Consider the following 72089-nt stretch of genomic DNA (forward strand, 5'->3'; position numbering starts at 1 on the left):
TTCGGGGTGTTACATAAACTGGTCAAAGTAGAATGTCAAACACTGTTTCACTTTCATGCTTGAAATGCATAAAAAGCATGAAAGAAGCTTACAAGAGGTCCAAAGCTTGATCAAGAACAAAGAAAACTAGAAGATTTGAAGCCTTCAACCAAAGTGATAGCTTCAATGATTAGATTTGAAAGGAAATGAGCAAGTTGAGAAATGAAATTGTTGGGTTTATATAGATTTTCAAGAACCGTTAAGATCGTTCATCGAGTTTTGAGCTTTGATCTTGGCCATCCAAGTGTTACCCATAGTTTTGAATACCATGGGACCTCAAAAACTAGCCCATGGTGTGAGAAAACCATGTCCAAAAACCCAGATTCAGCTGCTGTTTGAGAAAAACCAGTTTTTGAAGTTCTGGGGGTCTGTCGCGCCCCACGTAAGACTCAAGGTGAGTCTACGCGCCCCGCGAGCGAGCTTCAGAACAGAAACAGTTTGAAAAATTACAGAAATGGTCCCTGCATGTTATAAAGCCCTTTTTGACACATTTAAGCCCCCTTAAGCCATTTTCAAGGCTCTACAATGATGCCAAAGTATAGAGAACATGCAATATGCTTGAAAACATCTCGGATGTCGGTTCGTTTGGTCGTACGGTCACGTTATTCGGTTAATTACGACAAAACACGAATGGACGCGAAAAACGATCCAAATTACACGACGAATGAAATTTAAGCATTCCAAACACTAAAATATAATATTTTAATGATTACTAAATTTTTGGATGCCCGGATATGTTCAGAACGTAAGATATGCGCGTAAATGCAAACTTATGCACTTTTTGGCGCTTTTAGTCCCTGATTGACCAAATAAGTTTATTTTAGCATACCGAACCCCCCCCCCCCCAAAGCCTATTTCTAAGCTATGTAAAGGATATTTAGGGTATGTTTAACTTATGATCATGTTCCGAATTGTATGTTTCTATACGAATCGGCAGACTTTCGCAGTTTGTCGCAAATAGTCCCTGCGATCAAAAAACTTGATTTTGCCATACCAAACCCTTTAAAACCTATTTCTAAGTTATGTAAAGGTTATTTAAGGTATGTTAAGTATATGTTGACGTTCCGGAGTGTTTTTCACGTTAAACTGATTACGTTACGCATCAGTTTGCGTATAACTTTCCAGAAAGCGATATAGGGTTTAAAATCGAACAAAAATCAAAACATGCAAAATGTCAAACATAAATAAACAAATATTGGGATCAAATAACATTGTTTTATTGATAATTGAACTGTTTAAAGTTTATACAATGATTTACAAGCACAAATGTCACAGTCTCCCCTACTTTAGGAAATTTCGTCCCGAAATTTATTTAGAGGAAACTTGTGAGAATAGATGTGTATATTTCGCTTTCATTTAATCTTCACATTCCTAAGTAAATTATGGTCCACATTTAGATTCCCAGCAAACTTTGACAATAGGTATGCGCTTGCGTTTGAGTTTCTTGACTTCACGGTCCATTATTTCCACAGGCTTCTCAACAAAGTGCATCGTGTCATCAACACGAATTTCATCAAGTGGTATATGGAGGTTCTCATTAGCTAAACCATTATTGAGATTGGACACGTGGAAGGTTGGATGAACATTTCTAAGTTCAGGAGGTAATTCTAGCCTATAAGCCACCTTTCCGATTCTTTCGACGATCTTGAATGGTCCAACATATCTAGGTGCAAGTTTTCCTTTCTTTCCAAATCTAATCACACCTTTCCAAGGTGAAACCTTGAGTAGAACGCGATCACTGACTTGAAATTCTAAGGGCTTGCGTCGTCTATCAACGTAACTCTTTTGACGGCTTCTAGCTGTCTGAAGGTTATCGCGAACTTTCTTAACCTTATCTGTAGTCTCTAGAATAAGCTCAGGTCCAGTAAGCTGAGCTTCACTGATCTCATTCCAGCAGACTGGTGAATGACATTTTCGACCGTATAAAGCCTCGAAAGGAGCCATGTTGATGCTGGAGTGATAACTATTGTTGTAGGAGAATTCAATCAACAGTAGATACGAATCCCAACTACCACCAAAATCGATCACACAAGCTCTAAGCATATCCTCCAATGTTTGGATTGTTCTTTCAGATTGACCATCCATTTGAGGATGATAAGCTGTGCTCAAATTAAGTTGGGTTCCCATTGCAGATTGCATGGTTCTCCAAAAGTGAGACGAAAATCGAGCATTTCTGTCAGATACAATGTTCATAGGAACACCATGTCGAGATACAATCTCATCCACATAGATTTTAGCAAGTTTGTCAGCAGATAGATCCTCACGGATCGACAAGAAATGTGCTGATTTTGTAAGACGATCAACAATTACCCAAATGGCATCATGACCTTTCTTAGTGCATGGAAGTTTGGTAATAAGATCCATAGCAATGTTTTCCCATTTCCAAACTGGAATCTCTGGTTGCACCAATAATCCAGAGGGATGTTGATGTTCAGCCTTACCCTTAAGACAAGTAAGGCATTTGGACACATATAAGGCAATGTCTTTCTTCATACCCGTCCATCAATACTGAGTTCGAAGATCCTTATACATTTTATCTGCACCAGGATGAATAGAATATCGGGACTTGTGAGCTTCATCCATTAGCAAGGTGCGAAGATTGTCTTGTCTTGGGACCCACAAACGATCCATGAAATAATACAATCCATTGTCCTTCAGTTCAAGATCAGGCTTAATATGATACGGTAATTCCTTACCCATCAAATCTTGTGTAACACAAGCATGTTGAGCCTGAGAAATGCGGGTTTGAATATCAGATCGAACTTGTACACTGTGAAGCTTGACACACTCTTTACGACTCAAAGCGTCAGCCACAACATTTGCCTTACCAGGATGGTAGCGAATTTCGCAGTCGTAGTCGTTTAGAAGTTCAACCCAACGTCGTTGCCTCATGTTAAGTTCTTTCTGATTGAAAATATGCTGAAGAGTTTTGTGGTTAGTGAAAACCACACATTTAGTACCATACAGATAATGTCTCCAAATTTTGAGAGCAAATACTACAGTACCTCACTCAAGATCATGAGTCGTGTAGTTCTTCTCGTGTATCTTCAGCTGTCTCGATGCATAAGCTATGACTTTGTTTCTTTGCATAAGAACACAACCAAGACCCAAATTCGATGCATCACAAAACACGACAAAATCATCGTTGCCCTCATGTAAAGATAGAATAGGTGCATCGCAGAGTTTCTGTTTCAAGGTCTGAAATGCTTCTTCCTGTTTGGATCCCCACTCAAAAGGTTTATTCTTCTGAGTTAGTGCAGTGAGAGGAACTGCAATCTTGGAGAAGTTTTCGATAAAGCGGCAGTAATAACCTGCGAGACCAAGAAATGAACGAACCTCAGTAGGAGTAGTAGGTACATCCCAATCGCACTGATTTTAGCGGGATCTACATGAATACCTTGTTCGTTGACGATATGTCCCAAAAATTGAACTTCCTTAAGCCAAAATTCACACTTGGAGAATTTGGAGAAAAGTTGTTCTTTCTTTAGGAGTTCCATAGTAAGACGGAGATGTTGTTCATGATCAGCTCGTGTCTTAGAATAAATCAAGATGTCATCGATGAAAATGTCACACCCTCAAAATTCACACGCGGAGTATTACCGCAAGGCGTGTGACGACCAGGATCTTAGCCGCTAATTATATTGAACGAATTAGATTGTGTTCATAAACATTAGCATAATTAGTGACCTAACTTAAATTTTTCAAAACATAGTTTTAAGTTCACAGCGGAAAGGGGAAGAAAACGCATCATAATTGAAACCACAAGTTTATTAACATGTTACTTACGAACCACGCACTCCATCCGATTGCAAGGTCCGTCCAAAGCTGTATCGAGCAACCTGCAAAGCATGCAGTAGAGTGTCAACATAACGTTGGCGAGTTCACGTGTTTGCAGTTTTCCAGTTTTAATTCCAAAAACTTGTTTTAACCAGTAATTCATCCGTTTATACATGCCATGCGGAGCTACCCCATAAGTAAGCGACTAAACTGTTTTTCCAATACCAAATACTTCATGTGACCGTACGTTTCCGTAAAGTGCCCCGTTTGTCAATGTTCTATCATCATTGACGAATTTTCCAGAGTCTATTAGTTCACTCCCGATCCCATACACGGGCACGGTGTGAGGCTGGTAAGACCTAAATAGCACTATCAACTAATAACCCGTTCGCCTGGCCCCGGCGACTAATCGGTATTAAGTAGTAGGGACTTGAGTGATAGAGTTTCGTTTAGTGTTGCTCGTTCCATTTCCGTATAAACAGTAATTAACTAAGAGTCCCGCACAAGGGGAGAAAAGTAGGTTTGTATCCCTCACAGGGGATAGTGTTGTTACCCGTATCCCATACAAGGAGATAGAAATACCGCATCCCGCACAAGGAGATAGTAAGCAATTCCAAACCAGGAAAAGTTGTTTCGTTCCGTTTCCCAACCACCGGGAACGCATGCTTTAAGTAAAAAATAGTGAACTCACCTTTGCTTTGCTCGGTAGTCAATTTACTTGTGTTACGTAGGTCAACCATACCCTATTGTGGTTATTAAATATTTATTAGGTTCTCATGCAAGAAAATGTCACGCACAAACTACACGTATCTAACACATAGCACGTAAGTCATACTGACATATATGCTATTGGGCTTATCCTAACATATGAGCAGTTAAACAGTTAACAATAACACATAGTCCAAAACATGACATCACATTGTGTAGCCCAATAACGAATTTAGTAGCCCAGTCGAAACCGGATAGTCTCGACTCGAGACTATGATGTCTCGAGTCGCAGCCACTAGATTCTAAGTCGCAACAGTTGGTCTCGAGTGGTGAATATTGGAGTCGCAACCGTAGAGGTCTCGAGTCAGGCTTGAGTCGAGATCATGAGATCTCGAGTCGCAACCGTGCCGATCTCGAGTCCTTACATGTGAAGTGCCTTGTTTCGAATCATAACGGTCTCGAGTCGCAACCCTACGGTCTCGACTCGCAACCACCACCGATGCTTCTAGACCCCTTATCCAATTTGGTACTATCCAATCAGATTTCATTAACATGTTTTATCCTACTGTACACTACAAAAATGGATTAGAATTGCATAATTCAAATGTTCATAGCATCTTCAAATAGTTCATCAGGTTTCTATCATGAAAGCAGGTCTAACCCTCTATATTGTAACACCACATCATGATTCCATCAACTCAATCCAGCATTTAAATTCTTGATATCACAAAACATGTCTAATCATATTATTCTACATCACCAATCATCGATTTACATCTAACATCAAAATGTCATTATAAATCTTTACAATAAGCATGAATCAGTCAAACCCTCGTACCACCATCAGACTATCTATGCTACTCATGTAGTTTGAAAACATCCTTATCAATTTTCATATAGCAAAAGTCCACCTTAGCATGTTAAATCACTAGATGTTATATAAATGAAGCCCTAAATTAAACAAATGACCCTAACCAATTTTTGTGAGTCTAAACAAACAGTCAGTCACTCGATCTCTAAATGTTTTACAAAGGAATGCAGCCATTTATCACAAAACTCAACCATTTACCCACCTAAACGAACTTGATGAACTATTTATGCACCAATCTTCAACTCTGTATGTGCAACACTTCCTTAACAGTAAATTAGTTAACACAAAATCACCAAAAGAAAGAAATGCAAGACTCACCCTGACTGAGGGGTTGTGAACCTCTGTTGTCGCCACCACGAGAGTGAACCATAACTCCGGCTCCTGCCGTTGCCACTGCGTCGCTGCCCTGTCGTCATTCCGCCTGGGCTGAACCACAGTCACTACTACCGGAGCTTTGTCAGCAATCCGGTCGTCGGAGCAGCGGCTTCGCCTCCCATGTCACCGCTGGTTCTCCTCTCTAACTCTCCAGGTCGTCTCTCTCTCTCAACTGTGCAACAAGCCGTAGTGGGGTGTGTGAGCCGAGGGGATTTCAAATGGGGTTGGGGTTTCACGTGTGCGATCAAACAGTATGAGAATGAGGGGGGGGGGGTAGGGAGTGTGGGTGCGCGGTCAGAGCAGGAGCCGGAGCTCGCCGGAATATCCATCTCTGGTGACCGGAGTTTTAGAGAGGGAGAAGACAGGGAATTTGTGTGGCTGAGTTCTTTGTTAGGGTTTTTAAAATGAGAGGTAGGGGAGGATAAGTAGTTTATATAGTGTAGGGGTTTAGGGGGGGTTTAGGTAAGTGGGCTTGGGCCTAACCCAAGTGTGCGTGGATCCGTTTTTGCACCGCATCTCGCATAAACGGACTGGTCCGGTCTTGTTAACTAATACGTAAATAATAGGGTCCCTCGTCATGGATTATTATTTTCGAAATAATAATAGTAATAACAAATATAATACTAATAATAATAATAATGACAATAATAATAGTAATTATTAGGCGCACGTTTTTACCAAAATGCCCTTCTCTTGACAACGAGAGTGCGGGGTGTTACATTCTCCCCATGTTACAGGAATTTCGTCCTCGAAATTTTAGAAAAATTCATACGATTCGCTCTATTTGTATACATAGACTCCATTACCATACGTAAATACAAACAGTTTCCCAAAAGTCCACAAAACGAACATGCAAACCACATAGTACATACAGTCAAATAGCGCGTAAAATCACATAGCATTAGATTCACAGAGTCCTACGTATCTCAAATAGTACAGATTTTCACAAACTTAAATAGCTTCCAAGAAACGTACAGGAAAACCCGAAGTGTCACATTATCCCCAAGTTTCAGAAATTTCGTCCCGAAATTTAGCGCGCAACCACTGACAAGCTAGTGTGTTTAAATGTTTTCATAGGGCGTCACATAACCCCCTGTTGACTTGAAATTTCTTCCCGAAATTTAGCGGTAGCTTCAGTGCTGGAAGTAGTTTTTGTAAACAACTGGGGATACATGCGCATCATCTGGTGTTAGTGCAATATCTATCTATCGCCTCTGTCAATCTATTCCGTAGCAGAAATCGAAGAAACCGAAGGTTTTTAAGCATTTTAGGTTACAACTAGTTAAAAAGGGCAAGGTGGCAAACTTGTAAATAAGGAGAAATCCTTATAATCCTTGTGCCTATAAATAGCTCATTTAGTTGTAAAGGTTAAGACTTTTGGAAGACTTGGAGCTCATTTGGAGAATTACAGATCTAGTTGTAGAGAGAGAAAGTCTAGAGAGAGAAAGTCTCTCCAAGTGATTCTCGGCATTGTACAAGACGTCATCTTAATCGAATCACGTTTTCTTGTACGTTATTGTGTGTTCGATCACATACGTTCACGGATTCCGCACGTCGAACGTACGTTACGCAATCGAACGGTCGCAAAACCGGTCCTAACAAGTGGTATCAGAGCTAGGAGCTCGATTGCTTGATCAAACACATCGTTTTCGTACCAGATTTGAGCCGATTCAGATCCGATTTCACTTATATCTTCATCTTCTACTCATTTTTCACGTTTTTTTTCTGAAAAACGTCAAATTGAACAGGTTTTCATGGTCCGTTTCGTCTGATTTTTGGATATGATGTGCGTTTAGACTCGATCTACAACCCTACCAAGTTTCAGCTCGAAACTCCAAGCCGTTTTGTAGATATCGCGATTTTTCGGTCCGAATTCGCGTCAACTTTCAGCTGTGGATCGCTTATGTGGCACTATTGTTGATCGCTTATTTGAAATTAGCATGGATCGCTCATAGGGAAATCAGTTTGAATCGCTTTTAAGGAGAGTATATGAATCGCTCATGTATCACCTTTTGAACCGCTCATAGGGCAATAGTTGAGAACCGCTTTTGTGAACTACTTGGCTCGCTCTTAAATCAATATACTGAACCGCTCATTGTGACACGTGTGGACCGCTCCAAAAGTGGGTCGCTTTTTAGTCTGTTTGTGGTCCGCTCAAAAGGCTTGGGGGTCGCTCATTAGTCATCGTCTTCACGTGAGGTTCTGAAAAAAAAAGCCCATATAAAGAAGTTTACGGATGAATCAGTGAAGGCCCAGTTCATCTTTTGTCCGTATTTTGTGAATTGTTTTTGTTCAGGATTATTCGTGTTCTTACGTCATCAACATTGGAACGTGTTCACGAATCTTTGACAACGAGTCTTAGATTGGTTTCATCAACATACGGTTACATATTCAGTTCAGTTTAAACTGATTGTTTGATTATTGATTTGTAGGTAACACGAGGGAATTTACAAGGTAATTCACAAATATAAGCTCATGGCGAAAGATGAACCCATTCCGTGGAAGGATGATCATACGGAGGAACAGAAGTATAAATATCGGAAGATGGTTGCTGAAGCCAAAATCATCAGACTGTCTAGTGTCTATCTGGAAGCTAAAAGAGCAAATAGATAGGATCCAAACAGAGAATGCTATCTTGATAGATATGGGCACATCGCAGTTGATGACAAAACGATAGATATCGAAGCCATCATTCAGGAGTACAAAGAAGAGGATGATTATTGGCAGAAGAAATGGTGGGGAGATGAAGAAGAGAAAAAGAAAAAGAAAGAGTTAATAGATGAAATAGAAAGAAACTCAGAAAATATAAGTTTGGATGAGTTTATTGAATTAATCAACAGGGTTAGAGAAGGAATAACAAAGATTGAAGAATCTAAGAAGGATGAAACTTCAAAATGTGAACTTGTATGCTCGAAATGCGAAAAATCAGAAGCAGACAGTGTGAAACTCTTGAAGGATGTGGAGAGTTTGACATTGGAAAACAATACTCTGAAAAACGAGAAGAAAGCTGATGACGAACATATTCAGGGTTTACGTTCAAACTGCAAAAAATTGAGATCTGAAAATGACGAATTTTTAAAGATTGTTGAGAGTTTAACAACAGAAAACAAAATTTTGAAAGAAAATGAAAAAGATTTTGAAAGCAAAAGAAAATCTTCAGAAGATGAAGATCTCTGGATAAAATTGGAAAACAAAAATCTGAAAGAAAATGAAACAAGATTTCAAGAACAGTTAAAAGTCTTGGAAAATGAAAAATCTGTTCTTGAAAATCTTAAAATTGAAAATGAAAAATCAATTAAGTCTCATCTTGAGAGAATATCTCAGCTTGAAAATGAAGCTGAGAATTCAAGGATCAAAATTGAAGAACTTGAAACGAAATTGAAAGGTTTTGTGACTTCATCAGACAGATTGAATTTTCCTTGTCCAAAACCGATCAATTCTGTTCCAATAAGTGACAAGGTCACAAATTTTGACAAAGTCAAAATTGAAGATTGTGATGATGTATCTGATGATGAAAAAGAAAAAGAAAAAGAAAAAGAAAAGAAAAATATTTTTAGATTTAAAAGAAAAATTTAAAAATACTGTTTTGCAATCTACTGAGAAAGGTGAATGCTCAAAGCAAAAACCTGTAAAGAAGATTGTGGAACAGAAACAAAAAGATAAAAATTTGAAAAACCCTAAAACAGAAAATAAAAGCTCATCAGATAAGTCATCCAATCATTTTAAAAAATCAGAAAAATTTAAAAATGAAAACTTACAAAGTGTTGGTAATAAGTGGTGCAGGTTTGACCACAGTGCTCAAATGCCAAATCAAGGATACAAGAAGAGAAATGACTACCACAAGGCAACTCAATGCTATGATTTAAGTGTGTGGTATGAAAATGGTATACGATATGAAAGAGAGAAGAGGTATGATAACAGAATGTGTTACTCTTGTGGCTATCAAGGACACATTGCTGTTAACTGCCAAAGTCAGAGATTTGAAACGCGAAGATGCTTTAACTGCAATATCAGAGGTCACATTGCCAGAGATTGCCCAAGGAGATCAATGGGAAGATCGAGGGCTGAATCTCAAAGAATGGCAAAGAAACCAGTCAACGTCAAGCCCAAGGAACAGAAGGTTCAGGAACCTAAAGTTCAGGAAACGAAAGTAAAACTTTCTCAGGGGCAAAAAGACAGACTGCGGAAGAAGAGGAAGAAGGCGAGAGAGTATCTCGAAAGGATTTTGTCCTCGGGTTCACCCGACAAATCGAATAATAGTGCTGATGAAACGATTCACTCGACAACAAAGTCAAGTAAACCGAATTCGTCAGATGCAAATCTGAGGATGAAAAAGGACGAGAAAAAGGTCGGCGATGAATCTGATATGTCGAAGTCAGACAAGCCACCTTCAGGCGATGAATCTGACATATCAAAGTCAGACAAGCCACATTCAGGCAATGATTCTGGTTCGTCAAAACCAGAAGAGCTAGTTGTTGAGGTAAAAACTATCAAAACCCAAGGCTGGTCAGGTTTGGGTGGATCTTTTCAAATGAAAAATCCTGACTTGCCGGAGTTCCCAGGTTGGTAAGCGTGGAACAGGAATCGGCATATTTCTTGATAAATTTCACTCTAGTGATTTTTCGTCTTACATGTGGTAAATCAGGGACATTAAGTTGTACTTGATTTTCTACAAGTGATGTTTGTGATTAAAGGAAAACAATGTGATGAAATAACCCCGAATTTGTGACATGACACACAAAACTAATTTTCCGGAAAAACCATTTTGATTAAAACAAACTTAAGTGTTTTGAAATCATAATGGGAAAATAGTTTGTTGTGAGGGGGAGTTCTGATTGTTTATGCCAAGTGGATGGAGAATTGAAGTGATTCGATATCAGTTTGTCATTTTATTTGTACAGTTTTAAAATTTTCCTTGAAAATCAAAATTGAAACATATTTTGATTTTAGGGGGAGAAAAATTTAAAAATTAGAAAATTTGAAAATACCAAAAACATTGAAAAATTTAAAAAATGAGTTTTGTTGTGAAAAAGAGGAAATGATAGTAAATCAGTGGACTATCACAGCACGCTAAAGAAATGTAATGTCAAAGGTGATAAACGGTCTCACTGATGATGTGACGATAGGTTTTCGCACATTTAGTAGATTTATTCGGGATATAAACCTAAAATTTCAAACTTGCGAAATTCGTGGGGAACACTACTTGGATATATAGGTAACCCCTGAAATCTCATTTGAAATGTCTCGTATTCTGATATACTAGGTGTTTATACTCTATGATGTCTGGGGTATTATTCCGGGACTTCTGCTGAACGGTAGTTCTGACCTAGTCCTTGGCTAATACTTTATCCAAAAATGCTTGAAATATAGCATAAAGCCCTCAGCTGATTAGACAATAAAATTGATAATCATCTGTTGTAGCTAAAAGATCCTCTAAAGGGGACACACTGCTAAGTCGAAGCTGATATCTCTCTGCTTAACGGAAGTTCTGACCTGAGATCCCTCAGTTCTCGCATTTTTCCCCTAATTTATGTACAGACATCATTGTAGTATTCTTGCCTGTAAGACTGAATATTGGGATTCTGGATACGGGAGTATATTCAAGAGGTGGGACACATGAATTGAGCTAAGTTCCTAAAAACATCTAAATCGTATCCTGAATAGATTGAAAATTGTGTGAAAATTTAAGAGGACAACTATATCGTCAATCGAGGTGAATCGTTTAGAACTTAAAATGATTAAAGCTTAACGGTGCTAGTGATTTGTCTCAAGAACTGATATGATCCTCTTACACAAACTCACAAAAATATTATTTGTATATATTTGTTTACTGCTTTTCATTCAAAAACAAAAATCCAAAAAGATTTTCGGAGTGTTTTAGCATTAATTTTTTGAAAAGTCAAAAAGATTTTCGACAACTGATTTTGAAGAGCTGATATTCAAAATTCGAGGGCTAATCATGATGAACAGGTTTGGGAGAATATGTTGAAAGTTTAAATGACATATATAAATGGTTTGAAAGATTGTGTATATTGGTTAATCAAGATCATTTATTTGAACTTGATGTAACTAATATGGTTGTTGAAAATGATTTCTACCGGTAAGTTTACGGGAATTAATTTGACATAAATTTGTGAAACTTATGATGAGGTAGAGAATATGCAGGTTAACCAGGTTTCAAGTCCTGAGCAGATGAAGAACAAAGCCAGGAATTGATCCTGAACTTGTGAAACGATGAAAGCCAGACTACGATCCCGACAGCTGAGTCTAAGGGGGAGTCTGAAGACGAGCTCAAGGCAAACGAAAGTGTGCAAAGAGCCAGGTATCATTCCTGGAGGAGCTTGTATACGGAAATCCAGGTGCCGATCCCAAAAGCACGGAAGCTTGACGAAAGGGGGAGCCTGAAGACAGATCCACGGGGATTCTGTTTGAGAGAGAGAAAGAGAAGGCGCTACGAGATTGACTACGGCAATATCCAAGGGGGAGTCTGTTAGTGCAATATCTGTCTATCGCCTCTGTCAATCTATTCCGTAGCAGAAATCGAAGAAACCGAAGGTTTTTAAGCATTTTAGGTTACAACTAGTTAAAAAGGGCAAGGTGGCAAACTTGTAAATAAGGAGAAATCCTTATAATCCTTGTGCCTATAAATAGCTCATTTAGTTGTAAAGGTTAAGACTTTTGGAAGACTTGGAGCTCATTTGGAGAATTAGAGATCTAGTTGTAGAGAGAGAAAGTCTAGAGAGAGAAAGTCTCTCCAAGTGATTCTCGGCATTGTACAAGACGTCATCTTAATCGAATCACGTTTTCTTGTACGTTATTGTGTGTTCGATCACATACGTTCACGGATTCCGCACGTCGAACGTACGTTACGCAATCGAACGGTCGCAAAACCGGTCCTAACATCTGGTTTTCCCATTACCAGGTAAACTCTGGGCCACGGCGTGAGTTCCATCGAACTCGGTCTATTGGTTACACTACGCTTGAGGGTTTTGATTTATCGATCCTTGATCTCAACTGGTTTCTCAACGGGGCGTAGTTTGTTGCTGATCACGAGTTCCTAAAAGGAACAACGAATGTTTCATCTGACAGACACTTCTTCAGATTAGGCACGTGAAAGACGTTGTGTACCGCATTCAGTTCTTCAGGCAGGTTTAGTCTGTAGGCAACCTTACCGATCCTTTCGGTAATTTCGAACGGTCCAACATATCACGGATTAAGTTCGTCCTGTTAGCCAAAACGTACCACACCCTTCCAGGATGAAACTTTAAGTAGAACCCAGTCTCCGACTAGGAATTCTAGAGGTTTCCTACGCTTATCCAATCTTGTTGGTTCCTTTGGTCGTGTGCCATTACTAGCAGACATTTCAGCAATGCCTTAGACAGGATAGAATAAGATAGAAGTGTCACATAGATTATCTTCCAATTGTTGGAGTTGCGGATCACTGAGCATCTCTGTAGTGTCAGGTGATACTCTTTCGTGTCTAAACCGTGAGGGGTTGCGTATGCTATCGAGAAATGCGGGCCTTCGCGCGTTGGAAACTTAACGCATGCGGTTTTTGTAGTAGCAGTACCAGAGTAGAGCGTAGGAGTCGTCCTGATTCCCACTGGTTTTCGGAATAGGTTTGGACGTCGTCGACAGAAACAAGTGTCTAATTTTGACAGGATGGAATAAATTCGAGTGTCGTAACGAGGTGTTGATCGTATCAAGTTCGAAGAACAATGCTTGCGATACCCGTTACCCCCAGGGTATCCTTGGCTCGTTGCTCCAACGAGTAACATTCGTAGGAAGTAATTCGTCCAAACGGAGATTTGTGCAGAGTAGTGTAGGATAAGGATCATGGAGTCCTTGAAACATAGCGCAAGTAGCGAGAACTTGCAAGAAGGAGAGTCAAAATTGATGCGTTCAACCTGAGACAATACACAAAAGGCTTTAAGGTCAGCAATAAGGATCTATCCGGCGTCGATGAGGTAGCGGGGCGTACAAAAGCCGTGGCGGTTAGAATAAAGAATGTCGCTGACCGATAGGGGATATTACGTCGATGGGGTTAGCACAAAAGTAGTTAGAGGGGGATGGTCGTCGTGCGGGTCTGTAGGCTTCAAGGTCTACTGAGACGTCTGGCCGGATGTGATTTCTCAAATTGGTAGGGAATCAAGTTCGAGTGGATTGGTCTGAGTCGTGCGAATGAGTTTGAAGTAGCGCTTGCGTCGTCGGGGTGGGGGGGCTTTGATGTGAAACTGCTGAAACAGGCTTTCGAAAAAGCATGATCGAGGTAATTGTTGCCAAATTTTCAGGGTTTACGAAATTTGTCGATAAAAGCTGATCTTGCTGAATTCACAAACTAGAGAGATATCTGGTCAAGGTTTCTATAAAGAAAAGATAGAAGCGGGGATACCATCTGAGCAACAAACACGAATTCGTACGAAAGCTAGCGAAAGGATTCACGGAATCAGAAAAGTCGTCAAAGGGTAACGGTTCTGAAGGATAAGGTAAGCATCTAGGTCATCATACTCATCAGTGGGTTGACGGGCTCGTATCTTCGTCTTGCCACGCCTTTAAATATGCCGGTTTGTAAGAAAGATATCACTTTGCTGGGTTTGGAGGCGTGCTAAGGTATAAGGTGGAACTTGAATAAGGATTAATCGTGTAACAAGGAATTAGGGGAAATAACTTCGTGGTCGAGGGAAAGGTGATACGACTGCTGGCACTGCAATGAAAAGCATCACCACGCATGCTTTTCGTGTTCGAGACGTGCAGACAGAAACCCAAAAAGTGCAGACCTACTAGAATGCCTCAAGAATCCAAGTGATCAGCCGGGTGAGGGAACAAGTCTCGCCGCTTAAGTCGGGAAAAGAAATATACGAGTAAAAAGAATGCGAATGGCGTCGTCGCCCCTTCTAATATCCCATGATATAGGGGTGGCTCCCCCTTGTCGATTCGTTCTCGTAACTTCCCTGTGCAGTCCGTGGCAGGCCTTTCCTGAGCGGGTCTGTCGAGTAAACGTCCTTCGCGTCGATTCGAAATCCATGGATGATATCAGGAAATACATGGACAAAGGCTTGGAATAACTGGTTCCTTGCCCTTAGTGTATAGTGGTTTCGAATCAGATTTAGGAGGACTCGCTTCTGTTTAACGCATAACATGCTAGCCTAGCCTTCGTATGATCCACTGTGTTAATTACTAAATATACGCACACGTACTAACATATACATATGCTAATGACACACATACACACATGTGGGTTTACACACATAAGTTATGCACAAGTAAATATCGTTAGCCTACCCATTACCAGGTGAGCATCTGAGGTTGACGAACCTTGCAATCCGGAGTGTGGTGTCGTTGTGGTTTTCATTAAAGAACGGTTATAGTCTGGTTTTCATAAAAAAATATTTTATTTTCCAAACCAAAAATATTTTATATTTAAAACCTAGTTCGCTATAACCAATGGCTCTGATACCAATCTGTCACAACCTCAAAATCCACACGCGGAGTATTAACGCAAGGCATGTGACGACCAGGATCTTAGCCACTAATTATATTGAACGGATTAGATTGTGTTCATAAACATTAGCATAATTAGTGACCTAACTTAAATTTTTCAAAACATAGTTTTAAGTTCACAGCGGAAAGGGGAAGAAAACGCATCATAATTGAAACCACAAGTTTATTAACATGTTACTTACGAACCACGCACTCCATCCGATTGCAACGTCCGTCCAAAGCTGTATCGAGCAACCTGCAAAGCATGCAGTAGAGTGTCAACATAACGTTGGCGAGTTCACGTGTTTGCAGTTTTCCAGTTTTAATTCCAAAAACTTGTTTTAACCAGTTAATTCATCCGTTTATACATGCCATGGGGAGCTACCCCATAAGTAAGCGACTAAACTGTTTTTCCAATACCGAATACTTCATGTGACCGTACGTTTCCGTAAAGTGCCCCGTTTGTCAATGTTCTATCATCATTGACGGATTTGCTAGAGTCTATTAGTTCACTCCCGATCCCATACACGGGCACGGTGTGAGGCTGGTAAGACCTAAATAGCGCTATCAACTAATAACCCGTTCGCCTGGCCCCGGCAACTAATCGGTATTAAGTAGTAGGGACTTGAGTGATAGAGTTTCGTTTAGTGTTGCTCGTTGCATTTCCGTATAAACAGTAATTAACTAAGAGTCCCGCACAAGGGGAGAAAAGTAGGTTTGTATCCCTCATAGGGGATAGTGTTGTTACCCGTATCCCACACAAGGAGATAGAAATACCGCATCTCGCACAAGGAGATAGTAAGCAATTCCAAACCAGGAAAAGTTGTTTCGCTCCGTTTCCCAACCACCGGGAACGCATGCTTTAAGTTAAAAGTAGTGAACTCACCTTTGCTTTGCTCGGTAGTCAATTTACTTGTGTTACGTAGGTCAACCATACCCTATTGTAGTTATTAAATATTTATTAGGTTCTCATGCAAGAAAATGTCATGCACAAACTACACGTATCTAACACATAGCACGTAAGTCATACTGGCATATATGTTATTGGGCCTATCCTAACATATGAGCAGTTAAACGGTTAACAATAACACATAGTCCAAAACATGACATCACATTGTGTAGCCCAATAACGAATTTAGTAGCTCAGTCGAAACCGGATAGTCTCGACTCGAGACTATGAGGTCTCGAGTCGCAGCCACTAGATTCTAAGTCCCAACTGTTGGTCTCGAGTGGTGAATATTGGAGTCGCAACCGTAGAGGTCTCGAGTCAGGCTTGAGTCGAGATCATGAGATCTCGAGTCGCAACCGTGCCGATCCCGAGTCCTTACATGTGAAGTGCCTTGTTTCGAGTTGTCATCATAACTGTCTCGAGTCGCAACCCTACGGTCTCGACTCGCAACCACCACCGATGCTTCTAGACCCCTTATCCAATTTGGTACTATCCAATCAGATTTCATTAACATGTTTTATCCTACTGTACACTATAAAAATGGATTAGAATTGCATTATTCAAATGTTCATAGCATCTTCAAATAGTTCATCAGGTTTCTATCTTGAAAGCAGGTCTAACCCTCTATATTGTAACACCACATCATGATTCCATTAACTCAATCCAGCATTTAAATTCTTGATATCACAAAACATGTCTAATCATATTATTCTACATCACCAATCATCGATTTACATCTAACATCAAAATGTCATTATAAATCTTTACAATAAGCATGAATCAGTCAAACCCTCGTACCACCATCAGACTATCTATGCTACTCATGTAGTTTGAAAACATCCTTATCAATTTTCATATAGCAAAAGTCCACCTTAGCATGTTAAATCACTAGATGTTATATAAATGAAGCCCTAAATTAAACAAATGACACTAACCAATTTTTGTGAGTCTAAACAAACAGTCAGTCACTCGATCTCTAAATGTTTACAAAGGAATGCAGCCATTTATCACAAAACTCAATCATTTACCCACCTAAATGAACATGATGAACTATTTATGCACCAATCTTCAACTCATGTATGTGCAACACTTCCTTAACGGTAAATTAGTTAACACAAAATCACCAAAAGAAAGAAATGCAAGACTCACCCTGACTGAGGGGTTGTGAACCTCTGTTGTCGCCACCACGAGAGTGAACCATAACTCCGGCTCCTGCCGTTGCCACTGCGTCGCTGCCCTGTCGTCATTCCGCCTGGGCTGAACCACAGTCACTACTACCGGAGCTTTGTCGGCAAACCGGTCGTCGGAGCAGCGGCTTCGCCTCCCATGTCACCGCTGGTTCTCCTCTCTAACTCTCAAGGTCTTCTCTCTCTCTCAACTGTGCAACAAGCCGTAATGGGGTGTGTGAGCCGAGGGGATTTGAAATGGAGTTGGGGTTTCACGTGTGCGGTCAAACAATATGAGAATGAGGGGGGTAGGGAGTGTGGGTGCGCGGTCAGAGCAGGAGCCGGAGCTCGTGTTAGAACTTTTGAGATCGTTGATACTTGTGCTAGATTAGTTTAGTCATAGTTTGTAGCTAATATGAATGTGCAAGGGCTTATTTTGTAATTCTCTAATAGTATTGTTCCTAACCTAGTGTAGATAAGATTCCAGCAAATTTATAAATTTGCTGGCTGATCAGGAACACTATATATAGCTCATGCCTTGTAACAAACTTAAGCTTTTGGCTCTTCAATGAATATTGGTGTTGTTGCATTCTTGTGTTGATCTTGTGCTCAAATCTGATATCCAAGGTGGTTTATTGTTATATCTTATTGTTTGGATTCAATACAACACTTGTTGTATTCATTAATCCATTAGCTTCACCTTCATCTTTGATCTTTCTTAACTTTTCATATCTCAAACACCTAATCAATAGGTGTTATGGGTTAAAACAACCAACCACTGTGATCCGGATACGTTTTGGGATCTACAATTTGGTATCAGAGCCTTAGTGCTCTTGGTTGTTGTGTTTTTGTTGAGATTTTTCATAGTTTTGAAGGTTTTTCAAAAGTTTCAAAGTTTTCAAATTTTTGGACTTCAAATGGATTGATTTGGTGTGTTTAATTGATAGGTTGTTGTTAATACATGATTAGGGAGTCATTTTGGACATTTTGATGTATCAAAACATGGTTTTTGAGCTGTTTTTGGGTGATTAGAGGGTTTTAGTTCGTGTTAAACCCTCTGTCCAGCGAAATTAGCTTGAGGTCAGGGAACAATTTTTGAATGTAGCGAAATTATTTTTTGAATATAGCGAAAATAGCTTTGAATACAGTGAATTAAATCAAATCGTTGGGAAACTCATCGCAAAATCACTAATTTCGCCGATCATCATTCGAGCGAAATTACTGATCTTTAGCGAAATAGTGTCCACTGTCCCTTGAGCGAACTTATAGAAGGCGACTTCGAGAACTGTGATACTGAACCACAGCGTTCTTATCACGGTTATCGGCGGAATTAACCTAACCATTGTCTATGTTGTGTTTTGTCAGCGAAATTACCGTGATCGCTCGTGCAGGACTGCCCAAAATACTAGCGAAGGTCGAGGATCTGTCAGCGAAGTTGTTCATGCGTCTTCAGTCATCGGTGAAATTAAGTTTATCACCGGCTTTCTGTGACTTGTCAGCGAATTTAACGTCTGATCAGCTCCAATTTGTCTAAATCAAGCTAAGATGTCGTTGAATCAACTAAGTCCAATCGCTCAAGCGGAACTTGAGACTGGAACCACCACTCGTCCACCAAAGTTGAAAGGTGCTGAAGACTTTAGCACTTGGAAAACTTGCATTCAATCGTTCTTCGAGTACACGGACTACAATCTGTGGCTCTCTGTCACCGCTGGACCCCACATTCCAACGGTCGTTCGAGGAGATGCAGTAGTTGCTAACAATGATGCAACTACCTTTACTGATGAAGACAAGGCTCTTATCCAACGTGATCGTCGTGCTCACGCTGCTTTAACCATGGCTCTATCAACCAACGACTGCAACATGTTGGAGGAACACCGAACTGCAAATGCACTCTGGAATGCATTGATTGAGTACTATGAAGGAAATGAAGAGTTGATCGAAAGCAAGAGAGATATGGTGCAGAAACAATATGGCATGTTTTGTGGAGTTCGTGGAGAAAGTCTTTCTGACCACATCAGTCGTTTTCTGAATATGATGACCAAAATGAAGAAGGCGGGAAATCCTGTCACAAATCGTGCTGCAATAAAGAAGCTGCTAGATTCACTTCCCAAGGAATGGAGCCTTCAATGCATGATGATCAAGAAAGATTTCCTTAACAATTCAAATCCTGTCACTTTGTCCGATCTGATCAATACCCTAAAAGCTTTTGAAATGGATGTAAACAAAAGAGAAATGAACACTGCTGGTTACCCACCAAAGTCAACTCAAACCTCCGCTGGATTGAAAAATGTGGCATTTCTTGCTTCAGGGGGCAGCATTCCACAAGCCTCCGACTTAATCTATGCGAGCGCTTCCGCAAGCGCATCAAAAGCTCCACAACTTGTTGAGAAGACTATCACTGTCGACACTCAAGCATTGAAAGTGTCCACTGAAAACGTGGCACTCTTCAACACGTTTTTGAGCAGCTATGAAGCCCTAATGTCTGGAGAACTGAAAAAGGAGATGTTCACTGCTGAAGATATGTATCAGGTTGATCCAGATGATATGGAGGAAATGGATCTGAAATGGCAAATGGCCATGATTACTTTGAGGCTAAAGAAATTTCAAGACAAGACAGGAAAGCGTTTGGGTCTTGGAAAAGCTGGCTTTGACAAATCCAAACTTAGGTGCTACAACTGCAAGAATTTAGGACACTTCAAGCGCGATTGTCCTCTGTTGAAAGAAGGAAACAGTGAAACCACCCCTGCTGTAAAGCAAATCACAGTTGAAGAGAATAAGAACAACGCGTCTCCTAGCACGCCAACTGAAAGCCTTAGTCGTCGAAGACTATGATTGGAGTGAAGAAATTACTGAAGCAAAGGAGCGAGTCAACAAAGCTCTGATGGCCAAGATCTCAGGTGAATCCTCATCAAGGCAGTTTGAGAAGCAGACAGCTGGAATTCTAAAGGGAGACAATACTGCTGACAAAGGTTTGAAAAGTATTCTGACTTCAGTGGAACCTGAAAAGGAAAAGAAATGTGGTCAAGCAGAGGAGCATGTTTCGAAAGAGGCATCTGAGAAGAGCAAGGAAAAGGTCCCAGCGGCCGCAATGAAAGCAGATTCATCAAAGGAGAAGGCTGACAAGGACTTGGTAAACCGTATTCCACTTAGTTTCAAAGAAAAATTATGCACACCTGCATGCGTTGATGTCGTGGCACATTATAAATTCTTAAATCTAGAATTTGAAAGACAAAAAGACAAAGCTTTAAAATTTAACAACGAGCTTAAACAGAACGAGGCTGCATATCAGAGAAAGTTGAACTCAACTTTAGCTGAAATGCAAACTCTTAAAGAATTTGTGTTTAGAAAAGATTTTATCATTAACGATCTTACAGAAAGATTAGAAAAAGCTTTGAACGAAAAGAATAAATTACAAATTATAATAGATAAATGGAATGTCAGTCAAAAGGCCTTTACTGACATTAAAAACTGCCAGCGACCAACGTTTATGAAGGATGGGATTGGGTATAAGGATAGGCACGGAAATGAAAGAAAACTTTTCTTTCCTCCACATAGCAAAAACTATGTGCCTATGCCGACTCCTCATCCCGAAAACAATCTTATCAATGAAAAGGCCTCTGTTGAACAGAATGATTTTTGTGAAAATGAGACAACCGCTAACTGTTCTAAAAGCAATGCAGATCCCATTGTGTGTAAAGAAGATGTGTGCGATGAGGATGGAGACTGCGGCGGGTCTAAAATAGGAATTGGATATTCAGGCGACAGTTATTCCACCGTTAACTGGTTCGCCTGGAACTGTTCTAGGAAAAACAATGTTAAGGATGATTGTAATAGTTTAAGTAGGATGGATGACTGTAATGGCCGAGTGCCTAAATTTAAATCTTCGGATGACTGTAAGGGCCATATGCCTACATTTGAGACCCGTGATCGTGAACATTGTGTGTCTGGATGTCATGATTTAAATTATGCATTTTGTGATGATAAAGTTGCCTGTGAATCTCCTGTATTTGTGCCAGAATTGAAAAAGAATAGTTTCGGAAAATTCCTCACAGAGGAAATTCCCGAATTTATTCCTTCTAGAACAGGTGTGACAGATTCAGAAAAGAGTGTCTCTGAAGATCATGGCAATGAAGATTTAAACATTACTGCCTCAGAAGACGAGCAAGGATCTGAAAGTTCAAGTGAAGACCAATCCACCAATGATGAAAGCTTCGAATGTTCAAGATCTGCCTTTGAAGACCAAGACTCAAATGAAGATCAACTCACCAGTGATGAATCTAGTTACGAAGACAGTGAAGAGCAAAGCTCAAGTGAAGAAAACATGTCTGAAAGTTTGTCCGATTCAGACAATGATGAAGAATACTCAGAAGATGAAAGCAGAGTGGACAAGAAAATGAAGAAAGCAGAAAGCTCAAGACTCTCATCACATACATCATCTTCTAACACCAAAAGACCCAGACATAAAAGATGCTTTCGTTGTGGTCATTTAGGACATACAGCGAAACATTGTAAAACCAAAAAGTTTTCCAAACCAGAACATGATTTTCTTACAAACGTCACATATCAATTAAATTATCTTAAGAAGTCTGTTAAAAATCTGGTTGAGTCGACTGCATATTTTTGGAAACAAAAAGAGGTCAATGTGGGTCAAAATCACGATAGAAGCCAGATGAAGCAAATTTGGGTTCCTAAATCTAGCTAATTTGTATATTTTTTTGTATATCAGAATAAACTGCAGAAATGGCTTCGGATGCTCATGGAATACATCTGGCATGTGGACAGCGGATGTTCGAGACACATGACTGGATTGAAGGAACTTCTGAAGAACTTTCGCTTCATTTATGGTGATTTCGTATCTTTCGCTGGAGATGAGAGATGAGAAAGGTGGAAAGATCATTGGAGTTGGAGATGTAGTGTCTGAAGCACTCACGTTGGAGAACGTCAACTACGTTCCAGAATTGTGTTACAATCTTATGAGTGTCTCACAAGTCTGTGATAAAGGAATATCAGTGCTTTTCAATGACATGGAATGCTTGTTTCTGAAGCCCGGCTATGTTGTTCCTGCCGAAATGATCATGCTCACTGCTCCAAGACAAGACAAAACAACACATACGTGCTCAACATGAAAAATGCCAAGACAATTGACAACCTGACCTGCTTAATCTCAAAGGCTTTAGAATCGGAATCACTGCTTTGGCATAGGCGATTGGGGCATGTTAATTTAAAAAATATGAATAAACTCTCTAAGTTAAACTTAGTAAGAGGTCTTCCGGTTAAAGAATTCCCATTTTCTAAAAAATGTATAGCATGCGCCCAGGGAAAGCAACACAAGAAATCGCACAAGTCCAAAGCAGTGAATACGATCATTGCGCTTCTTCAATTGATGCACATGGATCTTTTTGGTCCAATTAGTGTTAAAAGTCTTGCTAAAAGTTATTATTGTTTGGTGATCACAGATGATTTCTCTCGTTTCTCTTGGGTCTACTTTCTTGAAGCTAAAAGCGAGACAGCTGAAGTCCTCAAAACATTCATCCCGCTGATTGAAAATGTGACCAAATTGAAAGTGAAGTCGATCAGAAGCGACAATGGGTCCGAGTTCAAAAATCAGACCTTCATATCCTTCTGTGCTGAAAAGGGAATTCATCTCCAATACAGTGCGGCCAGAACTCCCCAACAAAATGGAGTTGCTGAACCCAAGAATAGAATGCTGATCGAAGCTGCCCGAACCATGCTGGTGGACTCAAAGCTTCCAATCATCTTCTGGGCTGAAGCAGTAAATACAACATGCTATGTTCTAAACAAAGTACTAATTGTAAAACCACATGGAAAGACTGCATACGAACTTCTCTTCAAAAGAAAGCCGCTCATTGACTTCTTCAGACCATTTGGCTGTTCGTGCACCCTTCTTAACACTCAGGAAAATCTCATCAAATTTGAAGCAGTGGGTGATATCTGCTACTTCATGGGGTATTCATCCGCACAGAAGGCCTACCGCGTTTACAACAAAAGAAAAAAAATGGTGATCGAATCCTACTATGTTGATTTTCAAGAAGGAAACTACACCAACACCGGAAGTACTCCTGATTGGTTCTATGATGTGGGTGTCATTTTTAACACCTTTGAAATTTCGGATGTAGTTCCAAAAACTGAGCCTGTTGAAGACACACATGTTGAACCACTGTTTGACTCAACTGACATTGGTTTAACTCCATTTACCACCCATCTATCTCCATCATCTGCTGAACCCATTCTGGCTGTGAATGAAGCAACTAGTGACACTTCGCCTGAGAACACCCAAGACAACGGTGCTTCTTCTTCACAGGCGAATGTGGATGAACCAACTCAAGAAGATGATCCACCAGTGATTTACGTGGATGAGCACTTCACCAACCTTCCACAGCAGATTGAATCTCTGACAAATGCCGGATACAAGACAAATAAAAATCATCCTCTTAAAAACGTCATAGGGGCTGTCGAAGAAGGAGTACGTACACGCGGGCAGTCGTCAAGCATCAACAAAGGTCTCTTCACAGCTTTCCTTTCGCAATCCGTTCCACGAGACATTGAAGATGCTATTCAAGACTCCAGTTGGGTCCAGGCAATGCAGGAAGAGCTATCTCAATTCAGGAAGCTTAAAGTTTGGGAACTAGTAGATTTACCTGAAGGAAAGTTTCCAATTGGCACTAAATGGGTCTTTCGAAACAAGATGGATGATCGTGGAGTGGTGATCAAGAACAAGGCCAGATTGGTAGTACAGGGTTTTCGTCAGGAAGAAGGAATTGACTACGAAGAAGTATTTGCTCCAGTTGCACAACTGGAAGCAATGAGAATATTCCTGGCGTATGCATCATATAGAAATTTCAAAGTCTTTCAAATGGATGTCAAGAGTGCTTTTCTTTATGGGAAAGTAAAGGAAGAAGTGTATGTATGTCAGCCTCCAGGGTTCGAAGACCCTCATTTTCCAGGACGATACTTCAAGTTGGACAAAGCGCTCTATGGTCTTCACCAAGCTCCACATGCTTGGTACGAGACTTTGTCCACATACCTGTTAGAGTGTGGATACACCAGAGGAAAGATCGACATGACTCTTTTTACCAAAAAGATCGGGGAGGATGTAATGCTGGTTCAAATCTATGTCGATGATATTATCTTCGGGTCAACTAACGAGGCGTTGTGCAGAGAATTCGAGACCGTCATGAAGGCAAAATTCGAAATGACCATGATGGGAGAGCTGATTTTCTTCTTAGGGCTAGAAGTGAAGTAAAAGGAGGATGGGATTCTCATTCATCAGGCAAAGTACATTCGGGATATTCTCACGAAGTACAACATGAACGATTGTAAAGTTGCAAGCACCCCGTTCGCCTCTCAGACAGAGCTCACTCTAGATCCTCAAGGAAAACCAGTAAACAAATCCTTTTATCGCTCGATGATCGGTTCTCTGATGTACTTGACGGCTAGCAGACCAGACATTATGTGGGCAGTCTGTCTTTGTGCTCGATTTCAGACAAATCCCAAGGAATCCCATGAAATTGCTGTAAAGCGCATCTTCCGCTATCTCAAAGGAACTCCAAAACTAGGTCTTTGGTATCCTAAAGATAGTAATTTTGATCTTATTGCATATTCTGACAGTGATCATGCAGGTTGTAAAGTAGATCGCAGGTCTGTATCAGGAGGATGTCAATTCTTGGGAAATTGTTTGATCTCATGGCAAAGCAAGAAGCAAACAAAAGTGTCCACCTCAACCGCTCAAGCAGAATGCACCGCGGCCTACAGCTGCTGTTCACAAGTTCTCTGGATACAAAATCAGTTGCTGGATTATGGAATCAACATTATGAAGACTCCTATATTCATCGATAATGAAGCGTGTCTAGGAATTGTGAAGAATCCCATACACCACTCAAGAACAAAGCACATCGAGATTCGAATTCATGCAATTCGAGATGCTTACGAAAAGGGATATATTCAAGTGGTGCCAGTGGATACAACACAGCAGCGGGCCGACATCTTCACGGAAGCCTTCGATAAAACCCGATTCAACCAGTTGGTAACCTGGTTGGAAATGGTCAATTTCCTTGACTGGAAATGAATCTTGTGTTGATAAAAAAAAAACGTTTGTTGAAAGTAAAACAAGTATCGGTAAACGTCGCCCAATAAAAAGATTTTCTTATTAAAATTTTATTTTCGGGCAAATGGACTCACGAAAATAAAGATTTTAGGGGGGGATATATTCAGAAAATCCAAAAACGAATGCTTATGTTTGACTCCTGCTAGAGGAAGTGATAGAAAATTGCTAACACTTTGTCATTTCTTGCAAAAACACAAAACAAAAAGGAAATCAGGGTACCAAGCAACGACGTGTCGGTAGATTCAGCAACAACCGACGAGTAAACTGCTGTTAGGGAGCAAAACTTAATGTCTACACAAGAATTTTGGCTTCTCTCAGGCATTACGCATCTCAGTGGGTAACACGTTGCGGCATATGGCTTAATGGTCTTGAATCTTGCGTTGACAGATTGCCAAAGTGTGAGATCTCGGGTCTTTATATTGGTATTTCATTCGGAGGATATCATAGTTGTTCTTCTGCTGCATCCAGATACATGCTGACCTAGACACTATGATATTCTTTTAATAATAAGTGCCTTAAAAATAAAAAAAAGGCCAAACCCTTTCTAATAAGCGCCATTTTTGGCCAAAATCCTTAGATAGATTAGTTTGGTAACTCTGCTGTACGGTGGTACTGACCTGTTCACCGAACTATCTATCTTAACCCTCGATAGCTCTTGGGATCTCTGTTGTACGAAAGTACAGACCTGATCTCCGTTCTATCGTTGAAGAGAATGAAACCAATATACTCACCTGTTATGAAGAATCTTTGTGCATACCTTGATCGCGGGGGTATGTCCTGATGTGGGACTCACGAGGGCGTAATGATTCTATTCTCAATAGCTTGTGTGGGGGCCATCGAAGACTTGTCAATATTACAAAAAACATGATAAAAGCGCTCTCTAAAGGCATGTTGAAAGAAGGATGCATGGATTTAAGCGGACAAACATACTGGCAGTTTTTCTTGTGCCCTGGTTAGTAAATAATAATAATAATATATAAAGAATTTGGCGAGTGTTGGCAATATGATCTTCTGCAGGTAAGTTCGATGAGCGTCGGATATTTCAAGGAAATTTGCATTAAATGGAACCTCCCAAAGCAAGAAATTTGAAGTTCGGAGTCAAAATGGCCCAATTTTTAGCAATATTGTAAATATTTTGAAATAATCAATATTTTAAACAAAAATGGGCACGTTTTACGAGAAAGTTTGAAATCAACGAGCAAAATTAAAATTGTTTGAAATCTAACACTTGGCAGCGGAATTAAGATACCAGCGAAATTACAAGTTCGCTGGTTATCAAAATTCATATATATATATATATATATATATATATATATATATATATTTAACCGTCAGTTATATTTTCAAACTTTTCAAACTTGCCACAAAACGGTTTCATCTTCTCTCTTGTTCATCTACGGACACTCAAATAAACTCAACACAAGATTTATTTCCGATCAAGATCATCAGGTATCTTCCAGTTCATCATTCCTTCTGTTATCGATTTCATGTCTTCCTTTATTCGGATCAATGGTTAAGGCCTCAAACATTGTGTGGGTTTTGGTTGTTGTTGATTTATAACAAATCTTGTAGTCATGTTAGATGATACATATGTAAAAACTGAGTTGAATCCGACATTAAATGACTGCATAAGTTTAGATTTGTGCAAAACTCATGATTGATTGGTTGAACATGAACAGTTAAAGGGTTTTAAAAAGGGTTTTATAAGAAATTTATGGTGCCAGCGAACTTACCATGATGATAGCGAAGATGGCGAATTTACTTGGGAATCTCAAAAGTCTCGAACGCGAGTTCGAGCAACCAGCAAACGATCTATTTCGCTCGTGTAGCGATTTAGTCTGTTGTCATCGCTGGTAGATCGTTTCCGGAAAAGGAAACTTTGTCATCGCTATGTTCGCTAGCGAAATTAACACATGATCTGATTGAGTTACCGACTAGGCTAAACCGGATCATTAGCGAACTTAGCGAAGATGCAGTGACTATTCGGCCTGGTTCATCAGCGAAGACAGCGATGATAACCAATCTGTGTTGACCATCTAATCTTCGGATCTCGATATCCGACATCAGCGAAGACAACCATGATCTGGCAGCGAAATTAAGCTAAATTTTTCAAAATTTTCAAATTCATTTAATTCATTTACTCTAATATTTTATTTTTTAAAATACTGTTCTGTGAATAGTTTCTTGTGTAATTATCCATTCTAACTTGCTTCGTTTTACGTGCCATGTGCACTATGGTGAAGATTCTCGAGTGGGATAAGGCGTTGAAACACAATCAAAGCATCAACCTGGATGAAGTGCCTCTAGATTTTGAAGATGTAACTAGATGGGTACGTTCCAGCAGAATCGGTTATGCTGTGGAGACAGCAGTTAAGGTTTACAACATTCACATACAAGAATTCTGGGAAAACGCAAAAGCAGAAACCATCAACAACAAAAGAGGGATAGTGTCGATGGTTCGCAACAAAAGAGTAGAAGTGACTGAAGACCGGATACGCCAGGTTCTGAAGCTACAAGACAATGATCAAGATCCATTAAGCCTAAGTCAAGATGATATCCTGGATGGTTTTCGAGGGATCGGCTATGTTGGAGATTTCCGTCATAAGAAAGAGATCAAGAGAGGAGGACTCACCAGAGACTGGAGGTTCATTGTTCATGTTATTTCTATGAGTTTGGCTCACCGAAAGGGTGGTTTTGATGGTTTGAACTTGGAATGGTCGGCAGCCATGCTGAATCTATGTCTAAATCAGAAGTTTAATCTCTCTGGCTTAATATTCAACTATATGCTTGAAAATGCAAGTGGAGCTACGTGGGCGATGTATCCAAGATTCATTCAGATGCTGATAAATGATCAATACAAGGATCTTACAAACGATGGAAACCTTTACAAATTTCACGTACCCACTAGCCGTCAGTACACCGAGATCAAAACCAATGAATGGGTATTGCTGCATGATTGGATGTATCGAGCTGAGAGATTACCTCTGGTAAAAGAAGCATATAAAAAGTACAAGGAAGCTGTTCGAGAAAAACAACAGCGAGCTGCTCAAGCTCAAGCCGAAGCAGCCGCAAAAGAAGAACGCGCTAAAGGAAAAAGGAAAGAAAAACAGGCAGCTGAAGACGAACCACCCAAAAAGAAAAGGGAGTCGGAAAGCACTGAACGATTTATGGAGGCAGGCATAAGGGCGGGCGAGTCAGAAGAACAACGCCAGCACATTAAAGATTTGAAAGCGATTCACGCCTTGGAAGAAAAGGAGAAAAGAGAAAAGAAGTTGAAGCGAAAAGAGATATCATCCTCAGAAAGACCAGAGACGGTGCCTGAGGAAGTTCAAAGAATGAATGAATTTGTTGACACCTTACTTGTTGATCCTGATGAAGTCCCAGCAAGTCAAGGCCCCTCCAAAGTGTCCCCTGTGAAGCCAACAAGGATTTCAAGGCCTCCAGTACCTCCACAAAGGGTTCGCCCCTTTCAAGAACTCTACGACAAGCTGATCAAAGATACCGGGCCTTCAGTTGCCAAAGAAATCTGTCTGCTAAAGAATCAAGTAAACGACACGAACCTTCTGAGGGAAAAGATCAAGGATCAGAGGAAGAAAAACAAAGAAATGACTGCATACATGGCTAAGCAGTCCAAATTCATCAGATTCCAGCAAGCAGGGTTGGAGAAAATGTATAGAATGATGAGAAGCATGTGTGAGAAAATGAAAGTCGAGCCAATGTTCACCTTTGAAGAAATCTTTGACTTCGATGCTTTCATAGAAGAAGAAACAACTAGAAAAGAAAAGGAGGCAGAGGCAAAGAAAAAGCGTTTGGAATCGGTCGACAAAGTATCGGAGGGAAATGAAAGTGATGAAGAGGCTGTGGATCGGGATGATATGCCAGCAAAGTTTCTTGAATGGGGTCTTGAAGACGAAGTTCTCCATGAACAAGAGAATGGAAAAACATTCGCTCCTGAGCACCCTGAATTGTTCAAGAAGGAGAGAGAACGACTCCCGGATTTCTATCAAGTTATAACAGTGGAAAAGACTGAAGCTACTGATAAGATCATCAGCTGGATGTACGACAATGTTCGAGGAATGTTTGTAGTGAAAAGACGTGGTGGAGTAATCCAGTATTTCTAGACCGGATTTGATCTTTTCTCACTTCCCAGGTGGGATCTACGGGAACTTGGTCGTCTAGACATATTAAACCCTGAAGAAAGAGGAATCGGGAGGGATTTCGAGCGAATAATTGCCAAAGAAAGTAACAGGGGTTTCCCAAATCATGCTCCGCAGCGTCCAAGACGCAGAGTCTCAAAAACAACCATCGATCCAGTAACCGGAAAGGGAAAAGTGACGTGGGTGATCAACCCAGCCAAAGTTGTCACGAGGATCAAGCTCCCAGAAGAAGTTCCTGTCGCCCTCACCAATTTTAAGAAATGGTTTTATGACAGCAGGACCGGTGAAGCTATAATAAGATCCAATGAAAATGTAGATATTCGTATTCTGGATCCGATGGATGTTTTTATGTTTGGGCTCTCAAATCTGACAATATTAAACGCTAGTCGTATAAACGTGGGAGCGGGTAACGCAAACATGGAGGAGGCAGCGTTATTTCAGAGAGTGGTGGAGCGAGCCTGGAATTTGAAAAGGAAAATGCTGGATCTAGTTGATAAAATTGAGAAGAGGAAAGAAAAGGAAGATAAGAAAAAGGAAGCAAGAAAGAAGAAGAAACACGAACGAAAGAAAGAAGGAACTTCTGCTTCTACAACTGAACCCACCACCACATCACCACCTCTGGCCTCATCCACATATGAGGCCACTGTGGAGGATCAACCTATTTGTGAAGCTATAATCATTCAAGAAACTCTAAAGAATGAAAAGACAAGTATGCAACGATCTAGGGGGATATTATTAGAACTTTTGAGATCGTTGATACTTGTGCTGGATTAGTTTAGTCATAGTTTGTAGCTAATATGAATGTGCAAGGGCTTATTTTGTAATTCTCTAATAGTATAGTTCCTGACCTAGTGTAGATAAGATTCCAGCAAATTTATAAATTTGCTGGCTGATCAGGAACACTATATATAGCTCATGCCTTGTAACAAACTTAAGCTTTTGGCTCTTCAATGAATATTGGTGTTGTTGCATTCTTGTGTTGATCTTGTGCTCAAATCTGATATCCAAGGTGGTTTATTGTTATATCTTATTGTTTGGATTCAATACAACACTTGTTGTATTCATTAATCCATTAGCTTCACCTTCATCTTTGATCTTTCTTAACTTTTCATATCTCAAACACCTAATCAATAGGTGTTATGGGTTAAAACAACCAACCACTGTGATCCGGATACGTTTTGGGATCTACAGCTCGCCGGAATATCCATCTCCGGTGACCGGAGTTTTAGAGAGGGAGAAGACAGGGAATTTGTGTGGCTGAGTTCTTTGTTAGGGTTTTTAAAATGAGAGGTGGGGGAGGATAAGTAGTTTATATAGTGTAGGGTTTTAGGGGGGTTTAGGTAAGTGGGCTTGGGCCTAACCCAAGTGTGCGTGGATCTGTTTTTGCACCGCATCTCGCATAAACGGACTGGTCCGGTGTTGTTAACTAATACGTAAATAATAGGGTCCCTCGTCATGGATTATTATTTTTGAAATAATAATAGTAATAACAAATATAATACTAATAATAATAATAATGACAATAATAATAGTAATTATTAGGCGCACGTTTTTACCAAAATGGCCTTCTCTTGACAACGAGAGTGCGGGGTGTTACAGAAAACAATGATGAACTTATCTAAATAAGGCTTACAAACCCTATTCATCAAGTCCATGAAAATAGCTGGAGCATTAGTCAAATCTAATGGCAAAATAGTGAACTCATAATGCCCATATCTTGTGCGGAATGCAGTCTTGGGGATATCTTCCTTGAGTACTCGAAGCTGATGATACCCAGAACGTAGATCAATCTTCGAAAAACAAGTAGCACCCTGTAACTGATCAAAGAGATCATCAATGCGAGGTAGGGGATATTGATTCTTGATGGTAAGCTTGTTAAGATCACGATAATCGATGCACATTTTGAAAGAGCCATCCTTCTTCTTGACAAAAAGAACGGGAGCACCCCAAGGTGAAAAGCTAGGACGAATAAAACCTTTGCCAGAAAGCTCCTGAAGCTGTTTAGATAATTCTTGCATCACAAATGGTGCAAGACGATAAGGAGATCTAGCAATAGGATTAGCACCAGGTACAAGATCAATACGGAACTCAACTTGGCGTGCTAGGGGTAAACCAGGTAATTCTTCAGAAAAAACTTCAGGATAATCCCGAACAACACAGATATCTTGAATAGACTTACCTTTGCCTTTCTCCTCTACAACATGTGCCAAGAAGGCCACATAGTTCTTTCGCAGATACTTCTGAGCTTGAGTACAAGACATGAGTTTGAGACTTCTAACAGGTTTCTCACCACGGACCTCTAAGATCTCACCAGTCGAAAACGGTATACAGACAATCTTCTCGAAACAAACTACCTCTGCGTGGTACTTGGCTAACCAATCCATTCCCACTATAATGTCGAAACTTCCAAGTTGCATAGGCGTGAGGTCGATAGGAAAAAGATGGTTATTAAGGTTCAACTAGCAATTTCGAAGAACAGAATTGAGAACAATGGGTTCACCACTAGCTACCTCTACTATCAAGGGCTTTCCTAGTTTTGTTCTAGTCATGCATAGCAAAGGTTCAAAAGATAATGATACAAAACTCTTATCGGCACCCAAATCAAATAGAACAGAAGTAGGCTGATTATTAACAAAGAACGTACCATTGACCACCTCGTTATCTGCACACGCTTCATCAGCATTCATGTTAAAGATTCGTCCTCGAGCCTGAGCCTGATTCGCGTTAACCAACCTCGGACACTAATTTCGATAGTGGGTCAGATCCCCACAATTGTTGCAAGATCCAGGCGGATAGTGAGGTCATGCAGCTTGCGCTGGTTGTTGAGCAGGCTGTTGAGCAGGTTGTTGAGCTGGGTTATAGGCTGCCTGATTCTGGTCAGGAGGAAGACGACAAGTGTTGGCAAGATGACCAGATCTCCCACGGTTGGTACAATAACGACACTGAACATGTGGTTGATGGTGGCTGTTACACCTGTTGCACAGAGGTGCATTGCCAATGTACTGTTTCTTGGCAGGTGGTTGCGCTGGCTGATTTGGAGCTGCCTGGTTTTCCTGCGCGGTAACAACAAAGTTCTTGGAAGTCTTGCGCTTCCTAGACCTCCTTGAAGACTCAGATTTCTTACCCTTCTTATTCTCACTCTTGTCAGACTGATTCTGTTTCTTATCACCCTTCCTGTGGAGTTTACCTTTCCTGATTTGTGACTCGGTCAAAGTCGCAGCCAACTCGTTAGCATTTCGAACTGTGGCAGGGTTGCTACCAGTGACGATATCTTGCACGGGGTCAGGTAAACCATCGACATACCTCTCAATAGCTTTATTAAGTGGGGTAACCATTGTGGGACAAAGTAAGCTCAGTTCCTCATACCTATCGGTATAAGCACGGCATTCACCAATGTCCTGTTTCAGATCATCAAACTCTCTTTCTAATGCCCTTTGTTCGTGATGAGGACATAATTCCCTCATCATAAGAGCCCTAAGCTCTTCCCAGGTTTGACCCAAAGCAACATTAGCACCACGATCTCTCATTAACCCATTCCACCAAGTAAGGGCCCTCTTTTAGAACACGCTAGAAGCAAACTCGACTTTGCGATTATCAGGACACTGAACATAACAGAAAGTACTCTCAATACTCTCGAACCACTGTAGGAGCCTAGTTGCTCCTTCAGAACCACTGAACTTGAGCAGTTTAGCCAAATTAAAACTTTTAAAGTTGCACGGAGCAGGTGCATTATTGTTATTGTTGGCTTAGTTAACTTGAGCAATGATATTTGGGAGTGCAGCAGCCATTTGCTGCGCAATGATAGCTGTCAGTTCGGCATTAGGTAGCTGATTGTCACGTCGAGGAGGCATTCTAAAAGATGAAACATGAGAGAAAATGAGTAAGATGATAAGATGAAAAATGAGATGATACAAATATCAACAAAAAGCATGGATGGTGGTCATTCGTTCGTGCCATAAAGCAGACAAACGACACACAGTGACTAATCAAAGTAAATGGGTCACAATAATGTATCGCGAAGACATGATTTAGCCTATAACTGGATACTCACCCCAAGAGTTCCCAGGTAAGAGTGACTGGTCCGACTATGTGGATTTGTACGAACACTCTAGCCTAGACAAAAAACTCGAGGTACAAGCATCCACACTTCCAGATTGCACGTGTTCACATTATTTAGACCCAAACTTTGATGAGATTTTGAAAACTTAGAGGGTTCAAAACCTTATAACAAATCATCTAAGAATAGATGATTGATTTTCAAAATCGTTTTGGACAATTGTGTTCTTGTTTTGGTAATCACCTAAACATAGGTGACGATAATGTTTTAAGATCTAAACACAAGATAACTTGTGTTAGGGTCCTAGAAAAGTAATAGTCTAGGTCAAAGCATTACTAATAACCTAATTCCCTATAACCATTGGCTCTGATACCAACTCTTCTGTCACACCCCGACCGCGTAAAATGTCACACCCCGACCGCGTAAAACAACAAACCGCGGCGGAATCGTCGGGGAGTGTCTTAACAGAATCATTATTTCATAATACATGGAAATTTAAGTTTTGTTTTATTGAATTAAAATTGGTTACAATGTCTTAAAAACAAAGATACAATACATAATCAACTAGTCTTGCATCTTTTATTGTCACTAAGGCCCTCGTCCAATCTATGTTTGCATCATAATCATCTAACAACAGCACCTGAAACACATGTGAAAATAGGTACGTCAGCATAAAAATGCCTGTGAGATACATAGGTTTTTTTTTAAAATAGGATACATGACTTATAAGTTTAAAGAAAATGTTTAACAAAAGTTAGTCATGAACCTTGTAAAATGTCTTCTTTTATAAATCATACAAAAAGTGATAAGAAATCAGATGATATAAAAGAAATATGCATAGATGAATAAATAACCAAGTAAAATGAGTTTGTAAAAAATATGTTGTTTGTAAAATAATGTTTCAAGAAAATATGATACTTGTGTAAAATGTAATATGTCTAACTTGAAATGGTTTACAATATGTAATATCATAAAAGCACTTATATATAGGATGTACCAGCGGCATATCCACCATGCTTTTATCATATTACACACGCCTCGTTATTTAAATCATTTACCAAACAAACCACCAATGTAAAAATGTTCATGTATAATCAAATGTTATGTATGGTAAAATAAATAAAAATATCTATTCTAACCATATGCACAAAACAATGTATTTGAATAAATCAAAAGTTATGTTTTGTAAAATAAATGCATGTTTTACTGATACAAACATCTATGCGGTATTGTTAAACGCCTACATTCAAGCCTTGCGACTGTGGCGACAAACCCTTAAACGAAATTAAAGGTTCATCTAAATTCTGAATATCGAATTCGGTCATTCCTTCCACCCAAACAAACCCAGGATTTCAGGAACAAGAGTTATCAATTCCTATGGTACCACTACCTACTAACGAATGGCATGATCAGTGTTAATGAATGTATTTATGACCCGTTAAACAAACCAAATGTCATACCAAATGTAAGCATGTTTTATGAAAATAATGTACTTAAATATGCTAAATGAACATATAAAGTAAAAATGTTTAATGTAAAACAATGTGTCCATATGCTAGATGAACATATGCAACAAAAATGTAATATATGAAAAAAATGTGCTAGCATGTTAATAAATCAGACATAGCAAAAACACAGAAGAAATCATGTACTATATGTGTACTAATGAACATAGCAAGTATATGTTATAAAAGCATGAAAAACACGAAAGTAACAAGTAGGCACATGTGTATCACCCCAAAACATTTGAAAACGTAAAAGAAGGGACTATGTACTCACTGGAGGATGCTTAGAAGTCTTGAATAACAACCAGGCAAAGCTAGAGGGATCACGAAATCAAATGACACCTAATATAGATAACTACATTAATAACCAGACCTAAATCGGAAGATCGGATAGAATGAGGTTTCGTAAACCAAATGAGTATAGGAACTCTTGTAATATGGTTTAACAAAGCCTACATTCCAAATCGAAACCTATCCTAAGTGCTTACGACCCATTACGACCCGTTTAGGTAGCTTACGCTACTTTAACGCGTCGTTCGCGTAAAACGCGTTCGGACCGCCTAACTAGTCCTATGACAAGTATTATATGCCTTAACATGTCTAATAATGTTACCTAATCAGTTTGGATGTAAAAATTTAGGTTACATATGCTTAAAATAAATTTATGCGTAAAAAGGGCATTTTGGTCATTTTCCTAGGGCATATAAATTACCTATCATACAACTAACTAAACGAAGTGACCATAAGGTATAACCTCGGAAGGTTATTCCCTATACAACTATGGTCACAAAACATGTTTGGTCGGATCCTAATGATCGACCAAACGGGTCGGGTTCGTAAGTCTAAGCGATTGTTTAGACCGCTTATCTTACGACCCTATATAAGCACTAAACTAAAAGTGACGAGCTAAACATGCTAAAACATGTTTAATGAAGTTAGAAAACAAGTTTGATATCAAAACAAAGGGTTTTGATACCCAAGAATAGTTTGGTTGCAAAATACGCATAAACGCGCATTTTGACCGAAACTATGACTCGTCACTATGCCTAAATAACGTGGTAATCAGTAGGTATAGTCACAAGGGACTATAACCATCATGATTACGCTCACGTTGCGAAGTTCAAACGAACTTCGTGTTGACCATTGACCGGTCAAAGCAGAAAGTTAAACATTGTTTGACTTTCACGCTTAAAAACGCCTAAAAGATGAAAGAATACTTACAAGAGGTCCAAGCAATGGAGATTTGATTCAAGTTGCTCAGGTATGAGGTGTGGAAACCCCAACTTAGAGCAAAAATGAATCAAGGTGTGAAGAACAAGTGAATTCAAGGTGGGTATTTATAGAGTTTGGACAACCATTAGGATCGTTTCTCGAATACCGAGCTTCAATCTCAACCATTCAAGTGTTACCGACTGAAATACCATACTATGGGTGCCCAAAACAAGCCCATAGATTGAAAGAAACCATGTGCAAAACAAAGGAACAGCTGGGTTTTGCTGGAAACTGATTTTTGCAGGTCTGGGGGTCTCTCGCGGGCCGCGTAGACTTTCACTCAGTCTTACGCGCCCCTCATAAGCCTGACTTTGACAGAATGTCAAGTTTAGTCCCTGCAGGCCTGAAACTTGGTTTTCGATGCATTTTTGACACGTTTAAGCCTCGTTAACCCCATTTCAAGGCTCTAAAATGAAGTTAAAGTATAGGGAACTTAAAATATGCTCAAAAACATCTCGGATGTCAGTTTGTTTGGCTGTACAGTTGCGTTGTTTGGTTAATTACGACGAAACACGAACGGACGCGAAAAACGATCCAAATTACGCGACGAATGGAATTTTATCATGCTAATCACTAAAATAAAATATTTTAATGATTACATAAATTTTTGGATGTCCGGATATAATCAGAACGTAAGATATGCGTGAAAATGCAAACTTATGCACTTTTTGACGTTTTTAGTCCCTATTGATCAAATAAGTTTATTTTTGCGCACCAAACACCTATAAGCCTATTTCTAAGCTATGTAATGGATATTTAGGACATGTTTAACTTATGATCATATCCCGGAATGTTCGTTACAGTACGAATCGGCACACTTTCGCAGTTTGTCGAAATTAGTCCTTGTAATCGAATAAACTTGATTTCGACACACCAAACCCTCCAAAACTTATTTCTAAGTAATGTAAAGGTTATTTAAGGTATCTTAAGCCCATGTCACTGTTCCGGAGTGTTTGTCGCATTAAACTGATTAAGTCTACACATCAGTTCGCGTATAACTTTCTAGAAAGCGGTTTAGAGCTCGAAATTGAACAAGAATTGATATGTGCAATTGATACACATTTTTATACAAATCCCAAGTATGAAACTCAATATTTCATTGATTTGGTATTTGTTTGATGGCCGTGAAGGCACAGGTGTCACATAAAACAACACACCGCGGCGGAAACGCCGGGGAGTGGAGCAACCGAATTATTGTTTAACAACCTTGGCATTTAAAGTTTCATTTTATTTGAATTAAAAATATTACATTGTCTTAAAAACAAGGAAACATAACATAATTAACTAGTCTTGCATCTTTTATTGTCACTAAGGCCCGAGTCCGCCTAAGTGTGTCACGAACAACCCTGTGCATCAGCTCCTGAAAACACATGTGAAAATAGGTATGTCAGCATAAAAATGCCTGTGAGATACATAGGTTTTGTTGATGTAGGATTCATGACTTGTAGTTAAAAGAAATGTTTGGCAAATAGTAGTCATGAACCTTAAGAAAATGTTTTCTTTTATAAATCATACGAAAAGCGATAAGAAAATCAGATGATATATAAAAGAATATTGCATGGTTAATTAAATAACCAAGTAACAATGAATTTTTATACGTTATGTCATTTGTAAAATAATATCTAGTAAAAATATGTCGTTTGAATAAAATATAACATGTCTTTGTTGAAATGATTTAAATAACACCATGATATGTAATATCATAAAAGCACTTATATATAGGAAGTACCAGCGGCGTATTCACCATGCTTTTATCATATTACATGTCGCCTCGTTATGTAAATCACTTATCAATAACCATCAAATGTCTTGTTTAAACCAATGTCAAAATGTTTATGTGAAATAAATGTTCAATTGTTAAATGTAAATCATGTCTTGTATAATAAAATGTTATGTATGGCAAGTAAAAAGTACCTACTCAAACCATATGTGTAATGTCAATGTGTAACCAAATGTTATGAGAAATCAATGTTATGTATGGTGAATAAAAGAATTTACTCAACCCCGTATGTAAAATGTACAAAACAATGTATTTGATATAAATCATAGTTAAGTCAAATGTTTTGCAAAATCAATGCTTTACTGATACAAACATTTATTTGGTAATGTTAAACGCATACATTCAAGCCTTGAGACTGTAGGATAAACCTTTAAACAAATCAAAGGTTTATTAAAAATGTTTTCGGATTCTGTCATTCCTTACGTCCAAACAAACCTAGGATTCCAGGAATGGGAGTTGTCAATTCCTATGGTACCACTACAGACTACCGAGCGGCGTGATCAATGTTAATGAACGTATTTTAGTTTCGTTATACAAACCAAATGTCATACCAAATGTAAGCATGTTATGTGAAAACAATGTACTAAGTATGCTAAGTAAACATACGAAGCAGAAATGTAATGTAAATCAATGTGCTAGCATGCTCAGTAAACATACATAAAAGAAATGTAATGTAAATCAATGTGCTAGCATGCCCAGTAAACATACATAGCAGAAATGTAATGTAAATCAATGTGTCCATATGTTGAGTAAACATATGCAACAAATGTGTTTATGAAATCAATGTGCCAGCATGCTCAGTCAACATACATAGCAAATGGCAATTTAAATCATGTACTATATGCGTACTAATGAACATAGCAAGTATATGTCACGAAAGCACGAAAAGCACGAAAGTAACAAGTAGGCAGATGTGTTTCACCCCAAAATATTTGAAAACGGTAAAAGAGGGGACTATGTACTCACTTGATAATGCTTAGAAGTCTTGAAATAACAACCAAACAAAGCTAGAAGGATCACGAATTCAATCGGCACCTAATATAGGTAACTACGTTAATAAACCGGACCTAAATCGGAAGATCGGATAAAATGAGGTTTCGTAAACCAAATGAGTATAAGAACTCATGTAATATGGTTTAACAAAGCGTACATTCTAAATCGGAACCTATCCTTGTAGGATCGTGTTCTGACCCGATTGAGTCGTTCAGAGGTGTTCAACTGCGTTTCAGGTGCGGAATTACAAGAAACGGAGGTAGAAACAGCTGAATCTTCACTAAACCTGCTGATTATATTGATTATTAATCGATTACATGCAGTTCTTCACAGCGGCAACACTTCGGCATGGAATACAAGACATTCGTTGTAGTTTCGCTCGAATGGACTGCTATATATAGGCTCAGTGGTTTCGCTTATATGGACATGTCCATATAAGCGAAACTACATGTGTACGAATAAGCGGAACCTTCACTCTATGACCATATGAGCGAAACTAACTCTCTAAACACATATACTCTCAAGTTTTTTCAGATAACGCGCCCTAATCTATACAATACAATGTATGATCAGTCTCTGGGCTTTTCTCTCTGTCTATCTTCAGACTCCCCCTCTCGATTTTCTGGCATTCCTTTGTTCTTCAGCAACTTCTGCTTCAGGATCATTGTCTGGCTCTTTATGTTCCAAGATCGAAACCTGGCTCAAACCACAGAGACTTCAATTTCCAGGATCGAAACTTGGCTAAACCTGCACATTCTCAAACCAGAAATAAATTTTCTAAATTTAACAATTTGAATGCACCAACACTGACTCCCCTCAAGACTAACTATCTGCATCAATAACTACTTTTTCAGATTACACACACATGATGAACCACTTGTTGAATAAGAAAACATATTTTGACAATTAATACATACTCCCCCTCACAACAATGTCATCATGTTTAGCACTCGGAATTTTGAAAATCAGCTTTCCAACATCAGTTGTCGAAAGTCTTTTTGACTTTTTCCAAAAACTTTATGCTAAAACACACACAAAATCTTTTTGGTTTTTCTGAAAGAAAGTAAATGAAACCACTTGTAAACACAGAATAAAGCAGAAACTGAAATATTTACAGACAATATTTTTTGTGAGTTTGTGTAAGAGGATCATATCAGTTTATGATACATGTCACTAACACCATTAAGCTTGATTACATTTTAAGCTCTAAACAATTCACCTAGATTGTCAGTATATTTGTCCTCTCAAATTTTCACACAAACTTCAACTGCTTCGAGATACTAATTAATGTTTTAAGCACATAAACTTATTCGAGTGTCCTACTTCTTGAATATACTCCCGTATCCAGATCCCAATATTCAGTCTTATAGGTGAGTATACCACAGATGATATCTGTTCAGGGGTTAGATGCGAGGGCCGTGAGAGCTCAGGTCGATACTTCCGTATACGCAAAGAGATGACGGCTTCGACTTTTAGGTGTGTCCCCTTTAGAGGATCTTTTGATTACTACAGCAGCGACTATCAATTTTATTGTTTCATCAGCTTGCTGAGGGCGATGCTATGTTTCAAGCATATGCAGAAAGCATTATCCAGGGACTAGGTCAGTACTTCCATACAGCAGAAGTCCCGGGATAAAACGCCAGATATCACTGAGCATAAAGACCTAGTATCTTAGAATAAGGGACCTTTCAAACAAGATTTCAGGGGTTACCTATATATCCAAGACGTTGTTAACCCACAGAACAAGCAAGTTTGAATTTTATGTTTATATCTCGTCACAATTTACTAAGTGTGTAAAAACCTACTGGCATATCCTCAGTGAGATTGTTTATCACATTTTAACTTTACATTTCTTTAGCATGTTGTGACAGCCCACTGATGTACTATCATTTCCTCTTTTTCACAGCAAAACTCATTTTTCATTTTCTCATTTTTTTATTATTCAAATTTTCTAATGTGTTTGGATTTTCAGAAATTTTCTACTCCCCCTAAAATTCTAACACATTAAAGAAAATTTGAAAACAAACTCAACTCTTGACCCACTTGAACATAATACAAACTGTACAAAAACTTGACAACTGACATTGAATCACATCAATTCGCCATTCACTAGCGCATAAACAATCAGAACTCCCCCTATCACAAACCATTTTCTCATTTAGATCTCAAAACACTTAAGTTTGTTTTAATCAAAATAATTTTCCGGAAAATGAGTTTGTTTTTACCACTTGTAGGTTACACACATGTTAAAATCAGGGTTATGGTTCATCATCTTGTCAGTTTTTATGTTAGTAAATCAAGTACAACTTAATGTCCCTGATTTACCATTTTGCATTCAAGCAACTACTGTACCACTTGTAAAAAATACCACTTGTAGGTACAACCAAGCAATACCAATTGTAGGAATATTACATCTACATTTTCCAATCAGGATGCCGATTCCTACTTCACACTTACTAACCTGGAAGCTCCGGCGTAGTCCTTTATCCTATAAACATTCAAACATTTTCAACAAACTTTCATACAAACTTATCAAAAACATGAATAATGCCGATTCCTGATCCACGATATAAACTTGGGATCTCCGGCGTAGTCCTAAGACTTCAAGGGAAACAAACTTCCATCCAAGTCTTCTCAGACTTGATGGCTTTCAGTTCTTGCGCAGTAGGGTTGTATGTTGCCTTTTTAGTTGCATAAAAATCCTTAACCCCTTTGCTTTCCCATTCAACATTTTTCCAAAAATCTTTTTAACACTCCCATTGAATGTTTTCTCGACATCAAATTCATTTTTCTCTTTATAAAACTGATTCGAGATTTCAATTTTACCAACTTTCTTTTTAACTTCTTCAAACTTCAATGATGGAAAATCAACATCATTCACTGAAGTTTTTACCTCACCTTGTGGCTCCTCTGGCTTTGTGGAACCAGATTCATCGCCGACATTCACCTCGAACTTCTGAACAACCCACACTTGGTTGTCATTCTCTTTCTTTTTATAAAAATTCCTTTTAGAACACTCACCAACCTCATACGTTGAATTTTCAAAAATTTTAAGTCTTTCGGTTGGTGGTTCAACATCAACAACTTTTTCTTTCAATTTCTGAGAAACTCCCTGTTTTGTTTTGACATTTTTCTGACAATTCCATGCAATGTGACCAACTTCATTGCATCTGTAACAGGTACGAGTTTCCTTTGGATGTGACACTTCGTATCCATTCTTCCTCTTCTTTTCAGCAAGAAACTCTTGATTTGATTGTCTCCAGAACGGTTTCTTCTGTTCATCCTCTTAGCTTCCTCCTGACACAAATTTTGTTTTTGTTTCAGAATATTTCACATTTTTATGATTTTCTGGTGGAATAAAACCAACGCCTTTCTTTTTGTAGCTACGATTTTGGTTTGGTTTCTTTTGAGAACCCGAACCAGAATTGTAACCCTTTTTCTTGTTTAGACGTTGTTGAACTCTTGAAGTGTACTTTTTAGGTTTTCCAGTAAGATTTAAATCTTTTATTTCAGAAATATTAATTTCTGTCATTTGAAAACCTTTTTGATCATGTCAAATTGAACACTTCTTATTGGATACTCTTTGTCAGAGTATAATTTGTCAGAATCATTTAAAGTGTATGCTACTTCAAATGTTTCATCATTCAAATTTGCCTTTGATAATAAAAACTCTTTACTATAAGACCGTTTGACTGACGATTTTGGACTGTTGACTGACGAATTTGACCCTCCAGACTCAGACTTTGACTCATCCTCATCAGTATCCAACACCTGATCGACCACCTTTTTGATTAACTCAGACTCATGATCAGTATTGGACGAGGTAAATGTAACATCAATATTATCTGGTAAAACGTCAGTTGTGTCGGTTTTAAGCTTTATATTGACTGCTTTTTCAAGTTGCTTCTCGTTTGGTTTTCTAGGAGAGTACCCTTCCCAAATTGGAGGCGGACACTTGTTATAGCTAACAGTCGGTTTCTTACCACTATCTTTCTTCTTCTTTGGCTTCTCATCTTGAAAAACTTCCATACCTGCAACAGTTGGGTAAATACGATCAATGAGATAATCAGAACTAGAATAACTCTGCAATAAACGTCTAATTCTCTCATTCTCAATCTTTTCTGTCTCTAACTCTTGCTTCCATTTAGCACTTTCTTCAATGTAGAAGTTGATAGCTTTCTGCTATGTCATCATGACTGCATTCATCATCGTCAGTGCTTGTTCTCTTTCTGAATTTGTCTTTTGAAGACCAGTTACTGTTTTGTTCAAGACATTATAAGATTCTTTCACATAGTTAAGGTTGAACAGTAACTGCTCCTTCTTCTTCTTCTCATATTCAGCAATTATGTCATCTTTTGCTGCACATTCCTTGCAAGCTTCCAAACACTTCTCGCAAGGCTTTACAACTTCAACGATCTTCTCAACCTCGATTGTCTTCATCACTTCTATAACTTTCTCTGTCTCAATCACCTTTTCTTCTTCTTTCACTTGCTCACTCTCAACATTCTTCTCAGGAACACTTTCAGCACTCTCGTTTTGAACAGAATCTTCAGATTTCATTTGTTGTCGTTCTTTAGCAGCTCGTTTCTCCTTCAGTTTCTCCATGCGATCTGCAAAATAAAAATGAAAACTTTTAGGAGAAAGATGAGTTTTAGCAATATTGATATGTTTCTCTTTCTCATTATCACTATTGCTATCAACTGGTGATTGATCAAACTGTACAGATTTTTCAGAATCAACATCTGATACACCAGAATCTGATGGTGTTTGATCAAATACAACTTCCTTTTCTAAAGTAACATAATTAGTTTTGTACACTCTCATCTGAACTTTGTAAACTTTCATCAGCACTTTCTGAACTTTCATCAGATGTAACAGACTGTTCTTCCACACTCTTCACCGTCTCTCCAATAGACTTCATCCAGGTGGCAAACATGTCTGGTTCTTTGACAATCTTTGCAATGAAAGCTTTGAAATCACCCTTTTCATCAACAAACATATCCCAGCTGAAGCCTTCAGGTAAATGTTCATCATCTTGATCAACTAAACAGGCTTTGCTATCAGGAGATATGTAGTTGCTCCAATTGAAATCCACCAAACATGCTCTCTTCGAATCCTCAATTTTCCTACCATGAGCCGTCTGTGAGTCTTGTGATTGACCAACCTTCTGATAAGTGGCTTTCCGGTAGTAGTCGTCTTTACCGAACGGATTCTGAGCACCATTAGCTTCTCTACCCTTGCACTCTCGCTTGAAATGGCCTTTCTCCCTGCATCGAAAGCAAGTAACTTTAGATTTATCAAAACCTAAAGTAGATACATGAGCATCAAGAAAGTCATTTCTCCTGGTAATTGTTTTAAACTTTTCAGCACGTCTAAGAACACTAGCAAGACACCATTTGATATCCATCAATTCCATCTCAACGGCGTCTATCTGATCGTAATCCTCCTTTGTAAGCATAGGATTTCCGATCCGACCAGCAACAAGACCTTCATATGAAAGCAACACAGAACCAAGTAGAGCCATGTGGTCTTTCGCAGTTTCCTCAGAAAAACTTTGACCTTCTGGAAGATTTAGAGCTATGTTGCACTGAATCACATAACCATTTCCTGTCTTTGTGCATTGAGACTGAAAGCTTGTGTTTGACTCTTTAGGATTGACACTTGGAAATGATGAAAATCCACTGCTGATTTTGCTTGAACCCTGATCAGCTTTTTCTGATGAATCTCCAGCACTGAATGCAGTTTGGATTTTCGGACTTCTCTCAGATTCTAAAACTGGAATACTACCCTTATAGTACATCTTTACATCCTGTTGACCACTCGGACTGTTCATCTTAGCGATCTTCTGCTGTTCTAAATCCCGACTCTCGATCTTTTCAATAAACTGAGAAATCGTTAAATCATCATACACACCCGTATTCTTTTAAATCATCAAATAAGTTCCCCACTCTTTCTGCGGTAGTGCATCAGCAAGTTTGTCTACCCATTCTTCACGATCTTTTGTAACACCCAACATCGACATTGATCGCACTAAGTGGCAGTAACGTTCTATCGGCTTCTTCGTGTCTTCACCCGGTAGACTGCTGGACAGATCAAACTCTTTCTTTAACAACGCCTTTTTGCTTTTAATCATATTCTCGCTACCCTCAAATTTGACTTTAAGTGCATCCCAGATTGACTTTGCAGTTTTGTCATGATGAAGCAATATAAATATGTCTTCTTTGATTGCTTGCTGAAGAAGACTGATCATCATTTTCTCAGCTTTGTACATAACACGTTCTTGATCTGTGAATTCTGATAACTCTTTGATAACTCGCAATTCTGTTCGAGGCAACACGTATTTCGTTAAGATACATTCCCACGACCAAAGATGGTTTGCCTGAACCCAGTTCTCGAATCTGTCTTTCCACCCATAATATTCTTCGATACTCATCAATTTTGGGGGCTTTTGGGTGGTTCCCGTTTCATTTTCTAAGTTCATGGCTTGAACAACGGCGGCTGGACCAGATGGTGTTGCGAACGCGTTATAGAACTCGGTATCCATGATGACTTAGCATGTTTTCCAAAATCAGTGACAAATAAGCGAAACTAGGTGTTTGTGTACAATGAGCGAAACCTTCAGATGACTTAAAAGCGAAACCTCAAACAAATATGTTCACAGGAGCGAAACTATGATGTATAGAAGAGCGGAACAAGGAGTTGTCCGTATAAGCGAAACCCTGCTGGTCCTTATGAGCGGAACCTCAAATTAAGCACCTATGAGCGAAACTATCAAACACTTTGTAGCGAAACCTCTCAATTATGTGTCACAAGAGCGAAACTAGGTGTATCAATAAGCGAAACTACACACTGTCCTAATAAGCGAAACCTAGTACGAAGCTGATTTGATCCATTTTTAATCCGAATTTTAGTGTCAAACTTTCCAGGGTTTGTTAATGTTCAATTTCGCACAGTCTGTGAAATTTTGATCCAATTTTGATCGCTAAAATTTTCTGAATTTAAGAAAGAAGATGTAGAAGCAAGAAAACAAGATAAATTCCAGCTAATCTCTGCAGAACTCCTCCTCCTGAGCTCTGATACCACTTGTAGGATCGTGTTCTGACCCGATTGAGTCGTTCAGAGGTGTTCAACTACGTTTTAGGTGCGGAATTACAAGAAACGGAGGTAGAAACAGCTGAATCTGCACTAAAACTGCTGATTATATTGATTATCAATCGATTACATGCAGTTCTTCACACCGGCAGCACTTCGGCATGGAATACAAGACATTCGTTGTAGTTTTGCTCGAATGGACTGCTATATATAGGCTCAGTGGTTTCGCTTATATGGACATGTCTATATAAGCGAAACTACATGTGTACGAATAAGCGGAACCTTCACTCTATGACCATATGAGCGAAACTAACTCTCTAAACACATATACTTATATGGACATGTCCATATAAGCGAAACTACATGTGTACGAATAAGCGGAACCTTCACTCTCTGACCATATGAGCGAAACTAACTCTCTAAACACATAAACTCTCCAGTTTTTTCAGATTACGCGCCCTAATCTATACAATACAATGTATGACTCGATCCAAGACGAAGTCGACAGATGTAATGCACCAACAATCCTAAGTGCTTACGACCCGTTACGACTCGTTAAGGTAGTCTATGCTACTTTAACGCGTCGTTCGCGTAAAACGCGTTTGGACTGCCTAACTAGTCCTATGACAAGTATTATATGCCTTAGCATGTCTAATAACATTGCTTAATCAGTTTAGATGTCAAATTTTAGGTTACATATGCTTAAAATGAAATTATGCGTAAAAGGGCATTTTGGTCATTTTCCTAAGGCATATAAACTACCTATCATACAACTAACTAAACGAAGTGACCGTAAGGTATAACCTCGGAAGGTTATACCCTATACAATTGTTTTGGTCAAAAATTACCGAAGCAATTAAGTGATCAAATTAGTTAAGTGAGGTAGTGTGCTAGAAATGTGTGTTGAAAATATGCTAGTTAAGTTATTTGCAAAAACAATTTCAGGATACGGCTCAGGATATAGAGCTGTATCTATGATCAAACAACGAGCTAAAAAGAAAAAGGTGACACAGGATGTACGAGGAAAGCCCTTGATCAATCTAGATCGTCAGCACAAAACCTCGGGAACTGACAATCGCAGCTGCCTTGTTCTTCTATTACTTCAAATATCAGGATACAGTGCAAGATTTGATGCGGATCGACTAGGTGTTACAATGTAATTCGAGTACAAGTGTTTGTGTGTAGTGATTGTTTACAATAGGAGAGAAAAAGTGTGCGTCAGAGTGTGTGCCTTAATCTGATCCGATCAATCTATTTATAGTAAAAGAAAACTAACTAAATATCCTATTATTCCGGGATCCAGCGGATATTCCCCATATGAACATTGCAGTCCTGGTCTTCTGGGTTCAACGTCTCTTATATAACTGGTTTGCCCGAGTCTTAAGGAGAAGAGGTCCACTTGACCGTTAGAGACTGATTTCAATAACCTGCACGTGGGTTAATTGGTTACTACCAGGATATCACATCAGGATGTTACCAATATCCTGATCCGGTATCCTGGTCACAAACAAAAGAAACACAGTCAGTATATTATCCAGGATATATGAGCAGAAAATCACCCATAACAATTGTCCCCAAAATATATCTGTTGGTATACCAATTCCAATGGATATATTTTAAATTTTATCCCTCGAAAATCGAAGCTATTAAACTGAAACGACGGTTGATGTGACACGGTACAACTTCCCATACGATATTTACTCAATGCCCCCTATATTCAGCCTATAATTAGCCGAAATACTTTGCATTATGATCATCACTTCTCGAGCAAATCTCAGGTACTTTCCTCTTCCTCTCTATTTTTCTTTTCTTGAACTTCTTCTTTCTAGATCAATACTTCGCATGGCATCACGGACAAGGTCTCGTTCGAATGAGCCGGTCCCAACCCTCATGAGTCAAAACCTTATACAGGAACCAGAAAAAGAGATCTGTTCTTTCAACAATGCTGATATCGCCGCTCTGAAGATTCCGGCGCCTTTCTCGCCGGAGTAGTTATTCGCCCTTTCGATCGGGAGGTCCGATCAGATGCGTCATCAGACGAGTAGGTCTGCTTTTTTGCCTACCCCTTCTCTTTGGGACTCCGGTATCCATTTCCACCATTCATTTCTCCTTTCTTCGAGCTTACCGGCCTCAGCTATGCTCAAACTATTCCAATGGTGTGGCGAGTTTTAATGGTGTTAAACCAAATTAAATCTCGTCATTGCCCTGACCTGTGCATCGAAGACCTTCCCATAGCATATCGACTGAGATCCCATGGCAACAGCCGCTTTCTTTTGTTCTCCACTTCCAAGAACCCCTTAATTCTCAAGGCCACTAAGAATGAAGATCAGTGGCAACGAAAGTACTTCTTTGTTAAAAGGGACTCTATTGACAAGGGTTTTGACCTGCCAGCTAGATGGCTAACCAAGGGTAGGACTTAGGATTTTAGGAATATCCCCAAATATATCCTTAAACTATATCCTTGACTGGTATCCTAATATTTTGTGAAGTGAATTTTAGAGACCTAGCACCCCCAAGCGCGGAATTGCAGCCTAGGATCAAAGAGATTTACCGACTTCCTGCCAGTGAAAGAACTTTCTCCCTATCTCTCACAAACTCAAGTCAAAAATCAAGTTTAGAGATGTCTGGTAAGTATATGATTAAATTGATATAGAATATAAATGACAAGAATCAAACATTTCTCCCTTTGCATAGTGCCGGTCATCAACCTTGAAGGCTTCCAACTCGATGAGTTGGACAGTTATTCCAGCCTCGCATCTGTCAAGCAAGAGATCAATCCGAAGCCAGCTGATACTCCAAAGCCTACTAGTTCGAAGACCGCTACCGCTCCTAAAGATCCTCCAGCATCCAGGAACCGGGCCTCCAGCTTCCGGAAGAGGAAGGAAGCAGACCATCCTGCTACACCTCATGTATTCCCGTTTGAGAATCACGGGTTTACGGAATCCAACAAATTCATGACAGGCTTCCTCAACCAGGTTAGTATCCTTGACCTATATCAACCAGGTTAGTATCCTTGACCTATATCTTGCACTATATGCTGATTGCAAATGTTAATTAAGGCTGATACCTGTTTCCTTATTTTGCAGGGTCTTGAACGCCTGGTGTTCCTCTATGAAGACGAATGTGGCTCGAATGTCATGCTAGAAAGTAAGCTGAAAAAGGCTGAAGCCACTATTACGGACCAAGCAGCGATTGCCACCGCCAAATCAGAACACTACGAAGCCAAATACAAGGCAATGGTCCAAGAGCATCAGTATGCTATCCAAAAGATCACCCACGAAGCTTAGGCTAGGTCTGACGCCGCCCAAGTTCAACACGAGCAGGCTATGGTTTCATACCGGGAGAGCCTCAAGAATCTGTTGTCATCTCCCTTCTTCAGGCCAGACTGAGAATGGCCTATGAGGCAATGGCCTTGGGCTTTGAATGCCCTTCTTGGAACACCAAGGCCTGGGAGGTGAAATTGAAAGATCTTGGGGGTAATACTGTGGAGCCTCCTGTAAAGTCTGCTGCGGAAGAGCCTGCCAAGGTGGTCGAGAAGGTACATGATGCTAGTGCTTCAAAGGATGCTGGTGGTGATGCTGGGACACACGCTGAAGAGGATGCTGCTGGTGATGCTGGGACAAATGCTGGAGAGGATGCTGCTGAGGAGGTCATGATAAAGGAGGGAGCTGCCCCTTAAGTGCAGCGATGTGGGCGATGATGGATGTATGTGCCAAGGCCGGAGCCCACTTTTTAAATTTGATGGTTGTGATTTGTTGAACAATTTACTTTTCCAGCCTTTGAACAATCTATATTTCCTGTATTAGAATAATTTGATAACCAAAGGTGGATGGGTCCTGGGTTTCAGGATGAAGCCCTTGGTTATCAATTAGTATAATCTGTTTTGAACAATTCAACGGTTGGAGGCGGATGGGTCTCGGTTTGAGATGAAACCTTCAACCGTTGCATAAATATGGTTAGAAACTAATAGTGCTTTTGGTGGATGGGCCTCGGTTTGAGGTGAAACCAAAAGCACAACTTTTGACATGTTAATAATATAACCACCTTTTGACTTACTTGCTGTTGCCTTTTAATTCTCTTGTTATGCAGTGCTTAGATTTAAACTTTGCAAAATTAGTGCAATTATTTTTTGAAAATATCCTGATCAACATACTCGGCGATATCCTACAAAGGCTTTCGTCAAATAGGGTTTTTCAAAATTCAAACAATTCAAATAAAGTCCTTAAAGTAAAAAGGATAGTTTATTTTTCAAATTCGTTTTAATAATACTTGTTCGACCAGAGTATTAGTTTCTAACTCAAGCATTATATCCCAAATATTCCAACCAAATATCCTGAAACATATTCCGAAAACACACTTCGAGAATATATCCAGATATTTAAACCTTTTCCAAACACAGTTTCAAAAGTTTAAATGACTTAAGTAAGGTTCATAAAGGAAAGATCATACCAGGAATAGAGTGTAACCTTAGTATCGAACTTCAATCCTTTTGCAACTTTTTCCACTAAGATGTCCCAGTCCGAGATACTTAGTACACTAGGTCAAAATTTGATCTTTCGAGCTCTTCAAAATTGCCTTGGAAGGAATGTCCCCTGTGCATGAAGTCTTTGAACACTTAGACAATTTTTGAATTTCAGTTCCAACTGTTTGGACAGTTCTTGTGTTACAGGGGTAAAACCCAAAAATACACTAGAGATAAATCCTTAGTATCCTGGGGAAAATCCCATAAGTATCCTGGGGATAAACCCATATTTTCATGCGCTACAGGTGGGAGTGTATAAACTCCAAGACTTAGAAAGGCGATAACTTTTAAACCTTAGAGAGTATGAAAATACCCTTCCGTGAGAGAGGGTGATCAATCCTCATATACCTTTAGGATCCAGGATATAGCCAACAATAACGAAATTGTCAGCCACTTTTACATGGATTGGTCCCGCTATCTTGAACTATCCCTGGATAACTTGCGCTCCAGGCCGGGTGTTTAAACCCAATTCGAGAGAAAGGTGAATACCTTTATACCTGTGAAGGGATCAAGATCCCTTAAACGTAAGAGAGGGGGCCAATCCTCTAATCTTTCGAAGTATCCTGAATGTGTATCCTGGAGCTATATCCCAAAGCATATACTGCAAAACAATTGTAAGCTAAGGTGGGTGTTAGCCTGGCTAACACCCCTCCGATGCTTAAGTCAGTAATGGGTTCAAAACAATAAATAATATTATAACATATTAAAAGAGATAGAATCCATACCATTCTGAGTTAGAATTTAAATTCCAAACTCACTTGAAATAGAGCTTTAGATGTATAGCATTCCAGGATCTTGGTAGCATATCCCCCTCCATATTCTTGAGTCGGTATGCTCCTTTTCCTGATTCTGATTCAATCTCGTAGGGTCCTTCCCATTTCGGAGCCAACTTTCCATCAGCATGATTAGTAGTATTCTGAAAAGCCTTTCTCAATACCCAATCTCCAACCTGGAACCTTCTAGTCCTTATATTCTTGTTATATGCTTTAGATATCCTCTGTTGATATGCTGCCATCCTTAGCCTGGCTGCGTCTCTTGTCTCATCAATAATATCCAATTCCTGGCATAGGACTTCAGGATTCTGTTCAGGATCCCGGAGGTTGGATCTTGCTGTAGGTATTACCATTTCTGTCGAGATCACCGCTTCTGCTCCAAATACCAAGGAAAACGGGGTTTGGCTAGTTGCACTTTTCACCGTTGTTCTATCAGCCCATAAAACAAAGGGTAGTTCTTCTGGCCATCTTCCTTTTTTAGCTCCTAGTCTCTTTTTCAGGTTGTTGACAATTATCTTGTTGGAGGATTCTGCTTGTCCATTTGCTTGAGGATGTACCAGTGTGGATGTGATCATTTTGATTCCCTAATTCTTGCAAAAGTCAGTAGTCCTCTTACTTATAAACTGAGATCCATTGTCACAAATTATCTCAACTGGCACTCCAAACCTAGTCAGAATATTCCTTTTTATGAAGGATACCACTTCTTGATCTCTAACTTGAACAAATGCTTCAGCTTCGAACCACTTGGAGAAATAATCAGTCATTGCCAACATGAAGACCTTTCCTCCTGGAGCCTTTGGCAATTTTCCTACTATATCCATTCCCCATTTCATAAATGGCCAAGGGGAAGCTATAGGATAAAGTGGCTCAGCCGGCTGATGTAATATATTACTGTGTCTTTGACATGCATCACATCTTCGAGCGTATTCTGCAGCATCTTTCCTCATGGTTGGCCAATAATATCCTGTTCTTAATACTTTTGAGAATAAGGACCTGCCCCCAGTATGGTTACCACAATCCCCTTCGTGTATATCCTGAAGCACTTCTTTGGTTTCAGGATCCTCCAAGCACCTCAGATATGGACCTGCAAGAGATTTCTTATAAAAACATTATTTATAATAGTGAATCGTGATACCTTCATTCTAAAGGCCTTAGGATTCTCATCCTTTGGGATGTATCCTTCCTTCAGATATCTTATGATCGGAGCCGTCTAGGACTTAGGATCCTCCTCGGGATACTCATAATTAGGATCCTGAATGCTTATCACCTCTTTATCCTGAGAATCCATCGCAGGATATAGGACATGCAATATTGGTATTTGGGTTCCTTCCGGTATCCTGACTGATGATCCTAGATTTACCAACACATCAGCTTTAGCATTATCCTCTCTGGGTACCTGTTCAAGTGTAAAAACATCGAAATATCCTGCTAACTTCTTGACAATTTCAAGTATTCAACTAATTTTCACCTTTTACTGCATAAGATCCATTAAAATGATTAGTAATTAACAAAGAATCAACATATACCTGCAAATTCTTAATATTCATACTCTTATCCAATTCTAATCCTGCAATTAAAGCTTCATATTCTGCTTCATTATTAGTGGCAAGAAATTCACATTTAATAGCCTAGGGTAATATGTCCCCTTGTGGCGATTTTAGTAGTATACCCAAACCTATACCTCTTACATTAGACGCTCCATCAGTATATAGTGTCCAGGATTCTATGTTTTCTCCTAGTTGTTGCACTTCTAGGTCTACTTCATTTTGAATATCACTACTGAAATCAGCCACAAAGTCAGCTAAAGCCTGAGACTTTATGGCATTTCTAGGTTCATATATTAGATCTTAGGTGTTAGGGGAGGATTTTCTAACAATTAGTGATCCTTACTTATTATCCTGACAAGTGATCCTTACTTCTGTGACAGATAGTGATCCTCAGAAGAGCTTCAGGATCAGGATCATGGATCACCTTAAGGATCCTCATACTAACGATTGGCTGTTTGTATTTCGTATTATTTTGCAGGAGTATTGAGCTTGACTTGGTCTTGGCAACGTTACTATGGAATATTCCCCGGGTATTTCGCACACATTTGAACGAAAATGGACGTTGTGGAGAACGTGGGAGAATGGCATGAAAGTCGGGCAGTTAGTTAGCTTAGTTTAGCTTTCATATTTAAAGGGGTGACGAGCTAAAATTAGAACACTTAGCCATTTTTGCTTACACACACTTTCGTACAGTTGCAGTCACAAAGCTCTCAGCAAACACTTAGCATTTCTCACACTTTTACACGTTTAAGCATAGTGATCCTTGTACTTAGCTATTCACTATCCGAAGTTGTAAACTTTAATTGATTTATTTGAGCTTGGTGATCGGTAGTTTCCATCACCTGAGGTTTTTTATGCCGGAGATCATTCATTGATCAAGGGCTTTTTCCTCGTATGAATCCTTGTGTTGTTCGTGCAATTTATATCATAGCGATCCTTATCATAGTTCTTCATTTCAAGCATCATTCCCCATAACTTGGAGTTTGGTTGCATTATCCTAGTGTAATTTTTGACCAAAACAGTTTGGCGCCCACCGTGGGGCAATTGGTGCTTCATTTATAAGAAGTTTTCTGTTGGTGATCATTCCGGTTCATTGCATACGAATACTTGGCTTCATCAGTGAAGAATACCTCTACGGCAATGTCTACGGTCAATTCGTCTCACGGCATTCCACCTTTGCCTCCACCACCTACTGGATCTCAGAAAATTGCTGAGAAGAAACCGATTCCTATTTTCTCTAAACCTCCAACTTCTTCTGCTTCTTCTACTCCCACTACTAGTGACATGTTTACCTTGATTTTGCAGATGAGAGATCACATACAGCAACAGGACAAGACCAATGACAGGATCCTCAAAGAAATCGGAGATCTCAAGAAACAAAAGAAAGTGGCAGAGGATCATTCCCCACTGCTGCCCAGATCTTTGAATTTTGATACTCCGGTGATTACCTCTCAGCCTTCGGTGATTCCAGACGTTCAGTATGTGGGTGGACCAAAAGGAGTGCACTACGGATCAACAGTAATGACTCAGGCATCAGGTTCATATTTCCAGCCAGCAGGATCCTATCCTCAGCATATGGGATCTTTCATGAGTTCAGGAGCCTACTCAGGAGCGCAGCAGGTTCAAGGATCCTCGTTTATTCCAGGATCGTCCCAGGTTCAAGGATCCTCCTTTGTTCCAGGATCATCCCAGGTTCAAGGATCCTCCTTTGTTCTAGGATCATCCCAGTTTCAGGGATCCTTCCAGATGCCAGGATCCTTGAGGAGTTTGCAAACACGAAGTTCAGATGTCCATCAGGGAGATTTTATTCCAATGCAGACCATTGCTTCCACTGGTCCCTCCATCATCCCAGAGTCCCAGCAATATGGATTCACATCCAGTGTTCCTAACTTGAACCCAATGGGAGGTAACACTTTTAACAATTCTCTTACCACTCACTATGGATTCATGCAGGATGCAGGTATCAACCATGCTATGGCCAGAGAGTTGCAAAAACTGAAGGATATGATATCAAGTGTTCCAGGAGTGGTCAAACCTATCCCGGAGATTGCAGATGGAAGCCATAAGATATCTCGTTTTGCACCACCAATCTGTGATGCTGAGATACCCAAAAGGTTCCATGTTCCAACCATGAAGCTGTATGATGGTTCGACGGATCCTGAGGAACACATAGCACAATACAGGGAGAGGATGGAGATCAATCCAATAATTAGTTTTCTTGTAGTAGAAAATTTGAACGATTAACTAGTGATTTATATAGGATAACTCAGGGTCATAATGAATCATTAAGGGATTACATAACCAAATTTAGTAAAGAATCCTTAGACATTCCCAACTTGGATATAGCCACGGCTGTTGAGGCCTTCAAAATGGGATTGCTTAGGGATTCATTGTTCTATGATGATCTTGTTATGACACCATGCAGGAACCTAGATGAGGTAAGAACCCGGGCACTCAGGTTCATCCGGCTAGAGGATGACAAGAGGATCCAGGAGAGATTAGCAGGATCCTCAAAACAAGAAAAGCAAGGATCCTCGTTCAAGAACAACAAATTCAAATCCTATAACAGATCTGACAACCAGAACGCGCATGCTGTTGATCAAGAAGATGATGATGAGGATTATCCTCCAATTTCTGAATATTGTTTTTCCGTTGATAACAATGAACTAATCCTTGCAATGCAGAATCTAGGAGATAAAGCCAGATGGCCTAGAAAAAATGACAGACCGGCCGCAACCAAAGACAAATCAAAGTGGTGTGCATACCATGAGGATTTTGGGCATTTAACGGAGGAATGCATCGCATTGAGAAAGGAAATTGGATATCTATTGAGCAAGGGGCATTTAAAAGAATTGCTGGGTAGAAAAAAGTCAAGGACTCAGGATCCTGAAAGGATCCCTGAGAAAGCTCCAGCCCCTCCGGCAGATGCACAAGTGATAAACTTTATTTCTGGAGGACCAGACATCTGTGGTACATCCTTCTCAGCAGCTAAAAGGCATGCAAAGGAAGCTAAAATGGATAATGGAGAAAGACCTGTTCGAACATCAAGTGTCTCTGAGGGAAAAGTCATAACCTTTGATGAGGATGATCGTGTTGACATCCAGGATCCTCATCACGACGGTTTAGTTATTACTCTTTTTATTTCTAACCATTTTGTCCGCAGGATCCTTATTGACGGAGGAAGCTCAGTGAACATTATCCAGCTAGATGTTCTGAAGAAAATGGGTATCCCTGAATCAGATATCATACCAAGATCCTCCGTGCTTGTGGGATTTAGTGGCGAAACTAAGAACACCCTGGGGATATCAAACTCCTAATTTATGTCGAAGGATTACACAATTATCAAAAATTTTGTGTTATTGACTGTTTATCTTGTTGTAATGTTATCCTTGGTGTGACAACCCTCACAAAACCAGGTATCCGTACGACTTAATTAACTATTAATTGTTGCCTAATTACTGTGCTTAACTGAGATTTCTGATAAACTGCTACTTGATTGTTGATACTTGTACATATCTGCATCATACTTTGATATTTCCGTCACTACATTATTACTTACTGAACTCTAGTGACAAACATGATGCACAAAAGCACAGTAGCACTTGAACGGATAACCTATTGAACATGCTGATATAGCCAGCATCAGGCAAACACTGCCTCTAAAGGCCTGAATGAGCCAGAAATATTTTACCACACCCATAGTGTGTGTAGAGATACAAGGGTTGTATAATTGCGTCTCTAGGAATAAGATACAGAGATTGGATGTGCCAAAAACGTATTTTAAGCACAAAACACAGCACTTTTATCAACACATTAGCTTCTAGCTAATTAAAAAAGTGCCAAAACATGAGGAATTATTCCTGACACTTTGCAGAATAAATTGTGTCGCTAAAAATATTAATTACGACGCTTAAAGGATTACTTAAGCACTTTAACGGATTACTATCCAACCGAACAACTGGACTATACCCGGAACACAAAAATATTGCCAGAAATATTATTGGTATTTTTCTGAGCCAGTTAGGGTCCCTGATTACCCTAACACCCGCTTTATAACGCATTAAACAACTAACGGGGTTAATCCCTAAAGTTAACCGACTTAACCAAACTAAACTCTAACTGAACGATCGAGATCCAACCGGGTGACCCCACCCCCCTTAGGGCCGGTTTGGTCCCTTTGGAACTAGAGGGTACACTTTTAATTACTTAATTTGATTTCGTGGATATCTAGACTTGTAAACCGATGGACGATGATCCTAATTTTTCTCTATATAAACACACACTCACATAGAAATCACATCCACCCAACTTCACTCTCTCTCTTGCTCTCCTCCCCCCTCTCGGCCGTGAACCACCACACCCAACCATCCATCCTTCGGTTCTCGTCTTACCATTCCAAGTGTACACAAGTGTTGGGGATCACGTACGAGGAAGCTTGAAGCAAACGGAAGTTGGAGGACCACGTTCATTTGCTTTTATCCACGCCGTTTTCGCCAAAGATCTTCCCTAGCCCCGAGCTAGAGGTATAACATTTAAAACTTGTTCTTGAACGTATCTAAAGTGGTTAAAAGGATCTTTAATGGTTAAAAGTCGGTAACCCATCTTTTGAATCTAAAAAGTCTACAAAAACTCGAATATTGTTGGTTAAAAGCATATAACGCGTGTAAATGTCGTAGTATTTGAATATGTTGATTGTAGAGACCCGATCTACGATGTGGTGGCTCTTATCATCGTTTAACCCGACTTTGTTAAGATCCCGGATCTTGACATACACTTGTTTCTTTTGTACAAGGGTTAAAAGGTGAAACTCCACCACACGGGAAATATGAACTTGTGTAAAAGTGTTTTGACATGAAAAATAGTATTTAAAACGAGCCGATCTACGTATGTACAAGTGGTATATTCGTAGAACCGGGTGTCGAGAAAATCATGTTTTATATAAGTTGGATAACATGATAACAAATATGATTTTTATACGCTTAAGAGCGTGGCCACCTCCAGTTACAGGGGAAACTCTGGCGAAATTTTCTAAAAATATAACACTTAGAATTATTTACAAGTGTTAAACTATTTTGAGATGTTTTCAAACTATATTTCGCCATGACTTTATTTATTAAATAATCGGAGGTGGGATTTTCACAAAAATAAACGTGATAAATATTTATTCGATAAATATATTTTTCACAACACTGTTTATGATTATTTTGTGAAAATGTATAAATATTATTTTTAGAGTAAAAAATAATATTTACTAACTTTGTCGAACCCAAAATAATACCAACGCCTATACGACAAACATATAAGTTACAACGGTAATTACTATTACCGCTTAACGGCAAAACGTAACTTACGCTTTATACGGAAATATTCACAAATGCGGATATTGTCAACATATTATTTTGGAAAGTATTATGTAAAGAGAAAATATATTATTTTTGAGAAAAATAATTATATTTTGGAATGGGAAGTAAAATATATTAAGTGAGACTTAATATTATAAACGCACATGTATTAATTCCCCCATCCTTGGGAAGGAGATTTACTACCAAGTATATACACGGAACGGTTGTCTAACTGTTTCCCGAAAATTAAACTATAAAGCTAAAGCACGGCCATCCGTCTAATAGAATTAGCACATGTAGGTCGTTGCGCAGCAGTTGGATATTTGGATTACTTGGTATTGTGACGCACTCACTGTGAGTTCATGTCCCCCTTTTCTCTTAACTGTTTTCAGTTTTATAAACTGCGGGGGTGAAATACATGTTACTATGATTATGAATACTTGATACATGGTATGGTTAGCGTAAGGAGGTTTGTTACTCAGATCATGTGAGTGGGTAGGCACAACTTGAGGCCATTAATCCTCGTAGTAGGACCGAGGGACAGGAGCTGTAGATCTATCTGGGTGTAGCGAGCCCAGCCCCAGGTCCAGCATAACGGACCTCGGGGTGACTTAGTGCCCGACGCATAAATCCGCTAGGTTTGAGTCATCCCTACTTGCACTTCACACATATCAATGGCCTTGCAAACCATTGGTGATCTCTTTTTCCTTATTTGCTACATACCAGGTTTTTGATAAAGATAAAGGTTTGTTTACGCACTTTCGCATGAACTCGCTCAACATTATTGTTGATTTTTCAACTTACATGTATTTCCGGAAACTAACGATCTGGCGCGGTATGGCTTGTTTTCCGCTGCATTAGGCCCGAGGTCATCCAGGGTTCGAGGCTTGTGACTCTTTCCTGGACAAGTCACAGTCCTTGAATCATGTTTATGTTAAGTTTGCATTTGTAATGTTTAGACAAGTTATGGTTGTTGGGTGTTAACCCGTTAAGACAATGTTTTACTATTTTATTTTTAATGGATGATCTTGCATATTTTTAATTCATATTACTTGTTATGATTAAGCTATGGTATTAAGAAGTCACACCAAATTAACCACGCTTCCGCAAAGCCAGGGTGTGACAGCTTGGTATCAGAGCCCTGATCATAGCGAACTAGGATTCTTTGTCGAGTCTAGACTATGATCACTAGGGCTCTCACGAAAACATTTTTCTGCATACGACTTAAGTCCAGATCCAAAACCTTTTTATAAACAAATGTTGAGCATATTTTATTTATTATTTTTAGGCTCAGTCTGGGAGGCTGAGGCTCGGTCTGGGAGACTGAGGCTCGGTCTGGGAGGCCGAGGCTCGATCTAATGGATCGAGGTAGTTGGCTAGTGGGACTAGGGAGTCAGTCTGGGAGGCTGGGAGAATTTGCTAGTGGGACTAGGGAGTCAGTCTGGGAGGCTGGGAAAGTTTGCTAGTGGGACTAGGGAGTCAGTCTGGGAGGCTGGGAGAATTTGCTAGTGGGACTAGGGAGTCAGTCTGGGAGGCTGGGAAAGTTTGCTAGTGGGACTAGGGAGTCAGTCTGGGAGGCTGGGAAAGTTGGCTAGTGGGACTAGGAAGGACAGTCTGGGAGGCTGGGAGGCTAGTGGGACTAGGAGAATTATGTGACTATTATTTGGTAACTTATGTGATTACCTGATTTACTGATTATTTGTGCATACTTGTGATTGTGTTACAGACATATGGATACATCAGGCACCGGAGACTCAGATACCACTGGACCTCTACCCATAGTGTCGGATGACATTGTGTCATCGGAGCGTGAGGTGCATACCTCAGACTACACGAGCACGGATGATGATGACTTCCAGCCGTTCGCTCTACCCGACGGCATTGATGAGCATACTGATGACTCCTTGCCCTTCGCTTTACCTGAGGGTGCCTATGAGCCTATTGATGGCGATCCTGCTGAGTATCTTCCCCTTGTTGTGATTCCAGCTCCGATTCCTCTTGCTTCATACCCAGCACACGAGTTATTACCAGACGCCGAGGCTGACGGCGACATTGATCTCTACGAGGACGAGCCTTTTGAGGACGAGGTTCCTGATGCAGCCCCGTTACCCGCTGGCGGTCTCTTGATGATCGCTGATGCCCCAGCTGGAGACTCGCCCGTCCACTCACCAGTCCCAGACTCCTTTGAGTCTGTGGCTTCTGCTCCGTCTCACGAGGTGAGCGATCAGCATTTTGTTCATGACTCGGACCCTGATCAGGCATCTTCTGCCGCCCCCATTCCGAGCTTTGTGTTCGAGCACGACGATATTGAGGATTCCGATCCCGTTTTTCCTCCAGGATTTGATCCTGACCGCGACATTGAGTATATTCCTATGGACCAGCATATGGAGGACCCTGTTGATCCCGTTGATCCTATCGATCCCTTTGATCCAGAGTTTGATTTTGACATGGCTTTTGACGACCCGGAGCCTGCCGTAGCCCCAGAGCAGGCAACTGCTTTCGATCCTGTACATGAGCATGACTTGGTACATGCTGACGTTCCTGTTGAGCCCGTTTTGGCCGACCCGCCTGTTGGCGATCTTTCTGTTGATGATGTCCCTTTGTTAGTTGCTGATCATGCTGTTGATCCTTTTGTTGACCCACCTTTGATTGCTGACGTCCCTGTTGACCATCATGTTGATCATGTTGATCCTGTCATTGCTCCTTTTGATCCTGTACCCATTGAGCCTGAGCACGCTCTATTTGCAGAGCATATGGATCCACCTGATGAGGAGGCTCAGCACGGTTGGATACCGGCTGACGAGGATGTTCCACCACTTCCACCACATCACACTGAGGCACATCATACTGATTTCTCATTTCAGATCCCACCGTTTGTACCTCCAGCAGGGCCTGGAGAGGGCTCTTCAGCCCACCCCTTTGGGCACATACCGATGCCTATGCCTTTCGTACCTCAGATGACACCTGTTCCATCTTCTGTTCATGTATCACCATTCGATCCCACCAGCATGCCACTGCTTTGGTCATCTTCCTCACCGATGCCACCCACTGATCCATATCATCCATTCCATATGGGACATACCATAGAGGACGTCTTGATGTCCTTTGTCCATCAGCATGATTCCCATACACAGCGACTCCAGGAGCTCGAGAGAGCTCAGCTATCTTTTGGTCCATATCTTGGCCAGACATCTTCATCTTTTCAGCCTTTTCGATCATTACCTCCTGACTATGCTGCCCGACTTACGACCTTGGAGCAGCAGATTGCATCTGTTATTCGCACTCAGCAGGCGATGGAGGAGGATTGGCTTCATTTACGCCGCTTACTTTACGCTCACTTTCCCCCTCCTCCACCCCCATCCGCATAGAGCTCATCGGTGACATAGGGGTAGGCGATGGTGAGACGACCGCGATTGTGACTGCACAGCCTTTTGGAGACCATCTGACGATACTGATTTTTGTTGATATTTGTTGATGCACTGGATGCATGTGACACTGATGTGATATTGTTTTTGACAGGGGTGATGTAGCCCTATTTGAATTGTGATTGTATGATACAGTGACGTACTGATACCCTTACCACATTATGGTCTCGATATATATAACAATCGCCGTATTCTCACCATATCTGATTCACTTGATTGCTTATTTATGTTTTGGGACATGGGATGTTGTATGTATGATATTTGCAACATGGGATGTTGGGACATGGGATGTTGTATGTATGATATTTGCAACATGGGATGTTGGGACATGGGATGTTGTATGTATGATATTTGCAACATGGGATGTTGGGACATGGGATGTTGTGTGTATGATATTTGCAACATGGGATGTTGGGACATGAGATGTTGTGTGTATGATATTTGTGACATGGGATGTTGGGACATGGGATGTTGTGTGTGATATATAGATAACATGAGATGTTATATGCTATTACTATTACTATATAGCTTTATTATGGCCTGACCAACGTACACATCTTTAGAAGATGGAGCCACGACGACAACCTCAGCCGATGCCTACTACTCAGGACGAATTACAGCAAGTTATTGCTGCCGCCATTGCTCAATATGCTGCCTCGCAAGGAGGACCAAGCGGAAGTAGCTCGAACATCAACGGCAACCAAAATCCTCCTCATGGGTGCACCTACAAACAATTCTTGGACTGTAAGCCCATAAACTTCGACGGCACAGGTGGTGCTGTTGCTTTCGTCCGCTGGGCAGAGAAGACCGAGTCCGTACTTCGCATGAGCAAGTGCGCTGTGGATCAGCAAGTCACTTACATCTCAGGGCTATTTGTGGATGGAGCCCTATCCTGGTGGAATCTACAGGTCCAGACCCTTGGCGAAGCCGCAGCTTACGCACTGACCTGGACAGAGCTGAAAGAGCTCATGCGCAAGAAGTACTGTTCTCGTGCTGAAATTCAGAGGTTAGAGACCGAATTCTGGCACCTAAAGATGGAAGGTTCCAAGATAACTGAGTATGTCCAGAGGTTCCACGATTTGTTTCACGTGGTACCCTACATGGTTACACCGGAGTTCAAGAGGATTGAACGCTTCATCTGGGGATTGGCTCCTCAGATAATCAGCATGGTAACTTCTTCTAAACCTGCAACCATCACAGAAGCCATTGATCTGAGTGTGGCTGTCACCGAAGAGGCGATTCGGTTGAACAAGTTTGATGGGGTTGAGCCCAAGAAGAAAGAGACTCATGTGGAGTCATCTGGTGGTAATAAGCGAAAGTTTTCGAGTTTCAAGCAGAGCACCGGGATGGTGGTTAAGAAGGGAGAATCGAGTGCGCCAGCTCAGGATTCAGCTGGTGGTAGAAAGAAAGGGAAGGGATACATGGGTGCACACCCCAAGTGCAACTCATGCCAAAAACATCACTCCGGTCGTTGCAGCCTGAGAGTTTGTGAATCATGTGGGAAGACTGGTCATACGAAGGATTTCTGTTGGGCTAATGCTGGCCGGGGAGGCCAAGGAGGAAATGGGAATAGGAATAACCGTGGTGGTGCTGGGAACCGCCCACAAGGAAACCTGGGAGGTGATGGAAACCGTGCCAACAATGCGAACCAAGCAGGCGCCATGAATCGGAACCAGGGAAACCATCAAGTTGGAAACAATGGTGGGAACGGGCAGAGGCCCGGATGTTTTAATTGTGGAGATCAAGGGCATTTCAAGAGGAATTGTCCAGAATTAAACCAGGCACAAGGAAGAGTTTTTAACATGGAGGCCAGGGAAGCGCGCCAGGATCCCAACGTTGTCACTGGTACGTTCCCTGTAAACCAACGCTATGCATCCGTTTTGTTTGATACTGGTACCGATTATAGCTTCGTATCGCTAGAATTTAGAAACATGCTTGGTTTAGCCGCTAGTAAGTTAGATATTCCATACTCGATCGAATTAGCGAATGGGAAGTTTGTAGAAGCTAACGAGGTGATTCGAGGTTGCGTAATCGAGCTGGGAGAGCGTGAGTTTGCTCTCGATCTACTACCAGTCCAGTTGGGTAGCTTCGACGTGGTAGTAGGGATGGATTGGTTATCGAGTAACAAGGCCGAGATAGTTTGTCTCGAGAAGATTATTCGTATCCCGACCGATGATGGTGAGACCATTGTTGTTCATGGGGAGAAGCGTGAGACGCCGTTAAGGATGATTAGCTGCCTGAAAGCAAGGAAGTGTTTGAAGAAAGGATGTGTTGCTTTTCTAGCACACATTGTGGATAAGAAGGCTGCTGAGCCAAAGATAGAAGACATCCCTGTCGTGAGGGAATACCCAGAAGTCTTTCCAGAAGACTTGCCTGGCTTGCCACCTCAAAGGCAAGTGGAGTTTCGCATCGACTTAGTTCCAGGCGCTGCGCCTGTGGCTAAGGCACCTTACAGACTTGCTCCATCCGAGATACAAGAACTGTCGACACAACTTCAAGAGTTGTTAGACAAGGGTTTTATCCGACCAAGCTTCTCGCCTTGGGGAGCTCCAGTTTTGTTTGTGAAGAAGAAGGACGGTAGTTTCCGTATGTGTATCGACTACAGAGAGTTGAACAAGCTGACAATCAAGAATAGGTATCCCCTGCCAAGAATCGATGATCTGTTCGACCAGCTTCAAGGTTCAAGCTTCTATTCAAAGATCGATCTTCGATCTGGATACCATCAGCTACGGATACAGGAGGAGAGTATCCCGAAGACAGCCTTCAGAACTCGATATGGACACTACGAGTTTCTCGTTATGCCATTTGGATTGACAAACGCACCTGCAGTGTTCATGGATTTGATGAACCGAGTTTGTAAGCCGTACTTGGATAAGTTCGTGATTGTATTCATCGACGACATCTTGATTTATTCGAAGACGAAGGCTGAGCACGAGCAGCATCTTAGAGCCATTCTGGAGCTACTAAAGAAGGAACAATTGTACGCCAAATTCTCTAAGTGTGAGTTTTGGCTAAGAGAAGTGCAATTCCTTGGACACGTGGTGAATGGAGATGGAATCCATGTGGATCCAACCAAGATTGAGGCGATCAAAGATTGGGAAACGCCGAAGACGCCAACCGAGATTCGGCAATTATTGGGTTTGGCTGGCTATTATCGAAGGTTCATCGAGAACTTTTCAAAGATCGCTCAACCGTTGACACTCCTCACGCTGAAAGATAAGAAGTTTGATTGGGGAATCAAACAGGATGAAGCGTTTCAGACATTGAAGGATAAGCTTTGCAACGCGCCAATCTTAGCTCTACCAGAAGGTACTGACGATTTCGTGGTATACTGCGACGCATCGCGTCAAGGATTGGGTTGTGTGTTGATGCAACGTCAGAAGGTTATCGCCTACGCATCGCGCCAACTGAAAGTGCATGAAAAGAACTATACCACTCATGATTTGGAGCTAGGCGCAGTGGTTTTTGCTTTGAAGATCTGGAGACACTACCTTTACGGTACAAAGTGTACGATCTTCACAGATCACAAGAGCCTCCAGCATATATTCAACCAGAAGGAGTTGAACATGAGGCAAAGACGATGGGTCGAGTTGTTGAACGACTACGACTGCGAGATCAAGTATCATCCAGGGAAGGCGAATGTGGTCGCCGATGCCCTAAGTCGTAAAGAGAGAATCAAGCCCATAAGGGTTAGGGCTATGGAAATGATAATTCAAACCGACCTTTCCTCACGCGTTCGTGCAGCACAGAAGGAAGCTCTCAAGGAGGGAAACCTTGAGGAAGAATATCTCCGTGGGATGGAGAAGATTTTGGTGCCAAACAGGGAAGGAACATTGTGTTTTGGGAAAAGGATTTGGGTTCCTCTGTTTGGTGGCTTAAGAGAGATTATCTTTGATGAAGCTCACAAGTCGCGGTACTCTATCCACCCTGGAGCGGATAAGATGTACCAGGATCTTAAAGATTATTACTGGTAGCCTAGGATGAAGGGCGATGTTGCTATATACGTGAGCAAATGCTTAACCTGCGCCAAAGTTAAGGCGGAATACCAGAAGCCTTCAGGACTTCTGCAGCAACCGAAAATTCCCCAATGGAAGTGGGAAGAAATCTCCATGGATTTTATTACGAAGTTGCCAAGGACGCCAAGAGGCCATGACACTATCTGGGTGATAGTGGATCGCTTAACGAAGTCAGCACACTTCTTGCTTATCCGCGAGAAGGATCATACAAGCAAATTGGCTGAAATTTACATGAGAGAGATTGTTACACGCCACTGAGTACCTGTCTCGATTATTTCTGATAGAGATGGGAGGTTCGTATCGAGGATATGGCAATCCTTCCAGGAAGCTTTTGGCTCAAAGCTGAATATGAGCACAGCTTTTCACCCGCAGACCGATGGTCAAAGCGAGCGGACGATTCAGACGTTGGAGGACATGCTGAGAGCATGTGTGATGGATTTAGGCGGTAGCTGGGATAAGCATTTACCCCTGGTTGAGTTTTCCTACAACAACAGCTACCACACCAGTATTGGTGCCGCGCCATTCGAAGCTTTATATGGACGCAAGTGCAGATCGCCGCTCTGTTGGTCTGACGCAGGTGATAGACAATTGGTAGGTCCCGATGTAGTTCAGGAAACTACAGATAAGATCGCGCAAATCTGAGATCGCATTAGTGCGGCTCGTGACCGTCAGAAGACCTACGCAGATCTGAAAAGGAAACCTCAGGAGTTTGAGGTTGGGGATATGGTTTTGTTGAAGGTATCACCCTGGAAGGGTGTGGCACGATTTGGGAAACGTGGGAAGTTGAATCCGCGCTACATTGGTCCTTTCAAGGTTTTGGAAAGAATTGGGACCGTAGCATACAAGTTGGATCTACCTGCCGAACTGAATAATGTTCACGATACATTTCATGTATCCAATCTGAAGAGGAGTCCAACTCAAGTTAACGTTGCCATTCCTACCGACGAAATTCATATTGATGACACGCTCCACTTCGTTGAAGAACCTGTCGAGGTCACGGATTGGAAAGTTAACAAGACCCGCCGGAGCAGTGTCAAGCTCGTCAAGGTTCGCTGGAATGCTAGACATGGTCCTGAGTTCACCTGGGAGCGTGAAGACCGAATGAAGGAGAAATACCCCCACTTATTTCCTGAAAACCCTGCTTCTACAAGCAGAATTTAAAATTTCGGAACGAAATTTATTTAACGGGGGGAGAATGTGACAACCCTCACAAAACCAGGTATCCGTACGACTTAATTAACTATTAATTGTTGCCTAATTACTGTGCTTAACTGAGATTTCTGATAAACTGCTACTTGATTGTTGATACTTGTACATATCTGCATCATACTTTGATATTTCCGTCACTACATTATTACTTACTGAACTCTAGTGACAAACATGATGCACAAAAGCACAGTAGCACTTGAACGGATAACCTATTGAACATGCTGATATAGCCAGCATCAGGCAAACACTGCCTCTAAAGGCCTGAATGAGCCAGAAATATTTTACCACACCCATAGTGTGTGTAGAGATACAAGGGTTGTATAATTGCGTCTCTAGGAATAAGATACAGAGATTGGATGTGCCAAAAACGTATTTTAAGCACAAAACACAGCACTTTTATCAACACATTAGCTTCTAGCTAATTAATAAAGTGCCAAAACATGAGGAATTATTCCTGACACTTTGCAGAATAAATTGTGTCGCTAAAAATATTAATTACGACGCTTAAAGGATTACTTAAGCACTTTAACGGATTACTATCCAACCGAACAACCGGACTATACCCGGAACATAAAAATATTGCCAGAAATATTATTGGTATTTTTCTGAGCCAGTTAGGGTCCCTGATTACCCTAACACCCGCTTTATAACGCATTAAACAACTAACGGGGTTAATCCCTAAAGTTAACCGACTTAACCAAACTAAACTCTAACTGAACGATCGAGATCCAACCGGGTGACCCCACCCCCCTTAGGGCCGGTTTGGTCCCTTTGGAACTAGAGGGTACACTTTTAATTATTTAATTTGATTTCGTGGATATCTAGACTTGTAAACCGATGGACGATGATCCTAATTTTTCTCTATATAAACACACACTCACACATAGAAATCACATCCACCCAACTTCACTCTCTCTCTTGCTCTCCTCCCCCCTCTCGGCCGTGAACCACCACACCCAACCATCCATCCTTCGGTTCTCGTCTTACCATTCCATGTGTACACAAGTGTTGGGGATCACGTACGAGGAAGCTTGAAGCAAACGGAAGTTGGAGGACCACGTTCATTTGCTTTTATCCACGCCGTTTTCGCCAAAGATCTTCCCTAGCCCCGAGCTAGAGGTATAACATTTAAAACTTGTTCTTGAACGTATCTAAAGTGGTTAAAAGGATCTTTAACGGTTAAAAGTCGGTAAGCCATCTTTTGAATCTAAAAAGTCTACAAAAACTCGAATATTGTTGGTTAAAAGCATATAACGCGTGTAAATGTCGTAGTATTTTAATATGTTGATTGTAGAGACCCGATCTACGATGTGGTGGCTCTTATCATCGTTTAACCCGACTTTGTTAAGATCCCGGATCTTGACATACACTTGTTTCTTTTGTACAAGGGTTAAAAGGTGAAACTCCACCACACGGGAAACATGAACTTGTGTAAAAGTGTTTTGACATGAAAAATAGTATTTAAAACGAGCCGATCTACGTATGTACAAGTGGTATATTCGTAGAACCGGGTGTCGAGAAAATCATGTTTTATATAAGTTGGATAACATGATAACAAATATGATTTTTATAAACTACAAGTGCATAAACACTTGTGAAACGAAAAGATCCGACAAATAACAATTTTTACAAAAATTTGTCGGGAAGTTGTAAAGAGTGATTTGTTCTAAAAACGGGGTTTTTACAAGACTAAACTATTTTATACATAGATCCACTAAATGTGACGAGATCCACACAATAGTTTTAGAAAAACTACAAGTTCATGTAATAATGTGATTTGACATACTAGTCTACAAGTTTGAAGTGTTGAAACTTGTTTATTGTGTTGTAAATTGATTTGGTTGATTTAAAGAAATTATTGGAATGATTTTGTAAAAGAAAAATGATACGCTTAAGAGCGTGGCCACCTCCAGTTACAGGGGAAACTCTGGCGAAATTTTCTAAAAATATAACACTAAGAATTATTTACAAGTGTTAAACTATTTTAGATGTTTTCAAACTATATTTCGCCATGACTTTATTTATTAAATAATCGGAGGTGGGATTTTCACAAAAATAAACGTGATAAATATTTATTCGATAAATATATTTTTCACAACACTGTTTATGATTATTTTGTGAAAATGTATAAATATTATTTTTAGAGTAAAAAATAATATTTACTAACTTTGTCGAACCCAAAATAATACCAACGCCTATATGACAAACATATAAGTTACAACGGTAATTACTATTACCGCTTAACCGCCAAAACGTAACTTACGCTTTATACGGAAATATTCACAAATGCGGATATTGTCAACATATTATTTTGGAAAGTATTATGTAAAGAGAAAATATATTATTTTTGAGAAAAATAATTATATTTTGGAATGAGAAGTAAAATATATTAAGTGAGACTTAATATTATAAACGCACATGTATTAATTCCCCCATCCTTGGGAAGGAGATTTACTACCAAGTATATACACGGAACGGTTGTCTAACTGTTTCCCGAAAATTAAACTATAAAGCTAAAGCACGGCCATCCGTCTAATAGAATTAGCACATGTAGGTCGTTGCGCAGCAGTTGGATATTTGGATTACTTGGTATTGTGACGCACTCACTGTGAGTTCATGTCCCCCTTTTCTCTTAACTGTTTTCAGCTTTATAAACTGCGGGGGTGAAATACATGTTACTATGATTATGAATACTTGATACATGGTATGGTTAGCGTAAGGAGGTTTGTTACTCAGATCATGTGAGTGGGTAGGCACAACTTGAGGCCATTAATCCTCGTAGTAGGACCGAGGGACAGGAGCGGTAGATCTATCTGGTGTAGCGAGCCCAGCCCCAGGTCCAGCATAACGGACCTCGGGGTGACTTAGTGCCCGACGCATAAATCCGCTAGGTTTGAGTCATCCCTACTTGCACTTCACACATATCAATGGCCTTGCAAACCATTGGTGATCTCTTTTTCCTTATTTGCTACATACCAGGTTTTTGATAAAGATAAAGGTTTGTTTACGCACTTTCGCATGAACTCGCTCAACATTATTGTTGATTTTTCAACTTACATGTATTTCAGGAAACTAACGATCTGGCGCGGTATGGCTTGTTTTCCGCTGCATTAGGCCCGAGGTCATCAAGGGTTCGAGGCTTGTGACTCTTTCCTGGACAAGTCACAGTCCTTGAATCATGTTTATGTTAAGTTTGCATTTGTAATGTTTAGACAAGTTATGGTTGTTGGGTGTTAACCCGTTAAGACAATGTTTTACTATTTTATTTTTAATGGATGATCTTGCATATTTTTAATTCATATAGCTTGTTATGATTAAGCTATGGTATTAAGAAGTCACACCAAATTAACCACGCTTCCGCAAAGCCAGGGTGTGACACTTGGCAGGCCCTGGATACACGATATGAAGGCAGTCCCATCTACCTACCATCAATGTGTGAAGCTCCCTAGCCCTTGGGGAATAGTCAAGATCGATAGTGATCAGCAGGAGGCTAAGGGTTGTTATACTTCATCAATGAAACCAGCCTCGAAATCAAGGGATCAATAGCAATCAAAGTATCCTCCAAGGGATGTCTTGGAGGCAAGAGAGCAGGATGTGGTAGAAATCCTCATGGATCCTGATGATCCTGAATCCAAAATCTATATCGGGTCAGGGATCCTTGGCAAGATGAAAGAAGACCTTGTATCCTTCCTCAAAAGAAGGAAGACTACCTTTGCATGGAAACATGAGGATATGACAGGTATATCTAAGGATATTATCACTCATAAACTTGGCATTGACAGGTCATTCAAACCAATCCATCAAAAAAGGAGGAAGTTTGCACCAGAAAGAAACGCCATTATCCAGGAAGAGGTAGAAAAATTGCTCCGAGCAGGTATGATTAGAGAGGTGAAGTATCCAAGATGGCTGGCCAATGTGGTTGTCGTTCAAAAGAAAAATGGAAAGTGGAGGGTATGTGTCGATTTCACCGATTTAAATAAGGCATGTCCCAAGGATCCTTTCCCATTACCCCACAATGACTCCATGGTGGATGCAACGGCGGGTCATGAACTGTTGACTTTTATGGATGCTTCATCTGGATTCCAACAAATTCAGATGGAACCACCTGACCAAGAGGATACAGCTTTTATGACCCCAACCGGTATATATTGTTATATTGCTATGCCGTTTGGATTAAGGAATGCAGGTGCAACATATCAAAGGCTGGTGAATATGATGTTCAAGGATCAGATTGGACAAACTGTGGAGGTTTACATAGATGATATGGTGGTAAAGTCCATAAAAGCTGAGGATCACCTAAGAGACTTGGAGGAAGCATTTGATATCCTTGACAGATATAACATGAAACTTAATCCTTCAAAATGTCACTTTGGTGTTAAAGCAGGTAAATTCTTAGGATATATGGTGACCAAGAGAGGCATTGAAGCTAGCCCGGAACAAATCAAAGCCTTGGTGAACATCAAATCTCCTGCCAATGCTAAAGATGTGCAAAGGCTAACAGGCAGGATAGCAGCTTTGAACAGATTTATATCCAAATCCGCAGAGAAGTGCAAAGAATTCTATGATATCCTTGTTTTGGTCAAAAATCACACAAAGGATAATGCAACCAAACTCTATGTAAACGGGGTATGATGCTTGGTTTGTTGAAAAAGTAAAGGATCACTTTTACTATGAAATATGCAAAGACACAATGATTTATACGAGGAAAAAGCCCTTGATCAATGTATGATCTCCGGCATAAAAAACCTCGGGTGATGGCAACTACCGATCACCAAACTTTAATATAAGAAAAATAGTTACAACTTCGGATGATAATGAGCTGAGTACAAGGATCACTATAGTTTCGAGTGTCTAAGCGTGTGAGAATTGTGTTGTGTGTTCTTTCGAATGGGGAAGAGTGTTATATATA

The sequence above is a fragment of the Helianthus annuus genome, chromosome 17, assembly GCF_002127325.2.
Source record: "Helianthus annuus cultivar XRQ/B chromosome 17, HanXRQr2.0-SUNRISE, whole genome shotgun sequence".
Taxonomy (NCBI): Eukaryota; Viridiplantae; Streptophyta; class Magnoliopsida; order Asterales; family Asteraceae; genus Helianthus; species Helianthus annuus.